The 71138-nt window shown below is 40.8% G+C and overlaps 3 protein-coding genes across 11 annotated transcripts; 1 reads left to right on the forward strand and 2 right to left on the reverse strand.

The window, feature by feature from the left end:
• Positions 1-10172: 10172 nt before the first annotated feature.
• On the reverse strand, positions 10173-16985 carry FAM200C (family with sequence similarity 200 member C). The gene is made up of 2 exons (XM_007171434.2): positions 16539-16985; positions 10173-12612 (listed from the first exon to the last, which is right to left on the reverse strand). The coding sequence occupies exon 2, from the start codon at positions 12560-12562 to the stop codon at positions 10781-10783; it is 1782 nt and encodes a 593-aa protein (XP_007171496.1). The 5' UTR covers positions 12563-12612; positions 16539-16985; the 3' UTR covers positions 10173-10780.
• A 1795-nt stretch (positions 16986-18780) lies between these two features.
• SLU7 (SLU7 homolog, splicing factor) lies at positions 18781-35539 on the reverse strand. Of its 2 annotated transcripts, none has more exons than XM_007171432.2 (16): positions 35434-35539; positions 33206-33391; positions 32183-32336; positions 31759-31839; positions 31299-31463; positions 29139-29207; positions 26305-26352; positions 25981-26112; positions 25617-25714; positions 25382-25449; positions 25108-25247; positions 24089-24250; positions 21473-21577; positions 21243-21314; positions 21015-21128; positions 18781-20365 (listed from the first exon to the last, which is right to left on the reverse strand). In XM_007171432.2, exons 1-16 carry the CDS (start codon positions 35469-35471, stop codon positions 20186-20188), a joined length of 1812 nt encoding a protein of 603 aa, XP_007171494.1. In that variant the 5' UTR covers positions 35472-35539; the 3' UTR covers positions 18781-20185. The 2 variants fall into 2 exon arrangements, with proteins under 2 accessions (XP_007171494.1, XP_007171495.1); XM_007171433.2 differs by having other exon boundaries at positions 35215-35511.
• A 45-nt stretch (positions 35540-35584) lies between these two features.
• On the forward strand, positions 35585-45280 carry PTTG1 (PTTG1 regulator of sister chromatid separation, securin). Of its 8 annotated transcripts, none has more exons than XM_007171431.2 (7): positions 35585-35618; positions 36400-36440; positions 40374-40474; positions 40826-41007; positions 42695-42788; positions 44216-44374; positions 45127-45280. In XM_007171431.2, the coding sequence occupies exons 3-7, from the start codon at positions 40384-40386 to the stop codon at positions 45204-45206; spliced, it is 606 nt and encodes a 201-aa protein (XP_007171493.1). In that variant the 5' UTR covers positions 35585-35618; positions 36400-36440; positions 40374-40383; the 3' UTR covers positions 45207-45280. The 8 variants fall into 8 exon arrangements, with proteins under 8 accessions (XP_007171493.1, XP_007171489.1, XP_007171490.1 ...); XM_007171427.3 differs by having other exon boundaries at positions 35592-35618; positions 40823-41007; XM_007171428.3 differs by lacking the exons at positions 35585-35618; positions 36400-36440 and adding an exon at positions 39826-39915 and having other exon boundaries at positions 40823-41007.
• Positions 45281-71138: the final 25858 nt, after the last annotated feature.

Consider the following 71138-nt stretch of genomic DNA (forward strand, 5'->3'; position numbering starts at 1 on the left):
TTCACAGCCTATGTCTCTCAGTGAAAGTTAGGATGAGGATTGGGAAAGTGTCCCCAGGACTTGGAATGAGGACATCTGCGTGGACACAGATGAAACTGAGAACCTGAATCCCTAAGTCACTCTGAGCCATCCGTGCCTTTGCCTTCTGTGTCTGAGATTAGGTTTCCTGTGCTTGAAGTCCTTGTAATACCCTCACCTGAGGCAGGTGACTTTCAAGGAGATGCCTGTACTCTTCAAGACCTACCCCACCACTCCTTGCTGCCACTAGACCCATAACTAGGGTCAGATCCAGCATATTCCAAGGGAACAAGTACAAAGTCTGAACCTGGAGGGAAGAATTTATAATCCAAAAGAACTGCAAGATTTTTCTAATTTATATAGGCAGAAACCTGGTGAATATATGTGGGAATGGGATTCTAAGAGCATTAGACGAAAAAAGGCAGAATGTATGTAACAGGCCAAATTTACTGATATGGGTGTATGTATCAGGGATTCTGGATTTAATATGTTAGCTCACATAAGAATTTACTTACTTGGATGACTTGAACTCAACAGTGACCTACATACAATGAGTTTGAGATCCCAGAACTTACCTGGCACAATGTAGAGAAAGGAATTAAAAGACTTGGGGAGATAGAAATGTTGGTAAACTTATCACGTGTGACCTTTGAGCTTCCCTCACCCACTACTCCCCCCCCCCCCCCACTATATGGTTGAAGAGGGCCCAGAGGACATTCCCTGAGGTACTGAGCAATACATTAGTGAGGAGATCACCGATATCCTTGGAAATCTCTGTGGTGGCTTTTCTCTGTGGGCTTGTATGATGGTAGAAGATGCTGCCACTGAGATGAGTTCACTGATTTCAGTGGGGTCGATAGGATCCTGGAGTGGCCAAGGCCAAGTGGCAGTGTTCAGTCATGAGAGAGACGGTGGATGCCCTTAGTGCCCAGCAGAGACAAAATGGAAATCAGAATGTTTTGATCCACAGGGATTGTTGATAGTAGCTGTGAAGGTTAATTTTATGTGTCAATTTGGGTCATCAGGTGCCCAGGTATTTGGTCCAACATTATTCTGGGTGTTTCTGTGAGGATGTTTTGGATGAGATGAACTTTTAACGTGGTGGACTTTGAGTAAAGCAGACTGTCCTCCAAAATGTGGGTAGGCCTCAACCAGCTGGAAACCTGAATAGAACAAAATGACTACCCCCAAGCAAGAGAGAATTCTGTAGATGGCTGTCTTTGGACTGGAACTGCAGCATTGGCTCTCCTGGCTTTCTGGCCTACTGGCCCACCCTGCAGATTTTGGACTTACCAGCCTCTATAATTATGTGAGACAATTCCTTCTAATCAATCAGTCAATCCTACTGATTCTGTTCTCTGGAGAACCCTAATACAGTAGCTAAATGGTACAGTAGATCTAGGAATGGAATAGATAGTCTACTAAAACATTGCTTGATCTATGTAACAAAAAACCCTAGGGCTGGTGCCCAGAAATCTGACTAAAGTCACTACAGAGAGAGTCATAACCTCTCCTCCAGTTTCCAGACCTAAGCCAGTTGTCAGATCCAGAGCCCCTTGATTGAAGGACATGCTGAGTTCCCTTAAGAACTCCACGACACTGCCACAAGTATATACTAGAGACTTCCTCCAAGACTTCCCCAGAAACCTGCAGTCTTTAATAGGTGACTTAGTATTATGAAAAAAGGAAAGCCTCAGATCTTTTAGGGATTAAACAATAGGCACTGGCCCTGAATTGATGCTAATTCCTGGGACCAAAATACTACGATGGTCCACCAGTCAAAGTGAGAACTGGTGGTGGTCAGGTAATGAATGGAGTATTTGGCCCAAGCTAAAATTACAGAGAGCCTAGTAGGTCTGTGAACCCAGTGGTTATATCTCTAGTTCTTAAATGTGTAATTGGAATAGATATGCTCAGTTCCTGGCAGAACCCCCAGATTTGCCCTCTGATCCATGGAGTGAGGCCTATTATGGTAAAAAGGGCCAAGTAGAAGTCCCTAGAAGTTCCCTTCCCTACCAGGGTAGTAAACCAAAATCAACACCACATTCCTGGAGGAAACTGCAGGGATTAGTGCCACCATTATAGGCTTAATATCTATCACATCCCCATTTAAATTCACCTGCTTTTCCTGTGCAGAAGGTTGTTGGATCTGGAGATTGACTGTGGATTACTGTAAACTTAACAGATAATGACTCCAGTTGCAGCTACTGTTCCAGATGTGTATCTCTACGAAAGAGAGTCAGCATAACCCTTGGCAACTCATATACCATTAGTGATCTGGCAAATACTTTTTTCCCCTCTATATCAATTTCAATGAATACCGCAAGCAGGTTGTTTTCACCTTGCAGAACCAAGAGATCACCTTCACAGTTCTGCCTTAGGGCTACATCGACTTAATGTCTGTGATAATCTAATCTGCAGAGTTTTTGATCATCTTGACATTTCACAGATCATCAAATTTGTCCACTTCACTGATGACATACAGATGGCATCTGATAAGAAGGTAGAAGCAAGTACTTTAGATGCCTTAGTAAAATGCATGTGAGTCAGAGAGTGGGAGATAAACCTCATAAAAATTCAGGGACTCATCCACCTTGGTGAAGTTTCTGATGTGCTAATGGTCTGGAGCATGTTGCAATAGTCCATTCCTTTTTTAAAAATTTATCTAGTTTTAGTTGAAATATAATTTGACATAACATTGTAAATTTAAGATGTACGTGTTGATTTTTAAAATTTATTTCTGGCTGTATTGGGTCTTCGTTGCTGTGTGTGGGCTTTCTCTAGTTGCAGTGAGCGGGGGCTACTCTTCGTAGCGGTGCGCGGGCTTCTCATTGTGGTGGCTTCTCTTGTTGGGGAGCACAGGCTCTAGGCACAAGGGCTTCAGTAGTTGTGGTGCATGGGCTTAGTTGCTCCGCGGCATGTGGGATCTTCCTCAGACTAGGGCTCGAACCCGTGTCCCCTGCCTTGGCAGGCGGATTCTTAACCACTGCGCCACCAGGGAAGCCCAAGATGTACATGTTGATTTGATACATTTATACATTGCAATATGATTGCGATTGTAGTGATGTTAGCACCTCTATCACGTCACATAATTATCATTTCCTTTTTGTGGTGGGAATAATTTAAGATCTCAGTTTCTTAACAAGTTTGATTATTGTAATACAATACTGCTGTCTATATTGCAGTAGTCCTTTCAAGGTGAAAGACAAGTCGCTGTACCTTGCGTCTCTTGCCACTACAACAGAGGCACAATGCTTGATGGGCCTTTTTGGCTTTTGGAGGCAACATATACCCCATTTCGGTGTCACTCTGACCCGTAACACTGCCAGTTCTGAGTGGAGACCAGAGCACCAAAAGGCTCTGCAGCAGGCCCATGCTGTAGTGCTAGCTACTCTGCCACTCGAGACCCGGCAGATCCAGCGACACCTGAATGTGGCAAATAGGGATTCTGTATGGGGTTTTTGGCAAATGCCAATAGGGGAGTCAAAACATAGACCTCTAGGGTTTGGAAGCAAGTGCACACCCTCTTTTGAAGATAACTATTCTCCTTTTGAGAAGTAGCTCCTGGTTTGCTGCTAGGCCCCATCAAAAGTGAACACCTGACCATGGGATTGGGTGCTGTGTGATCCAGCAAGCCATAAACTGGAGTGTGCACAGCAGCTGTCTACCATGAGGTGGAAATGGTATATGAGGGGTAGAGATCAGGCAGGTCCGGAAGGAATAAGCAAATTGCTTGAGTAGGTGGCCCAATTCCTTTGACAGTTACTCCTGCTGCAAGGCTTCCTTTTTCTCAGTCTGTAACTTTGGCTGCGTGGGGAGTTCCTTATGACTAGCTGACTAGGAGGAAGAAATTTAGGCCTGGTTTACAGTTTATTCTGCCCAATATGCTAGTATCAGCTGGTTGCTGAAAAAACTCCTGCAGCACTACAACTCCAATCAGGTATGTCTCTGAAAGATACTACTGAAGGGAAATCTTCCCAGGGAGCAGAATTTTGAGCAGTACATTTGGTTGTCTACCATGTCTAAACTGACCACTATCCAGAAGTATAGATCTGAACTCTAGTATTCAAGGGCAGTTACTCACGGTTTGATGGATAGTGAGGGTCTTGGAAAGAAAAGACTTAGAAGACAAGTGACAAGAAGGTCTGGGGGTGAGATATACAGAAGGACCTCTCACGATGGGCAGAGAATTGAAGATAATTGTGCTCTGGGAGAATGCTCACCAAAGGACTCTGTGCAACCATGAGAATATACTCTGCAGACATACAACTACAGGGAACACAATTAACCAAAGCCCCAGCTGCTGCCCTCTGACGCTCACGACTGCGCCTGGGCTGGTTCACACTTCCCATGGGCTGCTCCCAGAAAATGACTGAGAGTGGCAGGCATACTAGGGCAGGCCTATTCCTGGGATATGTGGGTCTCTGTGACAGCTGACTTGGCTTGAGGACTTCCTGATGGCCTTGCTGAACCTAAATTAACAAAGAGGAAGCTCTCAATAATCAAGAGGACAAGGTGATGTACTTCGCAGCTATTAGCCTTTCTCTCCAGTCATCCTAATGATTGCCCTGTGGACCCACGTACAAGAATGGCCACATTGGCAAGGATGGAGGCTCAACAACATGGACTTCCCTCCACCAAGATTGACCTGCTGAGTGCCTGACCTGCCAACAGCAGAGACCAAAGCTTAGCCCCTGTTATGGGTACTTGGTGGCAGATTTATTACATTAGAACCCTTCTATCATGGAAGGGGCAGCTGTTTACTCTCACTGGAAAAGACACAATCTGGATGTGGCTTTGTCTTTAATACTTCTTCCAGCCTTATTAAGTGTCATGGTACCCTGCACCACATTGCATCTTATCAAGCAGTAGCAAAGGAGTGTATGTTAGTCTGCTTGGGCTGCCATAAGAAAATACCATAGACTGGGTGGCTTAAACAGCAGAAACGTCTCAGTTATGGAGGTTGATAAATCCAAGATCAAGGTGTGGTAAGGTAGGTTTAATTCTGAGGCCTCTTTTCTTGGCTTGTAGGAGGCCGCCACCTTTCTGTGTGCTCACATGACCTCTTCTTTATGTACCAGAGAGAGCAAGCCTTTCATAAAGGCATTAATCCCACTGGGCCAGGCTCCCACCCTCATAACTCCATCTAAACCTAACTACCTCCCAAAGGCACATCTAAAGATGTCACACGTTGGAGCTTAGGATTTCACCATATGAATTTGGGGGTGAACACATTCAGTTCATAACAGAGTGTGGTAACAGACTGACACCTATGGCATTTATTGGTCTTGTCATGTACTTCATCACTCAGAGGCACCTGGTCTGTTAGAATGATAGAATGAGCTACTTAATACTCAGTTACTTGCAACTGGGAGAAAAGAATCTAAAAAGATAAAGTTCTATCTTGTAGGATGCAAGTGTGCTTTGAATTGGTAACCTATGAATATACTTTTCTTTTTTTTAATCCCCCAAGCCAGAATACATTGGTCTGGGAATCAAGGGATGGGCACCTAATAATTCACAGTATTTTTGCTTCCCATTGCTGTGACTGTGACTCTTGATATTTTGGAAGTCTCGGTTCCCAAGGGAGGAATGCTTTCACCAAGGGACGTAACAGTGTTTCCACTGAACTGGGAGTTGATACTGCTGCTGACTGTATTTGGCTTGTGCTGTGGGGTTAATGCCAGTGGGCCTGAAGTTGGTCTGGTCAAGGCATGGCGTGTCCTGATGAATAGTGTCGCTTCCTAACCGTGTATCTGAGGAGTTTCAGGGTGGTTTGTATCAATTTGTTATCATTGTTTACTGTAACAGTGAGATAGATGTGACTTCTGGAGACTTCTTCTATACCCCTCAATCCCACAAAAAAAAAAAACCTTGGTAGTTGGGGCTAGTCATTAGGCAACAGAATAATTAATGGCACTGTTACTAAATTTGAGGACCTGAGACTGTGTTTCCTCACTCTGGAGAGAAGGTAAGAGCATCTGTATCTGTACAGAGCATAGTTACATCTTAAGAGAACCACAAACCTGTTTATCGTATAGAAATTCAATTATGGATAGAAGGATGACTGGCCAAAGAGATGGGCTGTGCTGGTTACCCAAGCTCTTGTCTTTCAGCTTCAGACCCACCCTCTATATGTCCTGTAATCTGCTTTGTCATGCTGGGGCTGGGACCTCACAAAGTACATTTCTTTGTCACCTAGCTTTCTGTTAGGCTCTGCAAATAAGGGGTGCAAGAGACATGGTTGAAACCTAGAGGAAGGACCAGGGATTTACTCCCTCCTCATTTGCTTCCTACTGCTGACAGTATACTCTCTGCAGTGGTTCTTCACCCTGGCAGTGAGAGTTAGTTTAGGAGCAGCAGCTGGTTTAAGTGTTCAGTGTTTTCACACTTCCAGAGCCAGCCTCATCCTACATGCTCAGAGATGGCAGCATCTGCAGGCTGGCACCCATTCTTCAGACTTCTGAGCTCCTAAGACAGTAATACCAGTCAGGCAGGGCCTCTCCCTCAGACACTGGAGTCTCACTTCCAAGGGACCCCTCATCCAAGCTTTCACATTTTAATAATGCCAGCCTCTTTTCTTGTTCATCTAGCCCTAGTGATGCTGTTTCCTGCATTTACTATCTCTGTGACACCTCAGTATCCCCCTTTGCCTATTAAGTTCTCCAATACCTGGCCAATGATTCTTCACTGTAGATTCCTTTTATTTAAAAATTGGTACAGTTTCTGATCTTACCGGACCCTGTTTGATACATGGATACCTATACATTTATATAAACAGAGAGCTATAGCAAAATGTTAACACTTTTTGAATCTCGAAAACAGCCATATGGGTGTTCATTGTATTACTCTTCCAACTTTTTGGTATATTTGAGACCTTTCATAATAAAGCATTAGGGATAAGGTCTCCTGAAAATTTGGATAAATATCAGTACCAGAATAAAAAGCCTGATAAAGGGCGAAAGTCTCCAAAATTATAGTAGAAGGAAATGATACATAGAACTGTGATTGCTCCAGAAACCAAGCTGATGCCATTACAAAAAAAAATCGAAAGAAAACAAAAAAATAAACAACAAAAAGTCTATTTTTCTGTTTATATCTAGGAAAGGTTCTACTATGTCACACCACCAAAATTAAGCGAATGAAATACGACCTCTGTAGAAAAAAATGAAAAGGTTTTCTAGAGAAAACTTGTCTAACTGTTTCATCTTATAGGGGAGAAAAACTGAGGCCCAGGACAGGTAAGAGTTGTCCAAAATCACACAGTAAAATTAATGGAGTCAAAACTTTCCCATTAGCCATTCATAATAAGTAAGATTGGAAATCAAGTATATGAAGTAAGTCTCTTGGTTGCATGTGACAGGAAACTGCAAAAGAGGGAATTAGCCCATATAACTGAAAAGTAAAAAAGTATGACTGCATTTAGAGGTGGAAGCAATGTCATAAGGAATCTCTTTCCCTTTCTTGGCTTTGTCTCTGTTGGCTTCACCCTCTGGCAGCAAGGTTGATCACTGGAAGCTCCAGACTCACATCCTGCTAGTTTAGCAAGTATAGCATCTTTCCCATTAATTCCAGCAAAAGTACTGGAGCTGACTCTAATTAGCCAGGATGGGGCCATACAGACTGACAGTGGGGTAAGGAAAGTTCCTTAAAGAAAAATAAGGGTGCGATTAAAAGAAGCAAGTCAATGATTGAATCAGTGCTGAGCAGGGCAAAATAAGAGATGGGTCTGCCAGACCTCTTGATTCCTATATGCTGAGGGCTATCGAGTTTAACCTGCTAGTAAGTAGCTGAGACAGGACTGGAATCCATTTCTGTGTTAGAATAAGACGTAGACAAAACTGTGAAACGAAAGGGAAATAACCTTAGGTTCTCAGAAGGTACTCTCAGAAGATAAAGTACAAAATACAATGAATTTGACAATTACCTTATACAGTCCTTCAAATTAAGGTAGCCTTCGAAAGCTTCAAATTTTTCTAAATGCTTGGTAGATATTAAAGCCAAGCTTACAATATTTTGGTATAATTTAATGCTAAAGACTATAATATAAATAAACTATAGTTTAGTTAAACTATAAATATCCAGACCCTATTAAAAAAAAAAACTGAGATATAATTTATATATCATAAAGTTCACCCTTTAAAAGTATATGTCTATTTAGTTTTGATTCCTATTGGATTGTCTGAAAACACTGACCTATCCATTCACTTCAAGTGGCTTTTGGTGGCTTAGGAAAGCAGCCAAGATGTCAAAAATCCACGTGGTCAAGTCAGTTTAAGGCAAAAAGCCCTTTTTATCTTCTCTTTCCCACTGTTTCTCAATGATTTCTTGCAGTCTGGTAGTTATTGGCTCCATGAGAGTTGTCACCAGTTTCGTCACCACCAGAGGCTCAGGTGGGGCATTTTTAATTTGAGCTACTAATCCCTTTTCTAGAGATGTTTAAAATCAGGTATTTGGGAAAATCTGTAATGAGAGCAAGTTTGCTTTCAACCAGTCATGCACTGAGAGTGACATCTACTGGTCATAACGATTATTATTTATACTGTCTTGACTCCTTTTTGCAATTTATCGACGACCTCATATTATGAAAATATAAGAAAAACAATTATGTCTTCCTTGGAAGAAAAAGAAACGAACACATAGGACTTATATATGCCAATATATGTACCACTGTGGGAGATTTTTTAAATTAAAAAAAAAAATCTCAGTTTCCTCTTCATTTTATCAGACACAGCAGTCTCATTCATTTGATCAGGGGAAAATGAACTGTTGTAGAATTTGAAAAAGAATTAAAAACTCGGTTAGCCATTTCCTTTAAAGTGTCCTTTGGGTTTTTGTTTCAGAGCAGAAACTAATGAATTCAGTCTAAGAGAAAACTGTAGTGGACCTAACAAAAGACTGGCTATCTCGGGTCGTTTGCTTTTGGCATTTCATCCTAATCTTGCTATTGTATTGTTAGGTCCCAGGCTTCATTCATACCCTTGCTCCCATTCCTACTTCTTTCCTATCTTTAGATATGCACACATATTAAACTTTATACATACTCTTCCAGACTTATTCCTGTATTAGCTTTGGAAATTTCCTCCACTGCTCTTGATGTCAGATTATACTGGGAAAAATTAGGACTTACATTTTCTAACTATATTTTTATAGGAAAGAAGGCATGTATTTATATTTATTGATAAAGCATTTTGATGGACAGTGATAAAGTTTAGTTTTGTGCAGGAAATATAAACTTCAATTTGTGTACTCAAGTGGCATCTAAATTTGATAGTTGGACTTCATTCCCCTTCAAGTTTAAAAAAAAAATTTCAAAAGTGCTATGATTACCCACCTTATAAACTTTGTGGATACCCTTGATTCTTTCCATGTGATAAATTCCTAGAGGGAAAAATCCTCAATCAAAGGGCTATGAAGAATCAACAGAAGAGTGAAAATTAGTACTATCATAACAAAAAAATTGGCAGTAGTAGGAGAGGCGATGGATGTTTTATAAATTCAGTCCTTACCTGTTATCTAGAGGAGTCAACACATAACTTCTAAATCTGATAAATCAAAACTGGCCTATGTATTTGGTATAACATATTACTTAGATATATGGGTGGGACCATAAAATGTTAAAGCAGAAATGGTTAAGGTAACTGGGTAGGAAGGGGACTGTGGCTTTTCATTATAGGACTCATTTCATCTCCAGCCTTGAGCATATTGTACTTGGATAAAACATTAAATTTTGAAATAAAAAATGTTAGTTTATTTACATTTAAAAATAAATCTAGCCAAATTATCATCCAGGAAAGTATATTAACCTAGATTCCCATGGGGAACTTTTTGGTGGCCCTTAATTACTACAGTGACTTCATGTCAATTTCTTTATTATTTATATTCTGATCCATTCAAAAGTTTTGAACTATCTTAGAAAAATGCATACAGCATAAGGTGTAAAATAAGTGAGGAAACTGGGGTAAAGGAAAAATAAGTGTAGGAAAAATAAGATGAGGTGAGAGGATCAAAGAATCCATCGGAACCATATGGAAAGCTGGTTAAGAATGAAGATCCTTGATCTTGTCCAGGCCAGTTAAATTAGAATCTCTCAAATAGGGCTCTGGGATCTCCTCTTTAGCAGCCCTGATGACTTGGAGTCTGGATGTAATTTAAAAGAAGACAAAGAGTGACTAACAGGGTATTAGGATGTTTATTAAAGTCATGGAATTTAGAGCATAGGAACTAAGAGGAATGGACATTGTGAGACTAACTCCAAAGAATACATTTAAAAATAAATCTTACATTAACTAGGATCATCCCTTCTCTCATATAACATTTTATAATCCTCTTCTGATTTCATTAACCTCCCCAAAACAACTCTCAAGGATGTGGGAGGACTCAGTCTGTCATTTTCATCCTTTGACTTTCAACATGAGATGCATGTTCTGGGAGGTCTTTTTCTCTTGGCTCTATTCGTAGCCTATTGTACCATTTAGCTTGGATATTCTAGTGCTCGAGTGTCTTTTTTTATGTATCACATCAAAAGGTTAAACAGATACTTAGAAGAATCCTATGTATCAGCAGCACTTAATCTTTTCCGCTGCTTGTGGTTTTATTCTCAAAACATATTTTCACGTCTCACGTGAAAATTAAAAGTTAAAAATGCTAAACTTTTAAAGGATTTGGTATATCATAAATATAAAAGAGACAGAATTATAACTTAATTTTACAATGGAATTAAGAATATATTAAAAATGATACATTAAAAAAGTCTATCAGCTTACAGTGACTTCTGTAGCTGTAGTTTTTGTTCAATGATGTCTGAGAAACGAGGAACTTTTTTTGAAATAGCCACACGGATGTCATCACTCATATTCAAGTAGCCTCTGGACTTTGTTTTAAAATGCAAAAGTGATGAAAATCCCAACTCACAAAGACATGTAGTTGCAAACGGTATAAGGATTTTTAGAGCTGTCTTTGCTAGGCTTGGAAACACTGTGAATTGAGCACACCAGAAATCCTCAAGCTTCATTGTCTCAAATTCCATTAGGATTTGGCCACTAGCTCGTAATTCAGCAAGATCATTTTTCATTAAATAGCCATCATCGACAAAGTCCAAATTAAAAAGAAATGGATCCAGTATCCATTTACTTGCCTCATCAAGATCTCCAACAGAGAAATATCCGTGGAAGAAGTTGCTCATCTGTTGCAGGTGCACTGTTATTTCAGCTGCAATGCATAATGCTTCATTATCTGAAACAACGATTTCTTCAAGAAAAGGAAAGTTGGTAAAATTTCTTTTCTCAATTCGCTTTAGCCAAAATGGAAACTTCCTAACAAAAGCAGACAACTTCTCTCTAGCTGACACTGTGTTCATTCCAGTCCTTTGCATAGATGCACTGAGTTCATTTAGGTGTTTGAATAAATCTGCAAGGTATGCTAGGTGAATTTTAAACTCTTTGTTTTCAAAGCCATCAACTAAATTGCTGCTTTGGTGGTGAAGAAACTGATTTATTTCTTCATACATTTCAAAAATATGAGTAAGTATTTGGCCTCGGGAAAGCCACCTCATTTCAGTATGGAAAAGGAGAACACTATACTCTATTCCAATTTCTTCAAAAAAAGCCTGAAACAGGCGATGATTTGGAGCTCGCCCTTTGATAAAATTTATTACCCTCACCACAGTAAAAAGAGCATCCCTAAGTTTTGTAGGCAATGTCTTTGTGACAAGTTCATGAGGGTTCAACAAACAATGTGTGATCACGATATGAGGTACCTCTTTTTTCATACAGGAAACAAATTCTGAATTTTCTCCTAGGATAGAAGAGGCACCGTCAGTACAAACAGAGCCACATACATCGAGTGCTATCTTATGCTTCAAAAAGAAGTCTCTGAACAGATTGAACACATCTTTTCCTTTCACTGTTAACTGCAATGGTTCACAGAACAGGAATTCTTCTACGATCTCTCTTTCCTTTATGTATCGCACAAATGCCATTAGCTGACTGCAGTCATCCATGTCTGTTGTCTCAGCAAGCTGAATACCCACTTTAAGAGGACTGGCTTTGATATCTTCTAGAACTTGCTGTAAGATATCCTGGCTCATTTCATCAATTCTAGAATGGATCACATCATCTGATAAGGATACCTGCTGAAGCTTCTTTTGTGCATCTGGTCCCAAAACTATTTGTGCTATTTCCAGTGCACAAGGTTTCACTAATTTTTCAGCTATTGTATGAGGATTCTTCTCCTTGGCACATAAATACGCAAACTGATATGATGCCTGTAGTAAGGTATCCTCCTGAGATGCAACTCCAAACGCTTTCAGGGTTTCACTCTGATCGGATGGTGTTGGCACATGTTTCAGGCTATTGAGATCGTGCCCACCTATACCACCATGCTGTCTGTTAAAATGGTCAGACAGTTTTGATGGTCGGAGGTCAGCGTTTGAAAATACAGAGTTACACAATACACACTGTGGGCGCTGAGTTCCATCAACCTCCGTTGTACAGGTGAACCAGTAACGAATATAGTCATCGTCCCATTTGCGTTTCTTCGACATGGCACCCCAAAATTCTCACGTAGTATTCCAGAGGTGTCGCAGATTTTTTGCTTTGGAAGTAAAATATAACCCAGACATTAAAAACCAGGGGCTAACTGAATTAAAACAAAGCCACATCACATGCCGTCCTGTCATCTGCGTACATGTCAAGAAATATCCTGCCACCTGTCAATTCAAAGTAAGCCATGACAGCATGACAGTCCAACTTAAACTCACAGCTAAACTCACAGCTAAAGCCCTGGAATAAATACCTTGCCAGCAAGTTACATACCAGAGATTAGGGCTTATGCAAATTGTGAATACCCATAAATTCTCTATTGATGAATTGCAGTTATGGCTTAATTTGTTTTCCATGATGTATGTTCCAAACAAATCTGGTACATTTTGTATCCCCAGAAAAGGCATCTCACTACCACCCCTTCCTTGCATCTTATGCCAAGGATGTATGCACACCCCCAGTTATGAACTAGTGTATAGAGAAGGGAGTAATTCACTAAATACTGTAAGGAAGGGCAGATTTTGACATGGTGGCCAGTTCTTTCTAATAGTTAAGGATTAAACAGGTCTATAAAACCATTTGATCCTTGAGTGGCTTTGACTACAACTTAAGCAGAGAATTTCAAACAGGTCTGACCAAGCCACCCTTGACACAGAAGCAGGATACACACTATCAGTCCATGATTCACACTGTCCATATAAAAAAGCAAAACAAGTTGCTCAGGAGAAACACAACTATTCTTGTTACTGAAACTTCAGAAAAAGCTCTCTCATAGAAGAAAAGCCTTCATTACAGTACAACAGGATGTAGAAGGCAGTGGTTCTCTAGTTTAGTAAATGGAGGAATCATATAAGTCTCTTGCTAAAATGCAGATTCTTGGACCCCACCCTGAGATATTCTGATTCCCTAGCTCTGGAGTAGGGGCCCCAAATCTGTATTCTAAATAAGCATTTTAGATAATTCTTATGAATAGTACCTAGAACAGTAATCTCTAACAAAGAGATGCCTATCACAATCATTGGGAGCCCCTTTGAAAGTATACATGTCCCTATACCACCTCAGAATTAATAAATCATCATCTCCAAAAGTAGGACAAAAGAATCTAAAATAAAGTTGTCCAGGTGATTCTGATACACATCCTAGTACATAGACAGATTTAGAGAAATGAAACATATCCTCGGGCCAATTCCTAGCTTACAGATATTCTAGGTTGCTAAGTAAACACTAAATGCTTTAACAGGCAGTTACGTTTTCTGAGTTGATGACAACTTCTTATGAAAGTTGAAGGACCTAACATTTCTCCAAAGAAGACATATGGATGGCCAAAAAATACACGAAAAGATGCTCAACATCACTAATTATTAGAGAAATGCAAATCAAAACTACACCTCACCTCACACTGGTCAGAATGGCTGTCATCAAAAAATCTACAAATCTGCTAGAGAGGGTGTGGAGAAAAGGGAACCCTCTACACTGTTGGTGGGAATGTAAATTGGTACAGCCACTATGGAGAACAGTATGGAGGTTCCTTAAAAAACTAAAAAGAGAGCTACCATATGACCCAGCAATCCCAATCCTAGGCATATATCCAGAGAAAACCATAATTCGAAAGGATGCATGCACCCCAATGTTCATTGCAGCACTATTTACAATAGTCAGGACGTGGAAGCAACCTAAATGCCCATCGACAGAGGAATGGGTAAAGAAGATGTGGTACATATATACAATGGAATATTACTCAGCCATCAAAAGGAACAAAATAGTCCCATTTGCAGAGACATGGATGGACGTAGAGACTGTCATACAGAGTGAAGTCAGAAAGAGAAAGACAAATATCGTATAATATTGCTTATATGTGGAATCTAGAAAAACGGTACAGATGAACTTATTTGCAAAGCAGAAATAGAGTCACAGGTGTGGAAAACAAACTTATGGTTACCAAGTGGGGTAGGGAGGGTGGGATGAATTGGGAGATTGGGATTGACATATATGCAGTACTATATATAAAACAGATAACTAATGAGAACCTACTGTATAGCATAGGGAACTCTACTCAGTGCTCTGTGGTGACCTAAACGGGAAGGAAATCTAAAAAAAGAGTGGATATATGTATAACTGATTCACTTTGTTGTACAGCAGAAACACAACATTGTAAAGCAACTATACTCCAATAAAAACTAAAAAAAAAGAAAAGTCATAAATGAAACATTAAAAAAATTTTAATTAAAAAAAAAAAAAAAAGACAGTTGAGGGACCTAAAAAGGAAGACATGCCTTTTTTTCTTTCTCCCTCCTGAGCAATGAGTAAAGGTGTAATCCACAGGTAGACTCAAATATACCTTAGAAAACATTTCTATCTCCCACGTAAATAAGTGATCCCCTAAATTTCCAGAGTTCTGTGCCACAGAATGTGGCTGAAATAATGTAACAGGAGTACATTTAAATCCAAATGCCCACTTTGGCCATTAAAAAAAATCACAGTAAGTAAGCCAAGAATATTAAGGCACTAGCTTTCTAGAGGCTCTGCCAAGAATGACTAGTTGTAAAGTGCACTTCTATGTAACTAGGAAGTTGATCTGCCATATGGTTGTTATCAGTCAGTTTAAAATTGGAAGATGTCTGCCAGTCAGTAAAGACAGTTTAGAGTTGATCTTAAGCGTTCCTTTATCAAGTGATGAGACTATGGGCCAACTGTGTTTAGAACCTCTCCTAACTGATAACAAAATGATGACATAAGCATAAAAAAATGCTTATCTTTCTGTATTCTGTTATGTATATTTTGGGGAACAGAGGGAGTGAAGGAAAAAGCTTTACTTCAAATGATTTCTCACTAGAAATCATTATAGGATGAGTTTAGAGTCCATTGTTCCCCTCTCTGACTATGCTACTCATGCTACTCAAGTATCTTCTGATTGAAGATTAACCTGTTTGGAAAAGAATTTTTAGAAAAATTCATTTATAGTATTCTTCTCCATCCCCCTCAAAAAGGGAGAATAGGTAGCAAGAATTTTCAAGATCCTCAAAGATGAACTTACCGCCCAAGAGGCTTTCTTGTGTTTTAGAAACTCACAATTTTCACTTGCTCCTTTGTGGTATTTAGCAATCACAATATTCTAAAATATGTAAACATTAAAAAAGCATCATCTTATTAAGGAATTATTGTTAACTGAAACTGTGATAATGGTATGGTTGTGTTAAAAAAAAAGTCTTCCTTTGTTAGAGATACAGACTTAGTTATTTACAAGTGAAATGATGTCTGGGATTTCCTTTGAAATACAGTACTTCAGCACACATACACAAACGCACACACACACACACACACAATAGAGTGGGAACAGAATAGGATTGGCCTTGAGTTGGTAACTGCTAAAGCTGGATGATGGGTACACATCATTACACCATTCTCACTCTACGTATGCTGGAAAATTTCCATAATAAACAGTAAAATAAACAAAAAGGTTTACTTACTAAGATAGACATAATTAGTTTTTAGAATGATTCTTTTGAGAGTTTGTGGAAAGCTATCTAAAGATGCAGAATGAAAGACCAGATGTAACAGAGTAAAATGTTTTGCAAATTTATGAAGGGTAGATACGAAAAAGCATCACAATTTAGAGGAAAAACAGTCAGTTACAAGTGAACATTAACATAACAAACACCTGAGGAAGGCTAAAACATCTGTTTCGGCAGTGACAACACTAAAGTGCAGTTGTAAACCTAAAACCCCAAACCAAACACAATCCAACTTGTACCTGGCCACCGCCTATGCCCGTCCATGGTAGGTGCGGGTGTCCAGGGAGGCAGAGGATTGAATCATTACATTTTACATCGTTAAGAGCAAAAGCCAGGAGAGAAGGGACGGGAATGCAATAGCTGAGCAAATGCGCCAGAGGCAAACGCCTGGGATCCTGGCTTTGTCACTTAGGCTGGGACCTGTCCAAGCTTCAGTCCCTCAACCGGGGAGGACAATGGTACCTACCTTATAGGGCTGTTGGGAAGTTTAATTATGAGAATGCATGTAAACAACACCAGCTCGTAACTGGTAGGACCTGTTGGTGTATTATAAGGACGGAGCGTTTAGAAGGCGGCCCGGGCGAGCTAAGGACGCCGGCGGCGCGGGAAGAGGACTCTGCTCGGTCTCCACCCGACGTCTCCGAGCCAGAGGAGCAGGCCCAAGGGATGCTCGGGCTTCTTTTAGGCGCCCGTTCAGGCTACACTTCGCTCTCCGCTCAGGCTGGGGCCCAGCCTCCGGGCGCTGGAACCAGTCTAGGCGGCGGTTCCTCGTGTCCGACCCCCGAGCAGGATCCTGCGGGGCGCGGTGAGACAGAAGCGCCCGCGGCGTCCCCCAGCTCCAGCCGCTCCAGCCGCGCCGGGTTCCATCCGGGTTCTCCGGGGGGCTTCCCGCCCGCAGACCGGGCGAGGCGGATCCCGGCACGCAGGCGCACTGGCAAGCGGCTGAGGGCCCCGCCGCCCTGAGTAAGGAGCGCGCGCGCTGGTTTTCTTTTCAGATGGGGGACTTGGAGCTGGGGATTTTTTGCTTATTGTGTCTGCCAGAAAGGATGAATCGTAGAATCTCTGGAATGGAAGGCCCTGTAAAGCCCACATAGTTCTACTTTTTAAAGCACTGCAGATAAAATTTTATATTGTGTCAGGCTTTGAGCTTGGCGATTGTAAAGCTTCAATAATTAACCATTTTCTATGTGGAATCAATGAGGAAAAAGAGAAGGGAGCGCATTCTACTTACAAATTAAACATTCAGGCAAGTGGGACAAGCTGTACATTCCATTAAGATACTAACGGTGGAGGCTGAGCTTGTGTCCTCTCGCCCATGCACGTTGCCCTCCCCCCACTTCCCATTAATTGGAGCATGTGGATGAATTTGCTAAGAATCATCATTCATCTTAGAGAAACGATTTTAAATTTTATTTAAAAGTCTTTTTAACAACAGACTCCTAGAGAAATAAACCCATATTAGAGAGATTTCAGAGAAAAACCCTAAAGTAGAAATGAGAAAAAGTTGAAAGAAACAAACTTAAATATAGCCCACTTTCCTGTTTTGAGGGTATTTAATGAAATCACATTTTACTCATTTTTGTATAGTTAGTCTTGGGAGAAGCATCCCACAAGGCTAGGGGAGGGGGAAGTGTCAAAGAATGTGGGACAGATACTTTATTTTCAGGTATTGAGGGTGAACCTGATAAAAAGATTGAGAACCTGCTTAAAGTTTCTGTCAATGAGAGAAATTGCAAAAGACCAGCTTGGCCCAGAAACCTGGGCCTTAAATGCTAGAGAAAGGAGTAGGCTTTAGAGTCAGAGACTTGGGTTTATGTTCTGGCCCCAACACTTTTTACTGTTAGGACCTGAGCAAACCATCTGGACTCATTAAGTCCTTATGCTTACTGTGAAATATGGATATCATCCATTACTCACCCCATGAAATTCTTTTGAGGAGATAACATGTGAAAATTACATTACATAGTTCCAGCACTCAAAAGGCAGTTATAATTGAGATAATAAAATCAAAGTTCATATCTTGAGTAATGTCCTAGATGTTATCTTTTATCCAAAAGGAAACAGAAATAAGACATGATTTCATATATTATAGAATTCTTCCTAAAATCAGAGTAAATTAGGTTTCACAGAAGAGGGAACAGAAGCCCAGAAATGTTAGGTGACACATTTTTTTAAAGAGTCCTGAAATTGTTTAAAAAAAATATTTTATTTATTTATTTAGGCTGTGCTGGGTCTTAGTTGTGGCACACGGGATCTTTAGTTGCGGCATGCAGGATCTTTTTTTTTAGTTGCGGCATGTGGAATCTAGTTTCCCAACCAGGGATCGAACCCAGACCCCCTGTATTGGGAGCATGGAGTCTTACCCACTAGACCACCAGGGAAGTCCCTCCTGAAATTTTCTAATTCAAATGCACAGAAGCTAAGCCAGGCTTCCTGCCAGTCCTATAGATCACTTTTCTGCCAGGTATTCGTTTTTTTTTTTTTTTTTTTAATATTATTTATTTATTTAGGCTGTGCCAGGTCTTGGTTGCGGCACACGGGATCTTTAGTTGTGGCATGTGGACTCTTAGTTGCGGCATGCATGCGGGATCTGGTTCCCTGACCAGAGATCGAACCTGGGCCCTCTGCATTGGGAGCGTGGAGTCTTACCCACTGGACCACCAGGGAAGTCCCCAAATATTTGAAATAATGCTACAAACCACTCACAGTTAAGTATTCTCAGTTATATATCTTTATTAACAAAAGATAAATAAAATACAAAATAGACACTAATATCAGACTATGTTGAACCAACATCCTATGTTAAGGTAGGAATATGAAAACGTCAATTTTTGACATTCTTAAAGTAGGTAAGAATTCGATGTATTTGCATTGCTGTTTTAATTTCATACTGGTCTGAATCTAGATACCATGTATATCCACAGAACTTGACAATTTGATTCAGTTACTCTCCCACCAGCACTATTTCTGAGATGCTAACTTAATGCAATATTCTAGTGGGTTTTGGTAGTTTAGAAAAGCCAGTGAGCTGTTAAAAGTCAATATCCTTGTGTCAGGGGTTTTAAACAGGCTGTTTTCACTGATCCCACTCTCACTGTCAGTACTATCTTCACAGTGTTCTTAGAAGAAGGCTAAAAATCGTGGTGATCTCAGTTACTAATAGCCCTACAAGCTATACTTGTAATTCTTTGAAGAAACCTTCAACTTCAGGTTTTGCTTTTTTGCAAATTTTACAGAGACACCTGCTGGCTATGAAGATTAGGTACAAGAGATATTCTACAATCTTTTAAAAATCTAATATTCATGACTGTTATATAAAGGCAATCACAATTAAAACAGCAATTAGTATCACAGACCATATCCTCTGTGCTAAAGAAAAGGATTTCTGCGTCTAAACACTCATGTCCGGAATGGTAAAAGACCTAGTACTAACACTGACTCAAGGGTGAGAAAATAGTTTTTTTTCCATGCAAAGGCTAACGCATTTAGTTCTGAGTATAAGGTACAAGGAAATGTTCTGAAAATCAAAATTTTATAACCAAGTGGAAAACAGAATTATTACTACACAGACTGACATCAGGGATAAAGTTTTCACACGTTCTACAGTCCTTTCAGTAACCCAGAGCTCAAGACAGGATATTAGCTTTAGATCAGAAAAATCTGAGAAGGCAAGAAGAAATGATTATCAAATAACTACAGTTATAGTTACTACTAATTTAAAAAAAATGAAGCCCTTGTTTTGAGAAAGAGTAACTAACTGCCTTCAAAATGAGTGCTAACACTACATAAAGGGCCATAAAAATTGAGGAAATAAAGTTTGAAACTTAATAAATAAATGTTAAGATATCTGTGATAGGTGGAGAGCCAAGACCTTTTTCCACATCACTAATATAAAATTGGAAATAAAATCTTAATCTGCACTTAATGTACCGCTTTTTTTTCTTCTCTGTTTCTTCAGTGTGGAAAGGAATGAATTTACTATAAGTCTTCTGGATGCTTTAAAGTCAGGCAGCAAGGAGAGTAGATACAGATTTTTCTATTGATAATCATCAGCAAGAATCTAAAAGAATGTATCAGCAGAGTCTATCTTCGGTGACCATCTGTGACCAGTTACTACTGTCCGAGGAAGGAGGCCATGGGGTCATCTGGCCTCTGACGTTTCATTCTGTAGGCCTCCATTTCCTCTTCAGTGGGTTCCCGAGTTTCATATATGCTACTGTAAGGCCGCTTCCTCTCATCAATCTGCATGAGCTCCTTGACATGAAGAAGACGGGCCTCCTCTGCATTCAGTGCCTATAGTGAGAAGAAAGACATGAGTACCATGGCTCTACATCAGATCTCTTTTGTTCAAAAGTGGTAGAGTACCAGAAGACCCCACTGAGTATGAACTACTACATCAAAAACCTAGATTGCCTGGAAGAGCTTGGGAGTCAGCCCTTTCGCTGTCAAGCTACAACTAATCACTATTTGGCCACAAAACATTCTATGACATTTTCAATGAAATTTCAAAGAAATTTTATTTAACAACGAAAATTGAATGAGGTTTATTTTACTGACAGAAGCCGGCAACTGATGCTTTTTGGTGGAGACTGCAATTCCGACTTTTCCCAAGACTTGCTGAAACTTACAAATTATAGAGCCAGATGGCAAGTCTCTCTGGGGAACATGTCGTAACTCTAAAATAACAACTATACCAAGCATTTTTCTTCTGTGCATTAGTGATATTCAACAAACAGTTCAAGAAGCAGGCTATACCGAGACACACAAAATCTCTATTCGTATTCTACAACTGGTAGGTGACCTGAGCAAATCACCCAGACTAGGGGCTCATTTGCTCATTTTTAAAATGACCTTGTAAATAGGACTAGATAATTTCCTAAGGTCCCTACAAATAAAGAATGCTGCGGTCACTTTTACTATTTATTTAGCCTTCACAAAGTACCTTTTTCAATTTTTCATGTTTCTTTTCTTCGTCATCACTCTCTGAACTGCTCTTTCGATGCTTCCTCTTCTTCTTTTTCTTCTTTTTCTCCTCTTTTAGTTTTTCCTGATGCATCTGATTGGGAGGATGCAAATATAGTGTTGTTAATGCAAAAACAAAGTTCTAGCACAAGTTTTAAAGTCCTCCCTCCAAGACTTAAAAATTCAGGACAACTGATCATGGACTTACCTCCATGAGGGTCTGAGGTTTTTTCACAGATTCTTCTCCAATTGTATCATTTATAATACACTCCTCTGAATTCTGTGGAAAAATATATGTAATCTAACTTGAGAGTCATAGTTACCAGTCATCTAAGAAAAAGTTAGAATTTGAAACATAAAAATATATGTTTCATACAAATTTTGACTTAAGAGCTTTGGCTGTTGTTCACCTTTAAGCACTAGAGGACAATTACTTACAGCAGTCTCCTTCCCAGCTTCTCCAGTACAATAGGAAAACTTGAAAAAAGAGTGACAGCATTTGTATCCCCATCGGCCTTCTTTCCAGTAAGAGCCCCAGATATGCTGCAGAGAGACAGAGAGGTTATTTAAAAATGAACCTGAAGGACTTCCCTGCTGGCGCAGTGGTCGAGAATCTGCCTGCCAATGCAGGGGACACGGGTTTGAGCCCTGGTCTGGGAAGATTCCACATGCCGCAGAGCAACTAAGCCCGTGTGCCACAACTACTGAGCCTGCACTCTAGAGCCCGCAAGCCACAGCTACTGAGCCCACGTGCCACAACTACTGAAGCCCGCGTGCCTAGAGCCTGTGCTCTGCAACGAGAAGCCACCGCAATGAGAAACCCGCGCACCGCACTGAAGAGTAGCCCTTGCTCGCCGCAACTAGAGAAAAGCCCGCGCACAGCAACAGACTCAACGCAGACAAAAATAAATAAATAAATAAATGTACATTTAAAAAAAAAATAAATAAATAAAAAATGAACCTGAAACTAGGGTCTCTCATATACTGTTTTTCTTTCTTTTTTTTTGTTAATTCTATCATTAATTAATTTGATTGTTTTTAAAAATTGAAGTATAGTTGATTTACCATGTCATGTTAGTTTTAGGTGTACAGCACAGTGATTCAGTTTTATATATATATATATATATATATATATATATATATATATATATTCTTTTTCAGATTCTTTCCTCTTACAGGTTATTACAAAATATTGACTATAGTCCCCTGTGCTATACAGTAGGTCCTTGTTGGTTATTCTTATATACTGGTGATAAAAGGAGGAAAATTATGGGGATACTAGGGCTAGCTAACAGGGAGAAGGTGTGGTTACAACTGTCTTACATTCTGTGCCCCCCCAAAATTAAAAAATTTAGGCTATCTGACTTCTCTTGAAAAATTGAGGACTGGGAAATTCTGGGCCCACATTCCCACTTGTCAATAATTGGCTGTTGCTGACCAGTGGATGCCCCTATTAGACAGGGCTTGTGTTCTCTAGTTTATAAAATTTGCCTGGCTCATTTCTCTCATCTATGATTACTGGCCTAGCTCCTATTAGGTGGCGAGGTTTTTGGCTCTTATTTAGAGAGACAAGTGTAGTTTGGGTACTTAAAGTACAGCAAATTATATGCTTTATCATGCGATGCAATATGACATATACTGTATCACCTATGAAGTGCTCCTGTCAAAATATTTAACTTATATCTAATCAAGCCTTTAGATCTGAATTCCTGTTTATAGGAAATACAGGGAATACAGGAATAAGTTATATGATATCACTAGGAACCAGTCAAATACAGGATATGAGACAGTTTACAAGATAACTGGCATGATCTGTTAGGGTCACTGTCATGAAAAAGGGGAGATACATGCTAGAAAAAAGAGAGATAACAACCAAATAACAATCAAAATAAATGTAAGCTGTGACTGGATTCTGTGTCTCACACTCACGCACAAAACAACTATCCCCACTCCAACCAAAAAAACCCAAACAGCTATTTAAAGGCATTTTGGGGTATATTTTGGAAAATGTGATTAAGGACTAGAGATTAGGTGATATTAAGGCATTAATGTCAATTTTCTGAAGTGTGATAATAGTAATGTAGTTATATAGGAGAACATCCTTAATTTTAGGATACATGATACAGTGTTATGGATGAAATGTCATATCTGTAATTTCCAAATGTTTCAGTCAAAAAAATATACAGTTAGACACACACACTCTTCTAGACAAAGTGTATATGGCAATCTGTAAAAAAAAATTTGAATCTAGATGGTGGGTATATGAGTGAAAATAATAGTATTCTTTCACATTTTGGGAAAATTCCATAAAACAGCAATTGGTGCAGCCACTGTGGCAAACAGTATGGAGGTTTCTCAAAAAACTAAAAATAGAACTACCATATGACCCAGCATTTCCACTCCTGGGTATATATCTAATAAAAACAAAAACACTAATTAGAAAAGATACATGCACCACAGTGTTCATAGTAGCATTATTTACAATTGCCAAGATATGGAAGCAAACTAAATGTCCATCAACAGATGAATGAATAAAGATGTGGCACATATATACAATGGCAAACTACTCAGCCATAAAAAAGAACAAAATTTTACCATCTGCAGCAACATGGACGGACTCAAAGGGCATTATGCTAAGTGCAATAAGTCAGACACAGAAAGACAAATACTGTATGATATCACTGACATGTGGAATCTAAAAAATACAACTAGTGAATATAACAAAAAAAGAAGCAGACTCACAGATATAGAGAACAAACTAGTGGTTACCAGTGGGGAGGAGGGGAGAGGCAGTATATAGGGGTCGGGGAGTGGAAGGTATAAATTATTGGGTGTAAGACAGACTACAGGGATGTACTGTACAACACGGAGAACATAGCCAATATTTTGTAATAACTGTAAATGCTGTATAACCTTTAAAAATTGTATTAAAAAATAAGACAAAGTTAAAATGCAGAAAACAGAACGAAACACAACAATGACTTACTAATGAAAAATACAATCCAGAGCAAAATGCTAACAAGGACACAAAAATAATTCTGGTTCAACACATACCGTATGATTGTGGATCTTCACATCCTCCTCGTACTTGGAGGAGGCAACAGCCCGCTCCTGTCCTTTGATGACTGTCCCATGTCTTGAGTACTCCACGTAGTCTTCGGTCTGAGCTAAGAGCAGTTCAGCTGGAGGGGCATCCAAGTGTTCTTGGCCACCGTACTAAAAGGACATTGAACATTATTAAACACATTTTACAAAGATTTGCATTCAAATCTCTACTGAAGGGTTTATTTCCAATCAGAAAGATTAGAGGACTATTCTTCATGGGCTTTGTTATACAAAACACAGTGAAAAAAATGTCACCAAATTTTCAAAGGCAAATAAAAGATGTCTCAATTGCTATTCATGTGTTGAGTGTCGTAGATTACAAAATGCTCATAAAACTCCCCTTATCCTGTATGCATGCCCATTTGCCACATGACTTTGCTGCTCCTTCCTTTGAATCTGGGCCTGGCCACGCTACTTGTTCTGGCCTATGGAACACTGGCAAATATGATGTAAGCAAAGACCTGAAAAACACTTGTGCACTGGGGCACACTTTGTTGCTAGTTTCTGGTATCCTGAGAATGCCATGTTAAGAAGCTGAGCTAACCTATCAGAGGATAAGAACCCATGTGGGGCAGAGAAGAGATGTTCCAGGTGAGGCCTTCTCAGGACAGATGAGGACTGCTAACTGCTAGAAACCAAAGTGAGGCCATTCTAGATCATCCAGCTTCAGATAGGCAGACTCAGACCAGGAAACCCAGCTGACATACAAAATGGTGAGAAATAAGAAATGTTTATTTAAACTATTACATGTTGAGGTGATTTGTTTTGCTGCAAAAGCTCACTGATATAGCTACACTGATACTGTATCAGTATCTAATGCCAAAATTGATTGCATCAGTGGAAGGACAGGACTAATCCCGATGGATTACAATGAACTGTATATTGTATTCCAAATGTAAATCAAATGTTTATTAACTGGTAATTTCTATTTAAGGAATGTTTTCCTTTAGCAGTCTGGTCAAAATTACCTTTTCCAGGATGCTTTCTTTCTGCTGTTCTTTGAAGTCTTCTTTCTTGACTTTGAAGGACTTATACAACAGCTCTAGTTTTGTAGGATCAGCTTGCAGATGCACTTCAGACCCTTTGTCATAGGCTTCCCAAGCGAACACTAGGGTAATTAAAAACATCGTAATGAGCTGTCACCTACATTGTTTTCATGCTTCTTGGAAACAAGCTTTAAAAAATGCCCCCAAATTTCTTATGAGCTGATATAAAATACCTTGACATAGAGAAAACACTTACATTGTGTCTGAGCCATTGAAATGGTATCACCTGTGTATCTAACAAAGTTATCCCCCGCGTAGCTCACTCTGTAAACACAAATTAAAAAAAAAAAACTGTTTCAGAGACTGATTTCTTTAAGGAAATTCTTTTCTGACCTGACCATAGGTGATGCTCATTTTAATTCAGATTGTGGTTTATGAATAAAAGCTCCCCTCCCCTCCCTTGAAATCTTTACATTGAACTTGGTACTTACTCATCTGGATTCTTTCCTGCATTGGCATAGGGATTCTCTCTCATCGCTCTAGTTTTGGGATCATAGTAAGCAGAATTTGGATCTAAATTCCGCAAATACTAGAAGGAAAAAAATATTTTAAGACTGTGTTAATGTTTACTTTCATCAAAGAAGATTTCAGCAGACTAGCAGGAGGAGTCAATTAAATGTATGTGTGCATGTCTGGGGTACAGGTGAAGATAAAGAAAACTGGAATGACACCTAATCTTGGAATGACTCACTAAATTGCCCATATACTACCGAGATACCATATTAGTAGACAAAATTTAGGCTGGGAAGACAAATATTTTTTGAATATGTATGTTGAGTTGGCAAGGCTTATTACTTTTGCAATATCTTCTCGAATCCTGAGATTCCGGACAGTAATTCGTCTCTTAGAGTCAAAATTCTGTCCAGGCATGTCAATATCATCTGCATATTTATCTTCATCCTCATCTTCACTGTTATGATCTTTTTCCTGAAAGAGGAAGAGAGAGGAAAAAAATTTTTTAAGAAAAGAGCAGCATCTAGTTCTTGTTTTCCCTTTAACCAAACCCTTACTCACTGTTCTTTAAACCTATTATTATTATGAATTATATATTACTATTAATATTAGCCATCAGAAATTTAAAAATTTAATATATATCCAGATAGGGCATATATTTACTACCGTCTGAGAATTTGGTTCCTCTTCTCCCCACTGGTGTTTTGGAGAATTCTGTGTCACGAAAGAAGGAAATGAATTTGTAATTGTATTCCACTGAATCAACTGATTATTTAACACTTTAAAAACATAGTTAAAATAATATAACAAATTTAACTGAACAAATTCTCATATTTCTCACTTGTAGTGAGCACATAAGTTTTTAATACAAGTATGTCATTGTGAATAATTTTATTAGGCTGTCTACAAATCCAAAATTTTCATTGATGATAGGACTATAATCACACAAACATAATAGAAAGATTAAGTTGATCAGTATACCTAATAAATATTCATTTCATATGTGTTCATCTTCAGACATAACATTTTCATTAAACTTCACTGTTTTTCTATTAAGGCCAAAAAGAAAAGTTACCAGGATCATGTAATAAGTATCTTTAGAGCCAAAACAGCCTTTGTAAAATTTAGGCAATGAAGAAATCTACTCAGGTGACAACACGCTGTGATTTAAGAAGCATGCGAAATCCTTGCCTCAAAGACACTTTCTTCTTTAGCAGTTGGTCAGGATATTCTCTAACTCCACAAAATGCCAAGAGCAAAGTGCTCAGTACTTCATCATGTCTTAAAAAGGCTTCACAAGTTCAAAAGAATACCTTATACCATTAGTGGGAGGATGTGGAAACGTGTGTATAAAAAAATATTTCTATGGTATACTGGTGGAAGCAAAAATTTGTACAGGCTTTCTGAATGCTAGCTAAGTGATAAGTCATCAAATTTTACATATACATATTCAGTGCATCAACAATTACACTTTTAGGAATTTATCATAAAGAAAAAATGTCTATTATATAAAGACTTATAAGAATCTAGTGTTGTGTATTGTACAAATAATTGGGAAAAAACAAATCAACAAGAGATGATTGGTTATATAAATTATTGCACTCAATAAACACTGAACAACCATTAAAGTCATTCTGTCCAAGGTGCAGAAAAACACGTATACTTTGCTACCTTTTTTTTTTTGGAAAAAAAAAAAAAGAGGGAAAGATGGGAGTAAGATTACATATTTGTATTTGTTTGTATTTACACAAGAAACTCTGAAAGGATCTGTAAGAAAAATAAAAATGGTTATGGGGGGTGCGGTTTAGAGATAGGGTGGACGGAGGCACATCTGTCTTCTTAAATTATTTTGATTACTGAACCATGGGAATTTATATAAAAATAAACGTTATAGGTCTACATTTAATGATATGGAGGACAAGTCCTCACTGCACTGTATATTGTAAAATTGAAGGAGTAGGTGATAAATGAGTATGTAAAGATGAATCCATTTAAAAAACATGTTGTATGATAATCACACACATCCGGGGTGGACTGGAACACTGAAAGGCCTACTTGAAAATGTTAATAGTTAACATAGGGGATATTTTTCTTCTTTATAATTTTCTATGTATTTTTTCTGAATATGTGGTGCCTTCAAAATTGGGAATTTTTTTTAAAAAATATTTTTTTTGGAGTTCTTACAAGTTGCTAGTTCAACAAAGGACATTTATATTGCTACATAGACAGCTAAATCTCTATAGTAGACATAGCTCTACTATATGCAGTTAATCTTCGTATCCAAATGGGCAAAATTCATACTTACTTTCCCAGTAAGTATGCTTACTGGGAAAATAAATTATGTTTACAAGAAACAACAACAAAGAGTATGTTAGAAAAACAGAAAAAGGCCCTCTTCTTTTTTCCAGAGTTGGGAATGATTAACAACAATAGCTACCAATTACCAAGTGTTTACTCTGTGATACGTATGCTAAACCTCCTGGCCTGGGTAGATGTTGTTATCTCTGCTTTAGAGATGATCAAATGAGGCTCAGAGAGGCAAATTAATTTTTCTAGGACCACCTAGCTAGCCAGGGGCAGAGCTGGGTTTTAACATTATCTGTCTGTTAACTTGTGCTTTGAACCTGCCTGATAGGTAGCCTCTGTGACTGCTCACTTGGTGATTAACTTACTTAGTTGTGTTTTCTTTGTAATTATACTTGCTAAGGGTCCCTTTTAGAAGTTTAAACTCGACAACTCGAAAATGTTTATTATTTACTTATGCCATTAATTTGTTAAAAGAAATTTTCACAACTCTAATAAGTATAATATACTCTGTTAAGTTGACTGACTGGAAAAAAAAAAAGGAAAAATCCTGTCTGCAATACATCTTTTTTGTTAGTTTGAAAATTTTTTGCCTAGCTATAAAATTATTACATGTTCATTATGGAGAATGTGGGAAATACTAAAATAAATAAATAAAAAGAAAAATTCACTAATTCTATATTAAATGAGAACTGGTGTTCTGGTCATCTTCCCTGTGTGGTAATATTGTAATATTTTACATGTGTCGTTAAAATATAAGTGTTAGCCAGTGTTGTTACAAAGTTCTGATAAAAGTCATTTTACATTCTATCATGCAGAGCAAGGATAGCTCACTTCACTAATTCCCTATTACACTATTTCAATTTCTTGCTGTTGCAAAAAGTGCTGCAATGAACATCTTTGTGCATAATGACTTTTCTGAATACTAGAAAAAATTTAGGATGGATGGATTTACTAATTTAATTCCAGAAAAGGTACATAAATGTTTTATGGCAATATCCTCTCCTAAATGATTACATCAATTTATAGTCGCATGAACCCTCCAAGTCAGTTTTACTCTTTCCCCTCGATAGCACTTCTCTCTCCCTAAAATCTTTTCTAACTGGAGAGATATAAAATGAATTTTTTGTTTCAATCTTCATTTTTTGTTTACTAAGAGTTTGAATTCTTTTTTAATGATCATTTTTATTACTTACAGCCTGTTCCACTAATTTTCCTGAGGCTAATTCTTCTTGGAGTTTTTGGGCTTTCAGCGTTCGTTTTGCCTAAGAAAAAAGAAACATTTGAAATTTACTTAGTCAAGTGAACATTTAATTTTTATATGCGTAAAATGCGTAAGTTTATTGTTTTCAGAAAAGGTCACTGGACAAGGTCATGTTTTGTAGCTCTAGACCTCTGGCTCCTAAAGAGCAGGAGTTACAAGGAATTCCCTGGTGGTCCAGTGGTTAGGATTTCGCGCTCTCACTGCCGAGGGGCTGGGTTTGATCCCTGGTCTGGGAACTATGATCCCAAAAGCCATGCGGTGTGGCCAAAAACTAAACGAACAAAAAACCCCCCAACTCTACTCAGTGCTCTGTGGTGACTTAAATGGGAAGGAAATCTAAAAAAGAGTGGATACATGTATATGTATAACTGATTCACTCTGCTGTACCTCAGAAACTAATACAGCATTGTAAAGCAACTATACTCCAATAAAAATTAATTAAAAAAAAACATGAATGGATAAAGAAGATGTGTGGAATATATATATACACAATGGAATATTTAGCCATAGAAAAAAGAATGAAATTTTGTCATTTGCAGCAACATGGATGGACTTGGAGGGCATTATGTTAAGTGAAATAGGCCAGAAAGAGAAAGACAAATACTGTATATCACTTATACGTGGAATCTAAAAAAATACAACAAACTACTGAATAAAACAAGAAAGAAGCACACTCATAGAGAAACAACTAGTGGTTACCAATGGGAAGAGGAAAGGGGGGAGGGGTAATAGAAGGGTAGGAAATTTTAAAAAGGGGGGGTTATTATAGGATTATACGAAATCATGTCTGTGAAACTTTTGAAAATTGTAAGGCACTGTAGAATTTAATGACTCTTTCATTCAATAAAAAAAAAAACTAAATTAAAAAACAAAAAAAAACAAGATGAATTGGAAGATTGGGATTGACATATATACACTAATATGTATAAAATAGATAACTAATAAGAACCTGCTATATAAAAAAATTAAGTTAAAAAAACCCCCAAAACAAACAAAAAAAACCCCCAAAAAACCGAAAATGAAAATGAGTTGGATTCAGTCAGCCATATTTAAACAGGAGTTACAAACTCCTGTTTGAACCAGGCATTAATGTAAACTGAGTTAGACACCAGCAGGGGTAAACTGCAGAGAACAATCCCTGCTGACGAGGTGCCATCTGACTCCAGATGACTGACCCTTCCAGGCTGGCCCAGGATTACCACGTATTTCACTGTTCAAGAAAAGATAAAATTCAGATTTTTATGTGAAGTCCCATGATTTTAAATGTTAACTCTACTTAAAAAAAAAAACCAAAAACAGCAATGTGACTATGGTTTTTAAAAAATGGGAGTGAGTAGGTGAAATCATAACAGAAAAAATTTAGGTTAAGTTAAAATAAAATTCAATTTTCTGAAACGACTTACCCTCTTCCCCTTCCCCCACCCTGAAATGCTATGTGAGACAACTATAAAGCAGGCCCAGGGGCTTCCCTGGTGGTGCAGCGGTTGAGAATCTGCCTGCCAATGCAGGGGACACGGGTTCGAGCCCTGGTCTGGAAAGATCCCGCATGCCACGGAGCAACTGGGCCTGTGAGCCACAACTACTGAGCCTGCGCGTCTGGAGCCTGTGCTCCGCAACAAGAGAGGCCGCGATAGTGAGAGGCCCGCGCACCGCGATGAAGAGTGGCCCCCGCTCGCTGCAACTAGAGAAAGCCCTCGCACAGAAACGAAGACCCAACACAGCTAAAAAAAAAATAAATAAATTTATAAAAAAAAAAAACAGGCCCATAGGCAAGATATAGTCTGGGGGCCAAGAGTTTATAAAAGAAAGGAAAAAGCTTTGGACACTAATCTGTTCTAATGCTGCCAGTATTTTTCGCAACCTAAGTCATGGAGCAAAGGACAATACAAGAATGAAATAAAAAGAAATTGCTGCCAAATAGGGCTAGCACACTGTTTATTTCACTATTCAATTAGGCTTACGACTACTACAATAATAAAAATGCCATCATTTTTATACTGCTTGAAGACTCAAAAAATAGAGTTGCTAAATTAGAGATACAGCAAAATGTACATTCTTTAAGGATAGCAGGAAAACAGTGAACTGTGCTCACCAGATCAACTTTCGCATACTCTTCTACAATTTTCATGTGTTCTTCTGGATTGTAGCCATTCCACCGATCCCTCTTCCCATCATAGTCAAACATCAGCTGAGGCTGGAGGTGTTCATCTGGAGCTATGTTAGTACCTGTAAATTTTGCTCCAACTCGCCTAGGTCTCTGGAAAACAGAATAAGATTAAATCTTTTCCTAAGTATCTATAGCCCAGAGGAAAATTTCATATAATCTTTACAGAGTGGATGTGAACATACCATGGGACTTTATGGTTTATTCAATTATCGTTTAGTCTTCCAGCAAAAGTTTTGATGATGCTAAACTAATTTCATTCAAATTAATTTTTATTTAAATTGTACCTAAATATAGGTAATTAAAAAAACAGAATGAAGCTCTCTGACAGGAATAAAGAAAGAGACTCTCTGACAACAGTTTCCAAAATTCTCAAAGGTGAACTTACCTCAAAGCAGTCTTTCTTTTTGTGTGTCATGGCTCCACAGTTTTCACATGCTCCTTTGCGGTACTTAGTAGTTATGGAATTCTATAGATGGATGTAAAGAAAAACAAGGAAATTTTTATTTATCTGAATAAGTTAAAAACAACTTTGGCTCTCATTACTATATTGTCTAGTGAAATGATTTATTCATTAAGAGGAAAACCAGTTAGAATCTCCACTTTTATAAATGAGAAGGTTTAAAGACTTCAGCAATATCAAATTTATAAAATATAGACGCTAAAGTAGTATGTATTGTGAATTTTAATACCACATAAAAGGTCATATAATCTGTTTCTACTTTATATAGTATTGCTTTAGAGGTTCTTATATTAAGTTCTTAAAATAAAATCTCCGTTTTCACATGCATATATACAGGTTGCATACATACCTCTTTTACACCCCTCTTGTACCAGTCTCCAGATGAGCTGAACTGTTTTTGTTTCTCTGGCTGTGGTCTCTGGTGCTTTAAAGTAGGCCTTTTTGATGGATCAATATACCATGGCACTGAAGAAATATACTGAGGAATATGAGGATTGATGTCTCTGTAATAAAATAAAATTTTTTTTAACAGAATGAAGTTGAAAAATAATTGATATTACAATTACAAAGGTAGCCTATACAGAATCTAAGAATAGAGATACTGTACTGGGAGGAGAGAGGCAGAATATGCTTGTTATCTCTAAAATAAAAAACAATTAAAAATAAAGAAAACAATTTATATTAGAGTGAAAAAATTTCCAACAAAGAAACTAAAAATAGTGATATAACTAAACGGGGAGGAGAGATGAAGGAAGATAGGGACCTATGTTAGTGAGATTAATCTTGTATCAGAGCAAGAAGTTAACTAATAATGTCTAGAGTTGATTATAATAATGGTATAGGTATGTTATTTAGAGATGTGGAGGTATCAACCAGAAAAACTCAAAATAGACTGACAAGTACAGTCGTCCCTTGCTATCTGAGAGGGACTGGTTCAGGACCTGCCTCAGATACCAAAACCTGCAGATGCTCAAGCTGCACAGTCGGACCTCTGTATCCATGGTTTGGAATCTGAGGATTCAACCAATGGCAGATTGTGTAGTACTGCACGTAGTTATTGAAAAAAATCTGAGTATAAGTGGACCCACACAGTTCAAACCTGTGTTGTTCAAGGGTCAACTATAGTCACTTGTGTAGAGTAGGACAGAGAGTGGGAAAACTGAAAAGGACTATAGCTATTCATTACAAGTCCTTCATTATTATTTGATTACTAAACCTTATACATATGAGTTTGATAAAATAAATAAAAAGAAAAATGATGTAAATGATAAAGATGGCTTCCTGTCAAGGCAAAGGATGAGAAATTGGTAAACTAAATAGACATGAATTTGAATTCTGAACAGATCTTGCAAAAAAAAATTAAAGTACTTACTTTCCTTCTTCATCAACTTCTGCAGGGGCATTACCCAATTTTCGCTGTTCTTCTAGCTCCTTCTTCTTTCTCCAGTCCTCTCTGGTCATCTTCTTTGGTTCCTCCAAACTCATTTCTTTGGACCCCGAAAGGGTGGCCGCATTACCTGTATCCATGGCTGCAGCTGACATGGTTATCTGGCCTTCTCTATGAAAAGGAAGAAATATCTATTAGTATAAACTTGCCCTTGGTGAATTCACCAGTGAAACTATCAAAAGTACACTCTAATGACACATACTGTGCGTTATACAGAATGTTTCATATTCTAGACATTATTAGTTAACTCCTTGCTCTGATACAAGATTAATCACTAACATAGGTCCCTATCTTCCTTCATCTCTCCTCCCCCTTTAGTTATATCACTATTTTTAGTTTCTTTGTTGGAAATTGTTTCACTCTAATATAAATTATTTTATTTTTAATTGTTTTTTATTATAGAGATAACAAGCATATTCTGTCTCTCCCCTCCCACTACAATATCTCTATTCTTAGATTCTGTATAGGCTACCTTTGTAATTGTAATATCAATTATTTTTCAACTCATGTCTTATTCTTCGTAGTATCTGTAAGGGAAAGGTCTCTTTCCCCTCCACAAAAGTCTTTATATACTGTTGCACTTTTTCTCTCAACTCTAAGTTATAAGTGAAGAGAGACATACACATGTATTTAAAATTTCACGAGACTCTTTCTCTCATATATATTCCTTAATTCCTCTCTACTTATGTGTCTCAAACTTTTCTACCACACTAACCCTTAATAAGTACGTAGGGTCCTATCTCTGTTCCTCTTAAAAACTGGATGCTTTAAGATTTACCTATATTCATTGTCTCTATTTCCTCATCTTCTGCTTCCCTTCTCAATTATTCTGATTTACCTCCCACGCCCCTCCCCCCACTCCAAAGATACCACTAAGTTATCAATGTGCCTAGTCCTCTGGACATTTTTCAGTTCTGTTCCTTCCCCTTTTACTATATTCTTATCCTTTCGCTTATGTGACACTATACTCTCCTGGTTTTTCTTGTACCCCTCTCACTGCTTCTCCTGAATCCTTTGTAAGTTCATCCATTTCTGCCCAGTTATTTTATTTTGGATTCCACAAGGCTCAATCCTGGGGCCTCCTTCATCACTCTAAACTCCACCAGAGGATAAGCTCATCTATTTCCAAGGTTTCGACAGCCACGATATACAACTGTTGGCTCTCCAATTTATTTCTCTACTCCAGACCTTTTGTCTGAGCTTCCAATAAATACATTCCAATTACTTACTTCAAAGTACCTCCACTTAGATGTCTCTGAGAAACCTGAACTCAACAAATCTTAATTCAAATTCATAATCTTCAACTAAAAAAAAATTCATAATCTTCTCTATGAAATCTAATCCTTTTCCACTGTTCCCTCTCTTGATGAAAGACACCACCATCCATCCCTTTTCATAAGTGTTCCAGCTAATTCCCAAACCTATTTCATCACTAAGTAATGTTATTTTCACCTTCTGAATACCACTCTAATTCATCTACTTCTACTATCAATAACCTTAGTGTTAATACTTTTCCCTACCAGTCTCTTCCAATTCCCTCCAATCAGTTTTCCACACTGCAGTGTTATTTTTTCAAAACACAAATTTGATCATATTATGTCCACTACACAAGCTTAAAACCCTATAATGCAGCGCTGTCCAAGAGAAATATAACGCCAGCCCTATATGTCATTTTAAATATTCCACAACCATACTAGAAAAGTAAAAAGAAACAGGTAAAATTATTTTTGCAATATTTAACCCAATATACCCAACATATTATCATTTCAACATAGGAAAAAATCTGTTTAGACTTAGAAAGACTAAGTCTTTAAAATCTGATATGGATTTTACACGTATTCAGACTAGCCAACATTTCAAGTGCTTAAGAACCACAACAGTTAACAGCTACTGTACTGGACAGTTCAGCCCCAATGGCATCTTATAATTCTTACTTTAAAAACCACTGAAGACACAGTCCTGGTCTGACTGGGCACAGGTACTACGACTGAGGCCTAGGACGGCGGCTTCCTTCTAGGTCCCCGTTCCCTCCTCAACCTGGCGTTCATCAATCTCGTGAGGATATTTGTAGCAGTTAGGAGCCTTTGGTCCACTTCTCGGGGTTCTTCACCCTCACCCACCTCCCTCTTCAAGTTCTCACAATATTTCCCTACCCGGTCCCGCCGCTGGTGACCCCAAGACAGCCGGACATGAAGGAAGCCGACCATCAATGTTTACTTCCTGACCTCCTCCCTCTCCCAGCAGCCCCTGCGGCACCTTCCGGGCGACCCACACATGCGCGCTAAGAACTGTTTGAGTCTCAGGCTCCCAAGCAGAGCTGGTCTCGCGAGATGTTGAGGTGTGTCCGTTTCTTTACTGTGGGTCTGTAGAGTGGGTTAGGTTTGAGCAGCTTCTTTTCCGCTCTGTTCTTTGAAACTTTTTTTTAAGAGTCGCCGCATCATACGACGTAAAACAAAACAAACAAACAAAAACTTAGTAGAGCGCAGACAACAGCTTAAGCCTCACTAGAGCGCTGTGAAATGAAGGGGGAAGTGCGTGAAGTTAAAAAAAAGTTAAAATTAGCATTAATTAGTAGCCAGGTAGTGTAACACGCTGAAGACAAGGTAAACACAAAGTGTCTTCCTCTCCTCGACTTTACATCATACGGAGTGAGAAAGACACTGAATTATTCAAAAATGTATAGTTCTAGAAAGCCGCTATGAAAGGTATACCAGGTACTATGAGAACATGAGGCACTATTCGGTAATTGTGACACCTCGCCCCAATGTGATCTTGTATTTTACCATTAGGAAAAAAATACTATAAAACGATTTCCATTTTAGGAAAACAGTAATATTTATGACATCTCAACCTTCCTTTAAAGTATAATATGAAAAAAAATACTGGAAAATAGTCATTTTGGAGTAGAATTCCCCACCCCCACCCCCCCTTTTTTTTTTTGGTCCTATCCTCTCTGTTCCGGTCACGTTTTATTTTTCAAAACAGTATGCGTTCCTTTCAAATGTCAGAGTGAGATCCTTGCCTCAATAAGAGATCTCATCATAATATAATCTATTTTTTCTTATTAAGAATGTTCAGTGCCTAGCATAGGAATGTAAATATTAATTTTGATTTTACAGGGCAATAGCTGAAGGGACAGAAGTCAGAAAATAGTCTGAAAGTGAGTAGTCTGTGAATCACTCACACTTTGCTTTTTTTAAATATATATTTTATTTATTTATTTTTGGCTGCGTTGGGTCTTCGTTGCTGCGCGCGGCCTTTCTCTAGTTGCGGCGAGCGGGGGCTACTCTTTGTTGCGGTGCGCGGGCTTCTTATCGTGGTGGCTTCTCTTGTTGCGGAGCACAGGTTCTAGGCACGTGGGCTCAGTAGTTGTGGCTCGTGGGCTCTAGAGTGCAGGCTCAGTAGTTGTGGTGCACAGGCTTCGTTGCTCCACGGCATGTGGGATCTTCCCAGACCAGGGCTCGAACATGTGTCCCCTGCATTGGCAGGGGGATTCTTAACAACTGAGCCACCAGGGAAGTCCCAAACTTTGCTTTTATCTCCTTAAAACAATTCCCAAAATTTTCTTGGAAGTGTTAAGTTGTATTTAGTTAAAACTATCAGGCACAAGCCAGGGAGCACATCTCTCAGAGGAATTATAGAATGTGCTGGACAAGAGGGAAGAACCTTTTGTAAGGTTCAGGTTCCCCCTGGAGGATTCTGAGGAGGGTCTAGGGAAGCAGGGATCAGTTCTGGATGGATTGCTGTTTGATCAACTGGGATTGATTAGGATCTGGATGCATTTATAAGGTGAGGATGGTTTAGCAATTGGGTATCTCCAGTAATGGTCCGGGGTATAGCAGAGTAGGTTTGGGGCATCATTAGTAAGGAAACAGTGGTTACTCAAAGAGGGAGTGGTTGTGCATTTTACAGTTACTGCATGACCTTGGGAGACACAGTGCTTTCTGTTTTGGGGGGAAGACTTACCCTAGGGAGATATAAACCTTATGCCCCAAAACTTCAGGAGATAAAGAATCCCCACTTGGAAGCTGTAGGTGTTGTTAAAGATAAAAGCCACAGGCCCAAAATGGTGTCACTTGTGCTAAAGCCCATGATACCAAACCTAGATTTAACACCTAACATAATCACAACTTCAAAATGTAATCCAATCAATCAGTTTGGAATTTCCTGGTCAGTACTGAAGAGGTAATATGTCACGTGGACCCTTTCTATCATCCCCTCACCCCCACCCTGCCTCTCAGAGGAAGAAGAGGCAATCAGCTGTAAAAACCTTGTTGTTCCTTGCCCCCTTCCCCGCCCCCCAAAGATGTCCCAGCCTAAAAATAATCCTTTCTGTTATTTTGCTAATAGCTTCGTGCCCCACCCTTCTTCCTACAAAAACTTTTCAGTTTGTACAACCCCTTGGAGCATGCTTCTGGTTGCTAGGTGGGATGCTGTCTAATTTATGAGTTGTTGAATAAAGTCAATTAGATTTTAAAGTTTACTTGATTGAATTTTGTTTTTTGACAGTGTCGTGCAGATTTGGTTTCAAAATGAACACTTTTGTGTGTTGATGATGTAATATGGAGCTGAGACATTTAGAAGGAGATACAGGGAGGAAATAAGGGTAGGGGTAGGGATAAAGGAGAAAGGACAGAGAAGGGGCAAAGAAGGTATGCATTTTTTTGTCCTTCCTCTTTTCTTCTTGATGTCTAGCATTTAGTAAGCATTCAATAAATATTTGTTGAATGAATGAGTCATTCAATCAATTTTGATCCTGAAATGCCAGGGAAGAAGGGACAATGAACTGGCATATATTTCGAACCATATCTATGCCAGGTATAGTGCTAAGCCTTCTGTGAAAGAGTAATGTAGGCTCAACTCCTCTCTCCCAGCTTCCCTGCAAGTTAAAAAGTATCTGGTGACCTGTTGGGAGGTGACCATCCTGGTTTGGATGACACAGGTCACCCTTGGTCTTTTGAATTGATTCCTTTATCTTGTTTAATATGTTTCTATTTACTGTAGAAAGGAAAAGGTCACCAACTTTTTCAAGCACAATTTCTCCCCATATCTTGGAAATTGGAGTTCCTTTTGTATATCTTTATTATTCCTCTGATCTTTTTCTCTTGTTCACTCTCTGTCCTTCCCCCACCAGCTTTGATGAATATATTGTTGAGATGTTAAAAGTTTAAAATAAGTCCCTATTGGGACTTGCCTGGCGGTCCAGTGGTTAAGACTCTGCGCTTCCACTGCAGGGGGCACGGCTCGATCCCTGGTCTAGGAACTAAGATCCCGAGTGCCATGCGGCATGGCCAAAAACAAACAAAAAAAGTCCCTATTAAATGATAGAACTTTAAAGGAAGCCTGAATTTTGTACTCATTAGGTCATTATTTTGTTCCTAAGCCGGATTCTGTATAACAGAGACAGCATCCTAACCTGAAATATTGATGATAGTCTTGCAATTAGGAAATAATCAGTCCATTTTTAAAAAAATTGAAGTATAATGGATTTATAATATTATGTTAGTTTCAGAATCAGTCCACCTTAATCACAAGCACCACAGAATGACACAAACACTGCCGTTTTATCTACCTGTATTTTCATGTCTTAATTTTTAATTCTTCCCTGCTAGTGTTCAGTAGACCTAATATGGGTTTTTTTTCCCCACCTGACTATATATTGACTGTATATGTATTTTTTATATCTCTAATTAAAATACAACTATTATGTATCCATCTCCCTTCGTCATTTTCCCGATGACTACAATGCCTTTCCTCTAGTGCTGCCCCTTCTTTTTTTTTTTTTTTAAATTTTTATTTATTTATTTATTTTTATTTATGGCTGTGTTGGGTCTTCGTTTCTGTGCTAGGGCTTTCTCTAGTTGTGGCAAGCGGGGGCCACTCTTCATCGCGGTGTGCGGGCCTCTCATTATCGCGGCCTCTCTTGTTGCGGAGCACAGGCTCCAGAAGCACAGGCTCAGTAATTGTGGCTCACGGGCTTAGTTGCTCCGTGGCATGTGGGATCTTCCCAGACCAGGGTTCGAACCCGTGTCCCCTGCATTGGCAGGCAGATTCTCAACCACTGCGCCACCAGGGAAGCCCTGCCCCTTCTTTTTGATTTGATCTGCTCTATTTACTCTCTGGAAAAATAGTTGATTAGTTGAAGACTTTAGGAAAATAGTTCTGTCACCACCTCACCTTGACTTTTTGAACTTCACAATCTTCTCATTTGAAAACGTCTTGGACACCAAAGTGTCTCAGGAAAAAACAAAAAACTCCAAAAACCAACTCTGTATCTTGGTATTACAATAATCATCATAATTATTTATTTCTTGGAATTGGAGACCATATTTACTCCCCTTCTGTTTCTGTGGGGAGCAGGTTAAAAAACAACTAGAAATCCGTGATCAAGGTGTCAGTGGGTTTCATATTTCTCCTCCCGGGAAACAAGCGACAAAGTTGCCGGGGGAAGCTTTCGGGGCGGAGCCCAGGGAGCTTAGGTTCCTACCATTGGTTCTTCCCGGGAGCCTCCTCCCCACTCCTGCCCCGCCTCCTGGACGGATGAACCAATAGCGGCGTAAGTTGTGGTTTAAACGCCGAGTCGCGCGCGACCGCTGGAGACCGTGTCTAGGAGGAGTTTGGCCGTTGTTCCCAGCGTGGGTGAATGGAGCGGTCGCGAGTGGTTGGGCGGGAGGGGTCCGGCAGGGTAGGAAGCGGGGCTGGGGTGGGGGTCTGGGAAGCGGGGTCCGTATGTCTGGGAGCCGGGGCTGGGGATTGGGGGCTGGGACTAACCCCGGGACGTCTGTAGCGCCCAGCCGGTTGAGCCACGGCCTTTGGACTGCGTCCGCAGCCCACGGCGGTTCGGTTCCGATGGGTAGCAGGGCCTGTGCCAGTCCCAAACCGCCAACTCTTCTGGAACTTAGGGCCCCTGACTCAGGCTTCAAGAGTTAAGAGCTGGATTAAGTGCCTGTAGGCTCAAGATCGGGTTTCTCCCTCTGCTTAGCTCTTGTTTTTGCATAGACGTGCCCAGGGTAGAAAGTTGGGTCTGTGCTACACCTTAGCTTCTTTCATCTTCCCTAACTCCCAGGGTTTAATGAGTATTTCACACCCCTAGGTAATCCAGAATGGCTACTCTGATCTATGTTGACAAGGAAAATGGAGAACCAGGCACCCGTGTGGCTTCTAAGGATGGGCTGAAGCTGGGGTCTGGGCCTTGTAAGTATACAGGCGGCAATCAGGTACACAGGTATTGTGAATCAGTGGTGGGTGTGGCCTGGACCTGGGGGAGGCATTTAGTATACTTCGCCGGCAATTGGAGTCAGGTTTACCCAATACTGCTACTGCCAGGTGCTTGTTATGGGTCTGTTTTTCATGTTCAGTATCTTAATGAGATTATTTAAGAGGGTACTGAACTGAAGTACTGTTAGGCATAGGACCATGCCACTGTCAAAAGGGTGTTAAGTTTGGGTGTGAGAATTAGGCCACGTTTATAGGCAAGGTCAGCCTTCAAGTTGCATAGGCGTTTACTGCTGGAATAATCTCACGGTAAGACTTTTTCTTTAGCAGTCAAAGCTTTAGATGGGAGATCTCAGGTTTCAACACCACATGTTGGCAAAATGTTTGATGCTCCACCAGCTTTACCTAAAGCTGCCAGAAAGGCTTTGGGAACTGTTAACAGAGCTACAGAAAAGTCAATAAAGACGAATGGACCCCTCAAACAGAAACAGACAGCCTTCTCTACCAAAAAGGTAAGTGTTGGCTATAAATAAAGATGCTGTTTAAACACTTCAGAACTTGTGACTTTTAAAATGACTATTGGCATCCTACCTGACTTTCTCCTGTGTGAATAGAAAGAAATAGAGGCTAGCAAACATAGATTAGCAGAAGAGAATCATCTTACTGTCTTTGTGGACTTTCCCTGTAACACGAGATCACATTTATCAGTAGCAGCTGGTGAATTTTTTGCCTCACCTGCCCTTAATGAGTGTCTTTAAGCAGATTGATTGGTAGAATGTACTTACAGATTAAAAAGTACTGAGAGGGAGGGTATTTTGCAAGAGGTCACGTTGCTAATATAACAGCTCAGGTGCTGCCATCCTTCTCCCCTCCTTCCAGAGCAAGCACCAGATTTTTAGGTTATAACGCGGTAGCATGTTGACCTTTGTATGTGTGTTTACAAATTGTAGGTTAGTGCATCCTAAACTGAGACGACTTGGCTATGAAAGATAACTTTAGCATGTGGATTAACACTTCATTTCACTAATTGTTTTGTTTAATGTGTATTAGGAAAAAACAACTAGGACTTGACCTCAAACTGAGACCTACATGTGTGGTTTCAGGACAAGGATGTCTTTTTTAAAAAACTGAGTTGAGTAAGAGAAATGTTAAAGGCAAGTATTGCGAGGATATAGCAAAGGTGATGCGAATGTGACAGAACTGAAACGTGGGAAACCCTGCCTTAGGGATTTCCTCTAGCCCTGCACATGTGACGTAAGCATAAATCAAGACTATGCAGGCTTCCATTTTGGCCCATCATCGTGGACTGCCTGCCAATTCCAGACTAGGGAATTATCCACTGTGGGCTTCTAAAGTCCTTGGCTGTCTTTGGCTGCCTCTTACTCTGTGTATTTGAGGAACACAAACTGGTTTTTAAAATTAACCAAGCAAATAATTTAGGTAACACTGATGGACACACCAACGGAAAATTATATTTCCAACAGCCAAAAATGGCTTCCCGGATTAGCTTCTATTCTGGGTAATTCATGCCTATTTTCTCCTTTGTTAGGTTGGGTGATTGAGTCAATTAGTTCTGAATTAACTCCGCTCTGCATTTTGATAACTTATGCTAACAGGTGCTGATACTTATATTTTAGAATTAACTTTTGAGCCATGATATTAGAATTGCTTGCTGAATTGTATTTGTAATTTTGAGAATGAAGGATTATGGTTTCTTAGAAGTCAGCATGAAATTGAAAACAATTTAAAATGTGGTGGGGCTTCCCTGGTGGCGCAGTGGTTGAGAGTCTGCCTGCCAATGCAGGGAACACGGGTTCGAGCCCTGGTCTGGGAAGATCCCACATGCCGCGGAGCAACTAGGCCCGTGAGCCACAATTACTGAGCCTGCGCATCTGGAGCCTGTGCTCCGCAACAAGAGAGACCACGACAGTGAGAGGCCCGCGCACCGCGATGAAGAGTGGCCCCCGCTTGCCACAACTGGAGAAAGCCCTCGCACAGAAACGAAGACCCAACACAGCCAAAAATAAAATAAATAAATAAATAATTTAAAAATATTAAAAAAAAAAATACACATACCTTTAAAAAAAAAAAAATGTGGTGAAGCAGTCACATGTCTTAAAAAAGCCCTATGATCTCTTGTACTAATCAGTTGACAAGACTTCCACTCTCACTAATATATGTTTTCTTGGGTTGTTTTAGATGACTGAGAAGACCGTTAAAGCAAAAAGCTCTGTTCCTGCCTCAGATGACACCTATCCAGAAATAGAAAAATTCTTTCCCTTCAACCCATTAGGTAATATCTTTTGGTATCGCACAAATGCTTTAGCCTTGAGTTTCTCTTAGGATCCAATTCAACTGTAACTTGATATAGCTATGAATAAGACATGTGATCCAAGACTATAACAAGGCTGTCTGAATCTGGGTTGCTTTGAACAAATACACTTGTGGATTTATTTGTAAGGTATAATCTTAGGTCAGTAGAGGAATCCGAGCTAAGATGTGGAAAACATTGTTCCTGTCCTCAAAAGCTAACCACCTAGGGGGAGATTAGACCTTTTCAACGTTAGGGGACAGTCTTCTTAGCAAACCATTTAGAAAGAGGGCTCTATGTCAAGTTGAACAATGCCTGAGGGCTTCCCTGGTGGCTCAGTGGTTAAGAATCCGCCTGCCAATGCAGCGTATGCAGGTTCGAGCCCTGGTCCGGGAAGATTCCCCCATGCTGCAGAGCAACTAAGCCCGTGCCCCACAACTACTGAGCCTGCGCTCTAGAGCCCTCGAGCCACAGCTACTGAGCACGCGTGCCTAGAGCCTGTGCTCCGCAATAAGAGAAGCCACCGCAATGAGAAGCCTGCACACCGCAACGAAGAGTAGCCCCTGCTCGCCACAAGTAGAGAAAGCCCGTGTGCAGCAACGAAGACCCAACACAGCCAATAATAAATCAAATAAAAAATAAATTAATTAAAAAATGTAGGTCATGTTGAAATGTTTCATTATGAAGTATCAAAAGCACACTCATTAATATCACCGCTGATCTCATCAGAAAAGTCTTCAGTATTAGGAAGCTGTTAAGCTAATGATTACAGATGAGTTTACTGATATTCCAGTTTTTTTTCCCCTTGAAATTTTGAATTTTATCATCGGCAACAAATACCGTTTCCCTTTAAGTGGTAGACTTCTTTCATTCCTTGGAGAAAAATGTTCGACACATATCCAAGGCTGAGTTACCACAGTTTGTCTTTCAGTTCTTCCAAGTAAATGGTGTACAGGAATAAGGCCTCTGGTTTAGCTTGCAAATCAAATAATTGCACGAATCTTTTTTTCTTGGAAAACACCATGGTCCTTCAGTATGCGGTAGATGTGTTTTATGGCATACTTCACATCATATACAGAATACTAAAAAGACATGTTCTCAAGGGTTGAGAGCTAATAAAATTAATACTGTTTACTGCATGTGGTAGAGTAACATTATGTGAAACGCTTTTTTTTACTGCAAGTGAATGGCTGCGAGGAATATAGTGACTACTAAGCATAGTTTATTGCCACTGCCTTGATTCGTGCACAGCAGTTTTATCCACCATTGCTTTTGGACCATCATTGTAAATGTCAACACAGTGGAAAAAGGTATTAATATTATTATAAAAAATAGTTTGAGCTCATGGGCCCTGTGAAAGCTGACCACCCTGAGGAATGCTGCCCTGACAAAGTACTTTTCTGTGGCAGATTTCGAGAGTTTCGACCTGCCTGAAGAGCACCAGATTGCACACATGCCCTTGAATGGAGTGCCTCTCATGATCCTCGATGAGGAGAGGGAGCTTGAACAGCTCTTACACCTGGGCCCCCCTTCACCTCTGAAGATGCCTCCTCCACCCTGGGAGTCTAGTAAGTGAATGAGTGCCCTTCTAGAAGGTCTGTAAACAATCTGTGTCATAACACTTCCATTACCGTGGGGACAGGTTGTGCAGAACGTTAGCCTGTAAGTAATTTCTGTCCTTCAGACTGCAGGGATAAGGTTTCAGGATAATGAAAACTATTCTCAACTGGTACTGCTTTTTAGTCCCAAATGCCCAGTTAAATTGTCATTCTGGAATCTGGACAGTCTTAGATACAAGCAAAACCAGAGGAAATTTAGTGTGTAACTTCTTAGGTTATAAGCTGAAGTATAATAAACTTGCTTGGAATGAGAATTCCAAGCTACACCCAAACCTCGTGTAGGATCAAGACCCACGTAATAGCATCGATTGGCAAACCTTTACTGCAGAGGGTTTGAGGTCTTGGTTCAAACTGGTGGTCAGAAGCCATCATCAGTATGTTTTCTATTTGTTCTGATGGAATACCTCACACTATTTGCTAAATTGCATTAATGATAATTGTTGGCCCTTACTGGGGTCTCTAAGAATGATGGAATTTCGGGTACTTCTATGATTTATCTCATAATGAAGGTTAATTCTGTGGCCACAGCCACATTCCAAGAAATAAGTGAGAGCCGGTATGTGTGTGTGTAGGTGGGGCGGGGGTAAAGATTCATTAGACAAAGGGAAAAACAAGAATTCATGATTAAGAGTGACAACTAGTGTGTGTGTTGATGGACACGAGGATTTGCAGATATTGAACAAGAAATTCCTGTTTTCTAGATCTGTTGCAGTCTCCCTCAAGCATTCTGTCGACCCTGGATGTTGAATTGCCACCTGTTTGCTATGACTTAGATATTTAAATTTCTTAGCACTTTATAGTCTGTGGGTATGTATTAATAGTTTGTATTAATAAAGCAATTCTTTGTTTAACAAACTCTTCCTAATATTGTGGTTGGTATTGTTTGGAATTTGCTTAAAACTGTATGAAAACTAGTAGATGTGTTTAACAGACAAGAGTCTATAATCTGACAAGAGAAGTTTGTCCGAGTTAAAAAACTTTCCCTGAAACCCTCTGCTTTGTTTTAACAGCTTATTTTAGAAGCTGCCACTGTTTTCCCTGAAACATATACCCCTCCATGTGTACTTTACTACCTTTTTGTGGCCATTAACTAGTGACAGTGATTAGATCTCTTAATAGGAAGAGCTACTTCCAGCTCATTGTGTCTGTTGCTAGGCATTCTTTATTTCTGGTTCTGTTTAGTTTCTAATGCCTTCAATACTCTGTATTCAGTGATCAGAATTTGAAAGGCTCTAAATCTCCTGAGAATTCTGCCTCCTTGAGCTCTTCAATTGGGTTCTTTGAAGACCTCAGCAGATAATTTACTGATAGTAAGATCCACTTTCTACCTATAGGAAACTCTATTTATTTGCTAACTCTGTGTTGGGAATTGTTTTTCAGTCTTTAATAAGCATTATTGTGTTTCATGTTCATGACCCTGTTTTTCAGATGAGGACAGTGAAGCTCAGAAGTTCACTGATAAACCAAAGACATGAAGAGCTAGAAAATGATAGAACTGGTATTTTGATTCCATAACTGAGATTGGAATCAAAATATCAGATTGCTCATGGATTTTCTTTTTTTTTCTTTTTTTCTTTGGGCAGAGGGAGTGGATGATGTTTAAAAAAATTAATTGTTGCCACCATTTTAAATTAAGAGTTTCACATATCTTTGGTTTTAGAGCTTCTCTTGGAAAAGCAGACCTGTTTATAGTAGGCCCTTGTTTCCAACACTTGGTAGAGTGGCTGCCTTTTAGGTGGAGTGTGGGTTTTCTGTCCTCTGAACCCTGTGTGAGATGGTTTGAGGGGAGAACTGAAGTATTCCTCTTACTCTCTTCTGTGACTCAACCTATTTAACTCACTTAACTTGCCTGGGCCAGGCAGCCAATTGAATTTGATCCTTGCTAAATACTAACTTATTTTTTTTTTTTTTTTTTAAAGCATTTTTTTTTTTTTTTTTTTTAATTTTATAGCTACTTTATTTATTTATTTATTTATTTTTGGCTGTGTTGGGTCTTCGGTTCGTGCGAGGGCTTTCTCTGGTTACGGCAAGTGGGGGCCACTCTTCATCGCGGTGCGGGGACCGCTCTTCATCGCGGTGCGCGGGCCTTTCACTATCGCGGCCCCTCCCGTTGCGGGGCACAGGCTCCAGACGCGCAGGCTCAGTAGTTGTGGCTCACGGGCCCAGCTGCTCCGTGGCATGTGGGATCTTCCCAGACCAGGGCTCGAACCCGTGTCCCCTGCATTAGCAGGCAGATTCTCAACCACTGCGCCACCAGGGAAGCCCCTAAATACTAACTTATATAGGAAGGCTTTCTCCTGAAACATCTGTAGCATCTATAGTCAAGTTAGAATGTGAGCCTTTTCTTTTCCATCGTTATTAGAGGAATCTGCAAGATATTAGGCATGAAACACTAGGAACACATATAGACTCTGATCCTGACTTTAAAACTTCTTTTTTTAGTTTTATTTACTTAAGAAAAATGAAAAAAAATTTTTTTGGCTGCGCTGCTCGGCATGCAGGGTCTTAGTTCCCCGACCCTGGATTGAACCCATGCCCCTGCAGTGGAAGTGCAGAATCTTAACTATTGGACTGCCAGGGAAGTCCCCTGACTTTCAAACTTTGACCCTGTAAACATAGCTGAACCAGTCTGGATTTCTGAAATTAGTAGAAAGACTTCTAAAAGAGAACAAAGTAAGACAACGCAGCACTTGACTTTAAGGGAGAGGATTAGACCTCATATCCTCAGGTATAATAGGGCCACTTTGAAAAGCAAAGCCTAGTTTTGAGCGACTTTCATACCCTACAATATATTTAGAAACTTTGGAAAGTGGTTTGTTGTGGTGGAGGGAACAAAGGGCTGGGAGCAAGGCAACTGGTCAGTCCTTTACCAGTTAGTCACTGTCCTTGGTCAGACCTGGGCACGAGTGATCTTCTCTTCACTGCTGTTAGTCAGACGCAAAGTGCTTAATGTTTGTTGACTTTCAGAATTTTAAACAGATGCTTTTCCATTAATATAGTTAATTCCTTTTGTGGGTATTGTTGCTGTTTTTAAACAGTTTATTAAGTAGCATGTGTTTGGCTTTATTACTTGAGAAAGCTTATGAGAAGCCCTGTTTGGAAATCTAATCTGTCCAAGCGGTAATACTGTAGGATTAAAGTTTCTTTCAATCAGACAGTTCCCCTGCACTGGACTGAAACGTGCTCTTACCTACGTAAGGTTCATCCACACCTAACTTCTTCTTTTTTTAAAAAAAAAATTTGTTTATTTTATTTATTTATTTTTGTCTGTGTTGGATCTTTGTTGCTGCGTGCGGGCTTTCTCTAGTTGCGGCGAGCGGGGGCTACTCTTTGTTGCGGTGCACAGGCTTCTCATTGTGGTGGCTTCTCTTGTTGTGGAGCACGGGCTCTAGGCGTGCGGGCTTCAGTAGTTGTGGCATGCAGGCTCATTAGTTGTGGCTCACGGGCTTAGTTGCTCCACGGCATGTGGGATCTTCCCGGACCAGGGCTTGAACTCGTGTCCCCTGTGTTGGCAGGCGGATTCTTTTTTTTTTTTTTTTTTTAATTATTTATTTATTTATTTATGGCTGTGCTGGGTCTTTGTTTCTGTGAAAGGGCTTTCTCTAGTTGCGGCAAGTGGGGGCCACTCTTCATCGCGGTGCGTGGGCCTCTCACTATCGCGGCCTCTCTTGTTGGGAGCACAGGCTCCAGACGCGCAGGCTCAGTTATTGTGGTTCACAGGCCTAGTCGCTCCACGGCATGTGGGATCCTCCCAGACCAGGGCTCGAACTCGTGTCCCCTGCATTGGCAGGCAGATTCTCAACCACTGCGCCACCAGGGAAGCCCGGCAGGCGGATTCTTAACCACTGCACCACCAGGGAAGTCCCACACCTAACTTATTCTTGCATTGACATTTTTCAGGTTTTAAATTCCAGTTAACCTTCAACAGGGACACAAAGCCTTTTAAATATATTAATGCTAATATTCTCTATTAGACTAATTCTGAACTAACCTATATAGGAAGGTTAGTCCCTATACCAAGTTCCAAAAGGGTCAATACTATGGCAGAAATGTCCTAAGTTGACTTTGTTCTTTCCAGTAGTTTAATCATTTACCATTTATTGAGGCCCCATGTGCTAGGGACCAAGCCTACACCTACCATGGTTAAGTCACAACATTGCCTCTGCCCTCAGGTGCCTGGCATCCAGTGGGGAGAGAGGTATCAAATGCCATTGTGATAAAGGAAGATGCACGTGGGGGTGGGGAGGACCAGGAGTTGGGGAGCACTCCCCAGCCCAGTCTAGGGAAGGACAGGGAAGGCTTCCTGGGGAGGGACATGTGGATGGAGACTTGATGGAAGAGAAGCGTTCTGGGCAGAGAGAACAGCTTTTGCAGATGGCAGGAAGCAAGATAACACAGTTTGTTAAGTGAAAACTGCCTTTCTGTTTTTTTCCTGCTTTAGGTTTGAGCAAGGAGTGTGTCTGGCAACAAGGGAGTCTGGACAGTGAAGCAGGGGCCATATGGTTTTTTGAACTGTGCAAGGGGTTTAGAGTTTGTCCTGGGGGTGTTTGGTGCCACGGAAAGGTTTCATTTTGTTTTTCATTTATCATTTATTTAATAGTATTTTCCTGCATAATAAAGCAAACTAAAATGTACACACTTATTTTCAGCAATAGTTATACATATATCTTAAACTGTATACAAACTTAGAAATATTAAATATCATTACAGAAAAATTTGAAATTATGACAAGATATGTAGCAAAAACCACTTACTGCAAAGAGCATACATGTGGTAGTTAGTTGGTAAATGCTGCCTCTGTATCAGTATACACACTTTGAATATCATCCTTCTGTGCTATTGATGTGTTCAATTTTTTTCTTATATCTGCAAATACAAATTTCACGAATATTTTCCCCTTGAAATAGAGAAAAATTCTGCACTGTTCCAGGGATCCCATATTGAGAAATGCTCTTTTGTATATATACCATCTCAAGTCCTTACAAGCTCTTTATGTGCTTATAGAAATCATATATACTGTTTCCAAGGTGCACTATAAATTAAAAAAAATTTTTTTGTTTTATATTGGAATATAGTTGATTAACAATGTTGTGCTTTCAGGTAGACAGCAAAGGGATTCAGTTATACATGTATCTATTCTTTTTCAAATTCTTTTCCCATGTAGGTTATTACAGAGTATTGAGCAGAGTTCCCTGTGCTATACAGTAGGTCCTTCTTGGTTATCTATTTTAAATATAGCAGTGTGCATGTCAATCCCAAACTCCCAGTCTATCCCCCCGCCACCTGTAACCATAAGTTTGTTCTCTAAGACTGAGTCTGTTTCTATTTTTTTTTTTTTATTTAAAAATTTTTTTTTTTTTTTTAATTTATTTATGGCTGTGTTGGGTCTTCGTTTCTGTGCGAGGGCTTTCTCTAGTTGTGGCAAGTGGGGGCCGCTCTTCATCGCGGTGCGCGGGCCTCTCACTATCGCGGCCTCTCTTCTTGCGGAGCGCAGGCTCAGTAATTGTGGCTCACGGGCCCAGTTGCTCCACGGCATGTGGGATCTTCCCAGACCAGGGCTCGAACCTGTGTCCCCTGCATTAGCAGGCAGATTCTCAACCACTGCACCACCAGGGAAGCCCTGTTTCTGTTTTATAAGTATGTTCATTTGTATCATTTTTTTAGATTTCGCATATAAGTGAAATCATGTGATATTTGTCTTTCTCTGTGTGACTTACTTCATTTAGTATGGATCTCCAGGTCCATCCATGTTGCTGAAAATGGCATTATTTCGTTCTTTAAAAAAAAAAAAAAAAAAAAAATTAAGTAATTTGGTTGCACCGGGTCTTAGTTGTGGCAGGTGGGCTCCTTAGTTGCGGCAGGCAGGCTCCTTAGTTGTGGCTCGCCTGCTTCTTAGTTGCGGCACTTGGGCTCCTTAGTTGCCGCAGGCAGGCTCCTTACTTGCGGCTTGCCAGCTTCTTAGTTATGGCACTTGGGATCCTTGGTTGCAGCAGGTGGGCTCCTTAGTTGTGGCCTGAGAGGCTTCTTAGTTGTGGCATGCAAGTGGGATCTAGTTCCCTGACCAGGGATTGAACCCCGCCTCCCTGCATTGGGAGCACAGAGTCTTAACCACTGTGCCACCAGGGAAGTCCCTATTTCATTCTTTTTAATGACTGAGTAATACTCCATCGTATATATGGACCACATCTTTATTCATTCATCTATCGATGGACATTTAGGTTGCTACCATGTGCTATTGTAAACAGTGCTGCACTAACATTGAGGTGCATGTATCCTTTCAAACCATGTTTTTTTCCAGATATGTGCCCAGGAGTGGGATTGCTGGATCATATGGTAGCTCTACTTTTAGTTTCTTAAGGAACCTCCATACTGTTCTTCATAGTGGCTGTATCAATTTACATTCCTACCAACAGTGTAGGAAAGTGCCCTTTTCTCCACACCCTCTCCAGCATTTATTGTTTATAGATTTTTTTTTGATGATGGCCATTCTGACTGGTGTGAGGCAATACCTCATTGTAGTTTTGATTTGCATTTCTCTAATAATTAGTGATGTTTAGCTTCTTTGCATGTGCTTTTTGGCCATCTGTGTGTCTTTTTTGGAGAAATGTCTATTTAGATCTTAGGCCCATTTTTTGATTGGATTATTATTTTGTTTTTGATAACGAGCTGCACGAGCTCTTAGTAAATTTTGGAGATTTTTTTTTTTTTTAATTATTTATTTGTTTATTTATTTATTTATGGCTGTGTTGGGTCTTCGTTTCTGTGCGAGGGCTTTCTCTAGTTGCAGCAAGTGGGGGCCACTCTTCTTCGCGGTGCGCGGGCCTCTCACTATCATGGCCTCTCTTGTTGCGGAGCACAGGCTCCAGACGCGCAGGCTCAGTAATTGTGGCTCACGGGCCTAGTTGCTCCGCGGCATGTGGGATCTTCCCAGACCAGGGCTCGAACCCGTGTCCCCTGCATTGGCAGGCAGATTCTCAACCACTGCGCCACCAGGGAAGCCCTAAATTTTGGAGATTAATCCCTTGTTCGTTGCATTGTTTGCAAATATTTTCTCCGATTCTGTGGATTGTCTTTTTGTTTTGTTTATGGTTTCCTTTGCTGTGCAAAAGCTTTTGAGTCCCATTTGTTTATTTTTGTTTTTATTTCCATTACTCTAGGAGATGGATTGAAAAAGATATTGCTGTGATTTATGTCAAAGAGTGTTCTACCTATGTTTTCCTCTAAGAGTTTTATAGTATCTGGTCTTACATTTAGGTCTTTAATCCATTCTGAGTTTATTTTTATGTATGGTGTTAAAGAATGTTCTAATTTCATTTTTTTAAAGGTAGCTGTCCATTTTTCCCAGCACCATTTATTGAAGAAATTGTCTTTTCTCCATTGTATAGTCTTGCCTGCTTTGTCTTAGATTAATTGACCATAGATGTGTGGGTTTATTTCTGGGCTTTCTATCGTGTTCCATTGATCTATATTTCTATTTTTGAGCCAGTACCAGGCTGTCTTGATTACTGTAGCTTTGTAGTATAGTCTGAAGTCAGGGAGTCTGATTCCTCCAGCTCCGTTTTTTTTCCTTCAAGACTGCTTTGACTATTCAGGGTCTTTTGTGTCTCCATACAAATTTTAAGATTTTTTGTTCTAGTTCTGTAAAAAATGCCATTGGTAATTTGATAGGGATTGCATTGAATCTGTAGATTGCTTTGGGTAGTATAGTCATTTTCACAATATTGATTCTTCCAGTCCAAGAACATGGTATATCTCTCCATCTGTTGGTATCATCTTTAATTCCTTTCATCAGTGTCTTAAAGTTTTCTGCATACAGGTCTTTTGTCTCCCTAGGTAGGTTTATTCCTAGGTATTTTATCCTTCTTGTTGCAATGGTGAATGGGAGTGTTTCCTTAATTTCTCTTTCAGATTTTTCATCATTAGTGTATAGGAATGCAAGAGATTTCTGTGCATTAATTTTGTATCCTGCAACTTTACCAAATTCATTGATTAGCTCTAGTAGTTTTCTGGTGGCCTCTTTAGGATTCTCTATGTATAGTATCATGTCATCTGCAAACAGTGACAGTTTTACTTCTTCTTTTCCAGTTTGTATTCCTTTTGTTTCTTTTTCTTCTCTGATTGCCGTGTCTAGGACTTCCAAAAGTATGTTGAGTGAAAGTGGCGAGAGTGGACATCCTTGTCTTGTTCCTGATCTTAGAGGAAATTCTTTCAGCTTTTTACTGTTGAGTATGATGTTAGCTGTAGGTTTGTCATATATGGCCTTTATTATGTTGACATAGGTTCCCTCTCTGCCCACTTTCTGGAGAGTTTTTATCATAAATGGATGTTGAATTTTGTCAAAAGCTTTTTCTGCATCTATTGAGATGATCATATGGTTTTTATCCTTCAGTTTGTTGATGTGGTGCATCACACTGATTGATTTGCAGATATTGAAATATCCTTACATCCCCAGCATAAATCTCACTTGATCATGGTATATGATCCTTTTAATATATTGTTGGCTTCTGTTTTTAGTATTTTGTTGAGGATTTTTGTGTCTATGTTCATCAGTTATATTGGCCTGTAATTTTATTTTTTTGTGGTATCTTTGGTTTTCGTATCAGGGTGATGATGGCCTCATAGAGTGAGTTTGGTAATGTTCCTTCCTCTGCCATTTTTTGGAAGGGTTTCAGAAGGAGGTGTTAACTGTACTTTAAATGTTTGATAGAATTTGCCTGTGAAACCATCTGGTCCTGGATTTTTGTTTGTTGGGAGTTTTTAAATCACAGTTTCAATTTCATTACTTGTGATTGGTCTGTTCATATTTTCTATTTCCTCCTGGTTCAGTCCTGGGAGATTGTACCTTTCAAGGAATTTGTCCATTTCCTCTAGGTTTTCCATTTTATTGGCATATAGTTGCTTTGTATTTCTGTGGTGTCTGTTGTAACTTCTACTTTTTCATTTCTAATTTTACTGCTTTGAGCCGTCTCCCTCTTTTTCTAGATGAGTCTGGCTAAAAGTTTATCAATTTCATTTATCTTTTCGAAAAACCATCTTTTAGTTTCATTGATCTTTTCTATTGTTTTCTTCATCTCTATTTCATTTATTTCTGCTCTGATCTTTATGATTTCTTTACTTCTACTAACTTCGGGTTTTGTTTGTTCTTCCTTCTCTAGTTGCTTTAGGTGTAAGTTTAGGTTGTTTATTTGAGATTTTTCTTATTTCCTGAGGCAAGCTTGTATTGCTATAAACTTCCCTCTTAGAAATGCTTTTGCTGTGTCCCATAAGTTTTGGATTGTTGTGCTTTCATTTTCATTTGTCTCTAGGCATTTTTTGATTTCCTCTTTGATTTCGTCAGTGATCCATTGGTTGTTTAGTAGCATATTGTTTACCTCCACGTGCTTATGTTTTTTATAGTTGTTTTTTTTTTTTGTAGTTGTTTGTAATCTTGTAGCATTGTGGTCAGAAAAGATGCTTGATGTTATTTAAATTTTATTAAATTTACCAAGGCTCGCTGTGTGGTCCAGCATGTGATCAGTCCTGGAGAATGCTCCATGTGCACTTGAGAAGAAAGTGTATTCTGCTGCTTTCGAATGGAATGTTCTGTAAATATCAATTAAATCCATTTGGTCTAATGTGTCATTTAAGGCCTGCGTTTCCTTATTGATTTTCTTTCTGGGTGATCTGTCCATTGGTGTAAGTGGGGTGTTAAAAGTCCTACACTATTATTGTGTTACTGTCGATTTCTCCTTTTATGGCTGTTAGTATTTGCCTTATATATTGAGGTGCTCCTATGTTGGGTGCATATATATTTACAATTGTTATATCTTCTTCTTGGATTGATCCCTTGATCATTATGAAGTGTCCTTCTTTGTCTCATAACAGTCTTTATTTTAAAGTCTATTTTGTCTGATATGAGTATTGCTACTCCAGCTTTCTTTTGAGTTCCATTTGCATGGAATAACTTTTTCCATCCCCTCACTTTCAGTCTGTATGTGTCCCCAGATCTGAAGTGGGTCTCTTTTAGACAGCATATATACGGGTCTTGTTTTTGTATCCGTTCAACCAGTCTCTGTCTTTTGGTTGGAGCATTTAATCTGTTTATGTTTATAAAGATAGTTATCTATATGTACTTAATTGCCATTTCGTTATTGTTTTGGATTTGTTTTTGTAGGTCTTTTTTATCCCTCCTCTTTTGTTCTCTTCTCTTGTGATTTGATGACTAACTTTAGTGTTGAGTTTGGATTCCTTTTTCTTTTTTGTGTTTGTATCTACTGTAGATTTTTGGTTTGCAGTTACCGTGAGGTTTTGTTATAGCAGTCTGTATATAAACAAGATTGTTTTAAGTTGCTGGTCTTTAAATTTCAAATGCATTTCCAGTATCCTGCAGGTGTGCTCTGCTCTTCTCACAGTTGCTGGTTTTGATATCATATTGGTGTGCAGATGATTTCCTACCTTTACTGTATATTTGCCTTTACCAGTGGTCTTTTCCATTTGTAATTTTCTTGTTTTTAGTTGTGACCTTTTCTTTTCCACCTAGAGAAGTTCCTTTAGCATTTGTTGCAAAGGTGGTCTGGTGGTGCTGAATTCTCTTAGTTTCTGCTTGTCTGTAAAGCTTTTGATTTCTCTGTCGAATCTGAATGAGAGCCTTGCTGGGTAGAGTATTCTTGGTTGTAGATTCTTCTCTTTCTTCACTTTTGCCACTCCCTCCTGGCCTGCAGGGTTTCTGCTGAGAAATCAGCTGATAACCTTATGGGAATTCCCTTATATGTTATTTGTTGCTTTTAATATATTTTCTTTGTCTTTAATTATTGTCAATTTGATTACTCTGTGTCTCGGCATGTTCCTCCTTGGGTTTATCCTGCCTGGGACTCTCTTTGCTTCCTGGACTTGGGTGACTGTTTCCTTTCCCATGTTGGGGAATTTTTCAACTATTAGCTTTTCAAATATTTTCTCAGGTTCTTTCTCTCTCTCTTTTCCTTCCGGGACCCCTATAATGCGAATGTCGGTGCATTTAATGTTCTCCCAGAGGTCTCTGAGGCCATCCTCATTTCTCTTCGTTCTTTTTTCTTTATTCTGTTCTGTGGCAGTGATGTCCACCGTTCTGTGTCCAGCTCACTCATCCATTCTTCTTCCTCAGTTATTCTACTATTGATTCCTTCTAGTGTATTTTTCACTTCAGTTATTGTATTGTTCATCTCTGTTTGTTTTTTAGTTCTTCTAGGTCTTTGTGAAACATTTCTTGTATCTTCTCGATCTGTACCTCCGTTCTTTTTCCAAGATCTTGTATCATTTTTACTGTCATTACTCTGAATTCTTTTTCAGGTAGATTGCCTATCTCCTCTTCACTTAATTCTTCTGGGGTTTTATCTTGTTCCTTCATCTGGGACATAGTCCTCTGCCGGAAAGGTTTTAAGGAGGGAAGTAACAAGGTCAGGTTTGCGTTTTAGAACCTCGCTCTGGAGACAGGGAGACCAATTTGGAGTCTGTTGCAGATTAAGATGATGATGATGAAATGACCTTGAGGAGATGACAATGGAGAAAAGACTAAGGCTTCAGGAGGGTTCCAGGTGTTGGAATTGGCAGGATGACAAATGATGGGGAGAAGGCACAGGAAAGATCAACAGTACATGGGGAAACCCCTCATACAAGTGTCCCCAGATGTGTTTACAAAGCTGTTTGTTGCTGCATAGTTTATAATGGGAAAATATGATACAGTTAAACACTGGAGTAAAATGTGCTCATTAAAAAGGACAAAGTAGATCTACATATGTAGACATGGAAAGATAACCATGGAACTTTTTTGGTGTACCATGTGGGTTGTAGAACAGTCTTTAGGATCACTTTTATTTAAATACATATATGCTTACATGAGACAGGAAAGCATAGTGGTGAGGAGTATAGCCTCAAAAATCAGATCCTGGCTCAGCAACTTATTCTGTGACCTTGGGCAGGTTGTCAGGAGGATTATATGAGCTAATGCATGAACACCCAAAATAGGCTCGTCAAGGAGTAAGCCTGTGTGAGTTTTAGTTACTATTACAGTTAGGTTTATTTGGGGGTATAAAAATTATCTGTAAAGCTATGTGTTCACCTCTTATTAGGATTATCCTGTGTGTGTATGTATACGGGAGATTAGCATGGTTTAAATTTATGACAATTTGTATATTAATAGGATTATACCATTTAAAGAAAGAGAAAACCCCCTTCCCTCTGGAACCTTGAGAGCCTGGAGTCTGGAGAGATTGCCTTCCTCTTGCTGATTCCCCACAGACCTCATTGTGGAGTTGTGGGCATCAGGTTTTAGCCTCACCTTGATACCTGCTCCTAAGGTATCTGGATACTTAAGGATGTCTGAATACCTGGTTTCTGACTTGGGTTGGGGATCGTGCAGCTGATTCTGAAACAGCCTCAAAGGAGGCTAGGGGTGGGATGTGGTACTTTGTTGTTGTTGTTGTTGTTTTTAAATTATTTATTTATTTATGGCTGCGGTGGGTCTTCATTGCTGCATGCGGGCTTTTCTCTGTGGCGAGCGGGGGCTACTCTTCGTTGTGGTGTGCAGGCTTCTCATTGCAGTGGCTTCTCTTGTTGTGGAGCACAGGCTCTAGGTGTGTAAGCTTCAGTAGTTGTGGCATGCGGGCTCAGTAGCTGTGGCTCGCGGGCTCTAGAGTGCAGGCTCAGTAGTTGTGGCGCACGGGCTTAGTTGCTTCGTGGCATGTGGGATCTTCTCAGACCAGGGCTCAAACCCGTGTCCCCTGCATTGGCAGGCGGATTCTTAACCACTGCGCCACCAGGGAAGTCCTGGTACTTTGGTATTAGCACCTTTTGAGAAATGAAGATCATTCCTGGAGAAAACCACCCTCTGGGCCAATTGGCATCCCTGAGGATTCAGGATCAACCAACTTTAGGAGCTGACCTGGGCACACAACACTGCCTGACAGTTTGACACTCATATTCATTCTCCCACTTTGAGTCAACTGTTTTCATACCTTCTCTACTCTCTTAACTTGTACCTTTCTCCCCAGCACCCCTGCCTCTTGGGTACTGTACCTCCTCCTCGCAGAGACTGGCTCCTGCCAACAGTCAGGAATGCTCTCATCTTGCTATCATTTATTCTATAAGCTGCCTGCATCTTGCAAAAGAAGTGTCCCTCCACTTGTGCTCTGGGTCAGTTATCACTGTCTTCTCCTTTTTATTTTTTTTGCAGCTTCTCTAGTCTCAACTCCATCTCTAAAAATCCTTATCTCCACATCTTTCTGAAATGTCAGATTGTAAGGGCTCAGTGTTGGCCTCTTTTCTCACTCTACAAACCCTCCCCTGTGATCTTATCTACTGCTGTGGTTTAGAATCCCACCTCTGTACTGCATTTGTATCTCTAACCCACGTTTGTGTCTCTAACCCAGGTCTCTCCCCTGAACTCCGAGACCCCTATCTATAGTTGCTTACTTGAGATCTCAAATCTAACACATTTAAATTAGAACTCTTGGTTCTTCCCTCCCAAATCTGCCTTTTGCTAGCCTTTTCTACCTCAATAAATGGCATTTACTCATCCCAAACCAAACCTGATGGTTCTGCTTCTAGTATATGTCTCTAGTTTGCTCACTTCTTTCCCATCCCTCCAATGCAAGCCGTTATCTCTTACGATGACCAAAGCCCTCTAACTGGTCATTCAGCTTTGGCTCATGCCCCTTCCAGTCCGTTCAGATCATCGACCAGAGTGACATTTGAAAAGGCAAATCTAATTGTGAATCCCCTGCTTAGATTGTAATCTAAGTAGATTCCCATCGTGCCTCAGGGAACATCTGAACTTGTCTCCCTGGGCCTGGAGGCTCTGCCTGATCTGGGCCCTGCCTGCCCCTCCAGTGTCCCCCTGTTCTGCACTCCTTCTCCCCTGAAGCCAGCTGCACCCGTCCTTCAGTTCTTGAGTGCACCATTCCTGCCCCTGGTGTGGCCCCTGCAGGAGGCGTTGCCTGGTTTCATGGCAGTTGCCTCCTGAACTGCATTTCCTTTGCCCATTGCTGATTCCGTCTAAGGCTTGGTTGATGCTCTCTGACCTCACCTCAAGTGGAGGCGCTGCTCGCTTCCCTTCATCGTACGTCTCACCCCGTCCCCTTCAGCTCCCTCACCTCAGACGCCTGAGCAGTCACCTTACCCTGCCAATTCCACCTCCTAAATGTTTCACAAACTCCTGGTTCTTCCAGTGCTTGTCATCCCTTTTCAGACAGCCGTCATTTCTCACCTGGGATGTTCTAGTAGCTTCGTATTTCTACTTTAATATTATTTCCCCAAAGCCATTCTCTACGCGGCAGCCAGGATGAGGTTTCCCGTTCAGCAAATGCGATGGTATCATTTAACTTCAGACATTATAGTTTTCACCTCCAGGAGTTTGATTACAGTCTTTTCTTTTTATATCTTCCATGTCTCTTATTAATGTTTTGAACACATGGAATACAGTTATAATCCGTTTTAATGGTTTTGTTCATTCTGACGTCTATGTCAACTCTGGGTTGGTTTCAATATGTTTGTTTATTCCCTTATTACAGTTCATGTTTTCCTACTGCTTTGACAATTTTTAATTAGGTGTCAGATGTGAATTTTACCCTTTTTTTTTTATGCTGGGTATTTTTACATTTCTAGAAATGTTCTTAAACTTTGTTCTGGGATGTAGTTAAGTTATTTGGAAACAGTTTGATTCACTTGAGTCTTGCTTTTAAGGTTTGTTAGGCAGGACTAGGGTTAATTTCCCCTTAGTACTGAGGTAAAACTTTTTTTTTATTATTTATTTTTTATTTTTAAAAAATTTATTTATTTTATTTTTGGCTGCGTTGGGTCTTTGTTGCTGTGCGCGGGCTTTCGCTAGCTGTGGCGAGCGGGGGCTACTCTTTGTTGCGGTGCGTGGGCGTCTCGTTACGGTGGCTTCTCTTGTTGCAGAGCATGGGCTCTAGGCGCGCGGGCTTCAGTAGTTGTGGCTCGTGGGCTCTAGAGCACAGGCTTAGTAGTTGTGGCACACGGGCTTAGTTGCTCTGCAGCATGTGGGATCTTCCCGGACCAGGGCTCGAACCCATGTCCCTTGCATTGGCAGGCGGATTCTTAACCACTGTGCCACCGGGGAAGCCCTGGTAAAACTCTTTTAACATGTGTTCTTCCATTTATCTTTACAACAATCAAATGAATCCTTATATTACAGATAAGGAAACGAGGCTTCCAAAGTTTGTGACACAGCTGACAGGTTGTTAGAGCCTGGAATCAAACTCATATCTGTCTGGCCCCAGTCTCTCTCTCTCTCTCTCTTTTTTTTTCTTCAGCTTTATTGAGGTTACCACTGTAGAGTTAACTAACACCTCCATCACATCACATGATTACCTTTTTTTTCTTCTTGTGGTGAGAACATTTAAGATCTACTCTTATCATATAATACAATATTATTAACCATAATGCCATACTGCACATTAGATCCCTGGAACTTATTTGTCTTAAAACGAAGTTCATACCTTTTGACCAACATCTCACTCTACTCTGTTTCTATAAATTTGGCTTTTTTAGAATCCACATATAAGTGATACCTTACAGTATTTGTCTTTCTCTGGCTTATTTCACTTAGTGTAATGCCCTCAAGGTCCATTCATGTTGTCGTAAATGACAGGATTTTCTTCTTTCTCACAGATGGATAATATTCCATTGTGTGTGTGTGTATGTATGTATATGTGTATATCACATCTTTTTTATCCATTCATCTGTTGATGGACACTTAGGTTGTTTTTGTATCTGCGAATAATGTGTTGTGAATAATGCTGCAATGAACATGGGAGTGCACACATCTCTTTGAGATCCTGTTTTCATATCCTTTGGATATATACTAGAAGTAGGAGTGCTGGATCATATGGTGGTTCTATTTTTAATTTTTGAGGAATGAGGTAAGACTCTTAGTAGTCTATTCACTGTTCCCTGAATTCCGAGGTTTTACAGTCTGTCTGTTGGGAGCAGACGCTATTCCCAGCCCTGTGTGAGCTCTGGGCATTCTTCCCTCTAATCCTTTCAGGTAGTTTTCTTGCATGCGTGCAGTGGACACTGGAGGGAGACCCTCTGCAGATTTCCAGGGTTCTCTCTTCTCTCCAGTGCTCTGCCCTGCAAACTCTAGCTGCCGTGGTATTCCCTGACTTCTGCTCTGTCTCTTCAGCTCAGAGAGCTGGCTTGGCTCTCCTTTCTTCCCCACTTTGTGGCCTCAAAACTCTCAAAGCGATACAGTGGGGCAATCCTAGGGCTCACCTCATTTGTTTCCCATTCCTCAGGGATCACTGTCCTTTGTTGCCTGATGTCTATTCTCCTGGAAACCATGTTTCATAGATTTGTCTTGGTTTTAGTTGTTTCAGGCAGGAGGGTAAATTGGTCCTTGTTACTCCATCTTGGTTGGAATTGAAAGTTCCCTCCAGGTGTCTTTTTTTTTCCCCCCCCCTCAGGTAAAAATTAAATGGTGAATTAACCATTTTAAAGTGTACAATTCAGTGGCTTTTAGTACGTTCAGTGTCAGGCAGCCATGACCACTACCTAATTTCAGAAAATTTCATCACTCCAAAAAAAGAAACCTATGCAGTCATTCCTCATTTCATTTACTGTTTAATGATGCCCCACTGCCCTCTGGGTAAAGTCTGCGTGGCTCCCAAGGCTACTCGGTGGCTCCCAGGGAGACGGCGGTGCGGTTCCTTGCCTGGAAAGCGCTTCGTCTTGGCCTGGCTCACGCCTATCCATCCTTCGGCTCTCCCCCGAGATACTTCTCTTACCAGATGCCTTTCCTGATACCCTAAGATTGCGGGCGGTTCCTTCCTTTTTGCTCAGTTGGCCCCAGACTCTTAAACTTCTGGCGCTTACCACGCTAAGCTGTGTCTGTCTGTTTGGCTGTCTGTCTCTTCTGCCACCCTGGGAGCTGGCTGATGTCTGTCTGCTGTTGTGTCTTGCCTGGCACGTGGTAGGTACTCAGGTATTTGCTGAAATGAATATGTCCTCAGTCCCTGATTCTTAAGAGTTCCAGTGACTGCAGCGTGTCCAATGTTAGCGTCATGCAGTCAGGGCTGAGGAGCCTAACCCCATCAAAGGTTTCTGCAGAGAGGCGGTGGGAGAACACAAGCGTGGGGGGCTGCCCCCCCCACCAGCGTAGATAATCATTTGTGTTCTGAGAAGTTCCCAGCCATCAGGGTGGAAATGTGAACCCGTTTTCCTTCTTCAGTAATTACTACCAATGGTGTTTTGTTGACCTCTTCTCTTGGCTGGGTGTGATGGGTGATGCTTAAAAGAATCTCAACAGATTCCTTAGCTCTCTGGTTACTTTTGGTTAAAATGAATTTGGGGCTTGGAATATAAGCCTCAGTCCTGTTCGTTTCAAAACTTCAGTCTCAAACTCATTTTGAGCTCTTCTCCCTGTCCCCCAGCACAGGCTAGAGCTGGGACTCAAGCATGTGCATGTTCAGCTCTCCTCCCACCTCCCCTCCCTTGAAGCTGCCAGGCCACTTGGGGGCCTTCTGCAGCCCAGTGCCAGGGTGGGCAGCTGGAGGGAGAAGGGACTCTGCTCGTGGGACCAGATGCATGTTGGTTATGAACAGCGTCCTGGCTTTGCTCTGGGTGTGGGGCTGTGTGTGATCACACAGTCCTCTATGGCTGTGGACCCCCGTCCCTCCTGAGAAAGGCAGCCATGCCTCTTCCCACACTTCTCCCAGGTGGGCCTCCTATTGCTTGGTCCAGGGGCCACCCATGGCCTCTGCCCTTCTGGTAATAACCACTGGGGTCCTTTCCACAGGAAAGCGGTCACAGTAATAACCATGGGGCCCTTCGAGGGCTACAGAGAATGGGATGGGGTGAAGGTTTCCCAGGCATACCACATCAGAGGCTCTTCAGACCCTGTAGTCCTCGGCTCCTCTGGCAGGTGAGACATCTCTGGGCCAGGAGCAGGCACCAGTGTTTGAGTTCAAGTCCCCACCCTCCAGTGATCCCCCTCCTTCCCCATAGTGCAGTGAGAAGACAGAAAAAGGCACCCACCATATTCTCAGACACCCAGAATGCTCCCCACCATGCTTGGCTCTGCTGGTGGCTCCAGGGGGGCCTGTAATTTCTGCAGCTCAGCCGGTGTGCACCTGGGGGACAAGATGCCACTTTCTCTTTCTTGCAGGTCCCCCAGTCTTCATATGTGATTTGTTTAGAGCTACTCTTAGCTATGGGGGTTGGGGGAGGAACCACACCCTCCCACCATGGACATGGGTTTTCCCTGCAGACACCCAAAAGCTAACTCTTATCAGGCTTTCCTTTCCTAATGGTTGACGCTCACCAGGGCTTGTTCTGGCATGTCTCAGCAAGCCCAGAACGAACTTTAGAACATGTTGCATTTAGTGGCTTTTGGGGACCTTAGCCCCATGTGCTCAAGCAGCAGGAGCAATGAAATAGCAGATCTTCCATCCCTCTCTAGCTCGAGTGAACGCCTACTGAGGGGTGGTTTATCTTTGCAGTCTCCAAGTCCACAGCCATGCCTGGAGTAGACAGACAGTCAGTTTATGGGAATGAGTTACAGCAGGAAGCACGACAGCCAAGTGGCTGCCTGTGTCCCTGCGTGCACAGGCTCCCAGGAGGATGCGTGCTTATATTCCTGATGAAGGGGCCTCTTTCCCGTACGAGGAGCCCGGATGGACGAGCCACTTCTCTTCCCGGAGCACGAAGTGGAACAAACTGCAGGCCCTGCCTTCCTCTGGTGCCCGAGGAGTGGGAGGGGGTTGCCACGGCAATGGCAGGCACCATACTTCCTGCCCATCTTGCAGCACTGCTGCAGAGGTGCGAGCTGCCTGCCGTTGGTATGCTGCTCAGACCCCAGGCCCCAGCTGGCTTCTGGTGTCCTGCACACTTGCAACTGACACACCAGAGGGGACAGCCCACCGGGGGCACTGTGGGGACACTAACCCAGGGGTGTAGTCAGGGGCGGGACACGTAGTTAAGAAGCATCTTTGTCTTCCTGGAAAGAGCAAAAGCTAGTTGAGCACAGTGTTGTGCATTCCTTGGTTGAAAACTGGGCGTGTAACTAGAGCAGTCAAACAAATTATATTTCAGTCCTGCAGAAAGACTGAAAGAGACAGAGGGGTGAGGCTGGTGTGCAGAGATGCTGAGGGGGGCGGTCAGATGAAGAGAGACAGGGAAGTCCCCAGACTCATACCTTGAAAAGGAAACAGAACTGGGAACTCAGAAGGTAGCAGACCTAACACCACCCAGGGCTTGGCACCCAGCCGGCACTCACACTCAGGCCTGTTGAATTTTGTAGGAGGGACGTGTTCCTACGACCTTGCGTAATTAAAAATTTACATAATTGAAGACTAATCCTCACAGGGATGCTATGTTCGTGTTCTTGGGCTTCCATAAAAGAATACCATAGACTGGGGGCTTAAACAACAAAACTTTATTTTCTGACCATTCTGGAGGGTAGAAGTCCAAGGTCAAGATGTTGGTAGGTTGATTCCTCCTGAGACTTCCCTCCTCTGGCTTGCAGGTGGCTGCCTGCTCTCTGTGTCCTAACATGGTTTTCCCTCTGTGTTGTGTGTGTCCTAATGGCCTTAAAGTCATATGGCCACAGTCATATTGGACTAAGGTCTACCCTAAGGACCTCGTTTTAATTTAATTAGCTCTTTAAAGGCCCTATCTCCAAATGTAGTCACATCCTGAGGTACTGGGGGTTAAGAATTCACCATATGAATTTCAGGTGTGGGGAGGAGCGACCCTGTTCAGCCCATAATAGATAGTGTGTGTTTCTATTAAAGAGGCAAAGCTAAGTGGTAGTGACATAAACATAACTTACACTTCATTTTTAAACCTGTTAAAACTTTGAAAAATGATTCTTGATAAATTCTGAAAAATTGGTAGGTGCTTTGCAGTTTAAAATTTTATGTAGAAGATGACTTAATAACCTTTTATTTTTAGTGTTGGAAATCTGCATAATCCAGTTTCCTTTTTCATGCAGAAAATATCTGTTGAGTGGTCACTATGCACCAGGCACCGTTCTAGGTACTAAGGATATAGCATTGAACAAAACAGATACAAATCTCTGCCTTCATCCTAGCTGGAAGAAACAGACTATCTGCAAAATAACAGTAAGTTTCATCATATGCTATAAAGTGATAGGTGCAATAGAAAAAATAAAGTAGGGAAGAGGGTATGTCCTTTGCGTGGGTGGGTTGAAATTTTACATATGATAGATGGCCACATTGAGAAGGTACTTTTGAAAAAACATTTGAAGGAAGTGAGGGAGGAGCCCTGAGGACATCCAGGGTTAGGACTGTCTAGGCAGAGGAGAGAGCGAGTGCAAAGGCCCTGAGGTAGGAATGGACTTGGCATGTTTGAGAAAATGCAGAAAGGTCAGAAGGGCTGGGGGGCGTTTTGAGTAATAGGGAGAGGATTGGTAGACAGTGCCAGAGAGGTAGGTTGGGACTAAATCATGTAGAATCTTGAAAGCCATGGAAATTAGTTTGGATCTTAAGTGTAGGTCCCTGGGGGACCAAAAGATTGTCGGGGACAGGGTAGTGCTGAGCTGGGAAGATGGGGAGTGGGGTGCCTGAGGATCAGGTTACGGAGAGTTTGAAGTTATTGGTAGTGATGGTGTCCAGGAGATGACCACAGGAGTGAGTGACTCAGGTAGGTGGAAGCCAAGCTCATTGTAGGAGAACTTTAAGGGAATTTTGAGAGCAGGGTCTTGGAAGGAATAAACAGAATGAAGGAGTGGTTTTAGAATGATAGTGAGCCAAGAGTCAAATTCTTCAAGGAGGGAGGGGTATGACCCAGGTATTTGCAACAAGACAGGCAATGGATGGTGTAGTCTGATGACGTGAGGTTGCGAGCTGGGGTTTTAGGACGGGGAGGGCATGTGGTCTGGAGGCAGCAGTGGAGCGGAGGCTGCCTCTTCACTGATGCTCATGGGAGGCCTGGGAGGGATGGCAGCTGGGGACCGCAGCTCCCTCTAGGTGTGAAATGTGATTGACTTCTAGGATATTGCTAATGATGCCTTTATTTATTTAATACAAACCTAAATGGGATTATTACTTCTTAATATTAGGCTTCTTAGTCTAGATGAAATTGAGAGAGGATTTTTCAGAAGTTCTTTTCCTTAAAAATGGAATAAAAGTTAGGAATTAATCGTTTATGCTCCTTGGTCTTCAGATGGAGGTCTTCAGAGCCTCTCTTGACTGCTTGTAGGATTCTGTCCCGAGGTTCATCATTGCCTTGACAGGCTACGTCCAGAGCACAGTGGGAGAAAAAGTTGACTTAGAAGACGTGCAGTTGCCAGGAAAAGAGCAAGAATGGAGGGAAAAAGGAAGAAAAGGCATTCGAAAAGTCAGTAGGAATGTTTTGGGTGGAATGAACTTCGGGGAGAAGTGACTCATTCGCCCTACATATAGGAAGTCACAAAGCAGTGTTCTCCAAGTGTGCCTGGGACCCAGGGGCCACGAGACCCTTTAAGGGGTGCGTGAGGTCAAGACTCTTTTCAGGAATAGCACCAAGATGTTTTTTGCCCTTTTCATTCTTTTCCACAAGCATATAGTGGAGTTTTGTAGAAATTATGTGAAGTGTGATATCACAGCTGATTGAATGTAGCAGCCGATAGAAGAATCCAGCTGTCTTCATGTAAGCCAGATATTAAGGAATTCTGCAAAAATGGGGACTTCCAGGGCGGTCCAGTGGTTAAGACACTGCGCTTCCAATGTAGGGGACGCAGGTTCAATCCCTGGTCGGGGCACTAAGATCCCACATGCCATGCGGCCACCCCCCCCCCCCACAAAAAAAAAATCCTTAAGACACATATTTAAAAAAAAAAGAAATCTGCAAAAATATATAACAATGTCAGTCTCACTAAATGTTTTTTTATTTGAGAAAATACTTTTCATAAAAATATGTTAATTATATTAACATTAAAAGGGTTATTACAATATTTAAATCAACTAGTAAATATTTTTAAATTCCCATTTTAATTTCTAATGCTGTATATATTGATAGATATAATCCTTATAGACAAAACGAAGGCTCTTTGTGGTCCTTAATTTTTAAGAGTGTAAAGGAATCTTGAGACCAAACAGTTTGAGAACTAGTGGATAAGAGGCCAGCCTCTGGAGTTAGTGTGCTTGGGTGGGAATCCAGGCTTTGTGATCTCAAGCGAGTTACTTAACCTCTCGGAGACTTTAGTTTCCTTGTCTATCAGGTAGGCCACCTTATACAGGTATTGTGAACAAGTGAAATAATGCATTAATACCACTTTTCACAGTTTTGGGTACAAGAGTGATCATTTCAGAAATGTTGATTATTACTTCATCAAACAATTGACTGAATGCATAATTCTTGGTAAGTGCTGGGAGGATGTAAAATGGCATAAGTCACAGCTGCTTCTCTGAAGGGGTTTGCTGTCCACCAGGGTAGAGATTTCTGGATTTGTAGTCTGCACCTTTGAGTTCAATTCCCAGCTCTTGACTAGCAACCTCACCTTGAGCGAGCCAGTTCCTGTGGGTAAAGTCAGATAATAAAGGCATTGTGGGACTTCCCTGGTGGCGCAGTGGATAAGACTCTGTGCTCCCAATGCAGGGGGCCCGGGTTTGATCCCTGGTCAGGGAACTAGATCCCACATGCATGCCACAACTAAGAGTTCACATGCCACAACTAAGGAGCCCACCTGCCGCAACTAAGACCCGGTGCCACCAAATAAATATTAAAAAAAAAAAAAAAAAGGCATCCGTGAGGGTCCACTGAGGAGGTGGTAAATTCCTGCTGTATCTTCCAGGCACTGCTGTCCCCTGACGTAGTTTAACACTTGGATTTGTCCTTCTTGAAAATTACGCTGTCCTTCCTGCTTTCCATTTCTGGAACCTGCTTTTCTTCCCGAGATATGTAACTCTGCCACTAGAGGGCACCTCCTGCCTTCTTATTCATTCATCATCTGCTGTTTCTTATTTGGAAATGTTCTTTTAGCTGAGGTGGGCGGCAAGTCCCGATTTTGTCTTCAGGACACTCTCAGCTTGGTGAGTGTGCTGAGTTTTGTCTGAAAATCCCGACTCTGTGTTTATCAGTCGATACAGGTTTACTGAGACTTCTTTAAATAAAACTGGAGGGAAGGCGTTGGTGGAAAGGAGATTGTGGGTGTCACCGCCACCACCTGACATTACAGATCATGGACTCCGTGCCAGGCGGTGCTCAGTGCTTCACGTGCATCGTCTCATGACTCTCAGAGCAACACTGGCGGGCGTAGGTATGGGCACTCGTTTTTAATAGTTGGAAGCCCGGGCTCTGATTGGTTAAGTAACTTGTGTGAAGTCCAGAGCTGGTTCAAATCCCGGTGAAGTGTGCTGACAGCAGAGGAGGGCGAGATGGCTGTGAGCTGGAGGGAGGGAGGTTTGGGCCTGCAGGGAGGCAGGATTTGGACAGAAGAAGACCAGAGAGAGTTTGGTCAGGCAGGGGAAATGGTCTCCAGAGGGGCTTGCGCTGCCTGTGAGCCCTGAAAGCAGGGAGCAGGTTTTACTGCTCTAGGGTGGTGATTCTCAGCCTTGTCAGACACAAACACCCCTTTCTGTAGAAAGTATTTTATAACAACCATTTTACTATTCTGAAGTGAAATTCAAAGGCAGTATATATCTATGTTTACATATATGCTTATATCTAATACAAAGGACAGTACTACCTATCAATTGAGTATCAGGCTGGCCGGTGTACACAGACCAGACCATGGAAAGTGCCAGCATAAATCCCCAAATGGTCCACTAGGGGGCGGCGTACTTCCTCCACGGCTGTGAGCCGCTCCCCGAGTCGACTGCCATCGAGTTGCCTGTGGGCTGCTCCCCTCTCCCGTCGCAGTGGCCTCATGTCACACTCCTCCTGGGGTGGCGTGATTGTCTCCCTGAGGGCCCCTTAGTGGTCAGGGGGCAGGCGGGGAGTGAAGAGAGGAAGTCACAGAGCATGGAGCTGACCCCCAAGTGGGTGTGCTAGATTTCTAATCACATGAACGTGCCATGATTAGAGTCATGTGCTTTAAAGTTTTACTTTTGTTGTTGAGTCATTTGCTTAAAAAGTGATTATAAAGTTACACGTTTGTCTTATTTTCATTAAATTATTTTTGAGGTTACTTTGTATTATAGCAAGTGGTAACTATTCATTTAATTTTTTTCTTTAGTGGATTTAATTTTTCTTTAACCTAAATACATTTATTTATTTATTAATACATATATTTAAAGAGAAACCTTAAATGAATATATAAATGTAAAACTTATATCACTTGGCATAATTAGAGGGTAACCTGAAAATAAAAAAAACCCAAATAAATAATACAATGTTACTACATTCTTGCTGTACTTATACTTTGGTTTTCACCAAAGGTCCAGTCTCTCTCTATAAAAAAAGGAGTTTAACAAGTGTTAAAGACAGAGTCACACCAAACCAAGACTAGCCTTAAAGTAATCAGAGAACTAAAAGAGAAGTGAAAGGGAATATTCTTCTCACTATTTAAGAGAATCCATGTTATTTAAAGCTTTATCTGTACTCCTAAAATCATCTCGCATACAACAGTGGATAAAATGTCTCCCACTCTGGAGACATTGGTACAGCACATGGCTTCCTGGACTTGGGAGTCAAGGGACCACTTACTAGCTGTGTGTCCTGCACATGTTGCCTGCCCTCTCTGGGCCTCTCTGTCCTCACCTGTAAAATGAGGAGGTTAGAAGAGATGATCTCTGAAGTTCTTCTGGATCTAACAGTCGAAGACTCTGAAGCCCTGATTCTCATCAGAAGGAGATCTAGGACTTAAGGTGAGCATCCTCTTGTTTTGTGCTTAGAACCTTTGAAGGGGGCTGGGGAACACCATGGATTCTCAGAAATTCCAGCTAGCACCCTTTCTCCCTCGGGGCAATTTAGCCTGACGTAGCAGAGCCACTGAGAGTTTAGAACCTGGAGTCCAAGAGACCTGGATTTAAATCCCTGCTCAGCCTCCTACAAGTTTTGTGACTTTGAGCAAGTTACCTTTTTTGTCCCCAGTTTCTCTAGCTATAAAATAAGGGTGATAGTATTTATCCTTATTGTGAAGATGAAATTATAATGTCAAGTGCTTACTACAGTGCCTGGCCCGTGTCTTAGCAGTGATTCCTGTTTATTATGATAATTCCTAAGATGTATTTGCTCATTTTTAATGAAACTTGGTGGTATCCTGGAAGTAAGCCATTGGGGGAAACTGTTTGGTGGCCCTGTTCCCAAAATCTTTAAAACTGATGAAATGAATATTATAGACGCCCAAGAAGGGGAGGCCTTGTCTGAGAAAGGTGAGTGTGAATGTATAAGGCTGTCCCACCTACACATGGCCTTGGTGGTAATGGGAGGGCCAAGCGTATTTGTGTGGGTTTTAGGACTTAGAAAAAAATAATTTTTTTTTTTTTTAAAGCATTAGCTGAGCAGCTTGTGGCTTTCCAGCCCACAGGTTTCCTGCGTCTCGGCCTGGCCCCTTGGTGCAGGTGCCTGTGAGTGTGTGCGTGGGACAGGGGAGAGTGGGGGGGATGGCAGAGGGACAGAGTTTCCCTCTGGTGGCCCCTGATCCACTCTACCACCACGACAGGCCTTTTCTGGCCCACGTGGGGCTGGGCCAGGTGGCTGGGGCAGTGGGAACCTGTCGTTTGGAAGAGCGGCATTTCTCGTCCTGGAGACATCTATCTCTGAGGTCTTGCTGCCACTTCTGGGACATTCCTGACCAGGTGGAATTCTCCTGATGACATTTTTTTGGGATGATCATGTGACAACTACTCCCTAAAACATAGAGAGTTCTGTTATTTGAGCTGTGGACCTGGATTTTCTTTCTGACCTGACCACTAACGGGCTCTGTGACCTTTCTGAACACTTCTCTTTCTTCCTTTCCTTATTTGTAAAATGAAAGATTAGATCGTACCAGTGGTTTTTAAGTGATAAGCTATTTGTGTACGTGTGGGGTAGGTATCACAGAGCCTTTGGACAAGCTGATGAGAGTTATAGACCCTCTCTCCAGAAAAATGTAGGTCCCCACACATTTTATATAAAATTTCAGGCTGTTCCGAGACACCGCTGGAAATCCCTCCGTGGACTCCAGGTGGCAAACCACTGATTCTGTGCTTCATCCAGCTTACAAGCTTCTATGAAGCCCGTGCCTTCCGAGTTGGCTTTCCTGCTGAACCCAAACCAGACGCAGAACTTGCCCATTTGTAAACATGTGTTTAGTACACTCTCCCTCACAGTCCAGCAAAGTCAGTCTCAGCTCAGCAGGGCTGTGCAAGCGCTGTGCTCCCAGGGCCTTTTCATGTGGCCCTGCAGGTTATTCCCTGCACAAGCCATCCCCAGTTGATGGGCAAGCCTTTTCCTAATCCACACAAAGGTGGGTCTTGGGCCAGTAATAGCCTTTGCAACATACACTTGGACACCAAAATATAAGGTCCAGCAGGGGATTCTCCACCCAAGGGCTTGGCCTGAGGCTGGCTCTCCCTGTTTGGGCTCAGTAGACAGTATTAATTAGTGGCTGAAGAGAGGGGTCATCGAGAGGCTAGAAATGTGCACTTAAAGAAGACTTACGTAAGACTGAGATCCTTGAATGAGTTAGGACTCTTGTGGAAAGTAACTGCATTCATTGGAGTTCTTAGTTGCAGACAATAGAAACCAATTCAGCTGACATAAGCAGGAAAGGAATTTATTGAAAGCACATCAAGTGGTCCACAGAAGTGTCAGGAAA

Source organism: Balaenoptera acutorostrata, chromosome 2, assembly GCF_949987535.1.
Source record: "Balaenoptera acutorostrata chromosome 2, mBalAcu1.1, whole genome shotgun sequence".
Lineage (NCBI taxonomy): Eukaryota > Metazoa > Chordata > Mammalia > Artiodactyla > Balaenopteridae > Balaenoptera > Balaenoptera acutorostrata.

Bases quoted from the DNA above. Each gene is read 5' to 3' on its own strand.
- FAM200C (XM_007171434.2), bottom strand. From the start codon at position 12,562: ATGTCGAAGAAACGCAAATGGGACGATGACTATATTCGTTACTGGTTC.
- SLU7 (XM_007171432.2), bottom strand. From the start codon at position 35,471: ATGTCCGGCTGTCTTGGGGTCACCAGCGGCGGGACCGG. The intron at 31,840-32,182 runs GTATGTATGCAA...ATCCATCTATAG, and splicing joins ACAAGAGGGGTGTAAAAGAG to AATTCCATAACTACTAAGTA. The intron at 20,366-21,014 runs GTACTTTGTGAA...TTCTCACTATAG, and splicing joins AACATGAAAAATTGAAAAAG to GCACTGAATGCAGAGGAGGC.
- PTTG1 (XM_007171427.3), top strand. From the start codon at position 40,384: ATGGCTACTCTGATCTATGTTGACAAGGAAAATGGAGAACCAGGCACC. The intron at 42,789-44,215 runs GTAATATCTTTT...TTTCTGTGGCAG, and splicing joins CTTTCCCTTCAACCCATTAG to ATTTCGAGAGTTTCGACCTG. The intron at 44,375-45,126 runs GTAAGTGAATGA...CCTGTTTTCTAG, and splicing joins TCCTCCACCCTGGGAGTCTA to ATCTGTTGCAGTCTCCCTCA.